Below are 72089 nucleotides of genomic sequence, written 5' to 3'. Positions count from 1 at the left end.
TGTTAAAAGAAGTACTTCTTATAAGTGTTTTCAAACAGGGACTAAATACATGGGGCCCGCATCATTTATAGTAGAGCCTGTGAATTTAATAATGGCATGGAACCTCATTATTGGTTCCACAACCTGCTGAACAATTAAAGCATTCAGCTAATTAATTTGAATTCCTCTATGAGACGCTATTATAATGCCAGGAAGCCATTGTATTTGAGCAAACATTGTAACATCTAAAAATGTTAAAAAAAAATGAGAGCTTCTGGCCGGGCAATGGTCCAGTGGATCATGTCTTAGGCTAGCAGGTTGAATAATTAATTTAATTAACAAAGGAGTGGTTAATCATAAAATTAACAATAAATTTTAATTGGTGGTTTCCATTGTTTTAGTACTCTTACTTAACAACAAATTATGGTTACTAAATTATCAATAAATTAACACTTGAAGAAAATTAATTGATTGTTTGTTCTTTACCACTTAATATAATAAACCAACTTTTGAATTTTCCCGTACATTACACGACCCCCGCTAGTAAAATTCTAAAATCATATATAATTATATATTCTATCAATTAAAAAAAGAAATCAAGCATAGTTGCTCATGATCTAGTGCAGTACAGTGATTCTATTATTCTTTCCATCAATTGCAATTGCAATTTGCAGAGGGTATGTATGATAAATAATAGGGAGAATGACTGTCATTCAAAATTCTGCATTGGGTTGCAGTGTATTTAACCCTAAATAATAAGGAATTACCTACATCAGTCATATGTTGTTTATTGGTTTATTTCTGCTGCAAATAGTCTTTCGTTCTTATATCTTTTTGATGAGATTTGTAAAACTGGTAACAGGACAATGGCGAAGAAAAAGTTGTGTTTCCTTCATTAAACCTATCAAATATATAGGAACTTATTACAAGGAGCTAAAGGAGGTTGACGTGGCATTTATCAAAATAGATTCATAACCAACTTTATAACAAATTTCATTGCGAGAGTAAAACTCATCACATTGTAACACTCATTGCAACTTGCTTCAATCGGTATTCTCCTAATACCCCCCTTCAAGTTGGAGCATGAGGTTTAAAAATGCCCAACTTGGGTAATAAAGAAGCAAACCTATCTCGGCCAACAACTTTGGTAAAGATATCTGCAAGCTGAGCTGATGTAGGAAGATGAACAGTAATTATAGCTTTAGACTGAAGGTGCTCTCATATGAAGTGGTAATCTATTTCAATGTGTTTGGTACGCTCATGGAATACTGGATTAACGACTATGTGGAGCGATGCCTTGTTGTCACAGTATAACTTAATGGGTTATGGATGAGAGAGACTAAGATCAAAGAAGAGTTGCTTCAGCCACAACAGTTCACTGGTGGCAACTACCATTGCATGATACTCGGCTTCAGCAGAAGAGTGTGCCACTGTTGCTTGCTTCTTACTCTTCCATGACAAAGGAGAGTGTCCTAGAGTTGTGAGATAGCTAGTGATGAATTTCTGAGTGGTTGGGCAACCAGCCTAATCCAAGTCACAATAACCTCGTAATTGGAGATCACAATCAGCCAGAAGAAGTATTCATTGCTCAGGTGTAGCCTTTAAGTATCAAAGTACATGCATTGCAGAATCTATATGTTGTTGTTTAGGATCACTTATAAACTGACTTAAAATATGAACTGAATAAGTGAGTTCTGGTCTCATAACAATGAGATAGAGAAGATGACCCACAAGTCGCTTGTATTGATCAAGTTGAGCAATTGGCAAGCCAGATTCAGGTCCCAAATGATATTGTTGCGTAATGGGAAACATACTAGGTTTGCAACCTAGCATGCTTACATCCTTAAGGATGTCAAGGGTATATTTTCATTGACTGAGAAAAATGTCAGAAGAAGACCAAGAGATCTCAATTTCAAGAAAATATCGAAGGGCTCCAAGGTCCTTAATTGGAAAGCACTATCGTATGTAGTATTTGAGAGCAGAAATACGACCTGGGTCATTTTTGGCAATCACCAAGTCACCAACATATGCAAGTACAACAAGAATGTTGCTTGATTGTACTAAAGTAAAAAGGGTATTATTAGCAACTGATTGCTTGAAACCCCATTAATGAAGAGCATGATCTAGAGTTTCAAACCAATTGTGTGAGGCTTGCTTGAGGCCATAAATGGATCTGTTCAAATGACATACACGCTGATTCTTAGGAGGCATGGAGGAACACATTGTCCACATCCATCTGATGTAGTTCCCAATTTTAGACTGTAGCCAGAGCTAAGAGGCAGCGTACTGTTACGAGCTTAGCAACTGGGGCATATGTCTCTTTATAATCAATGCATTTAGTTTGAGTGTAGCCTTTTGCTACCAAGCAGGCTTTGTAACGCTCAACAGCTCCATCAGACTTAAACTTGACTTTGTAGACCCAACGACACCCAATGGAAGTCTTTCGTGGTGGTAAGTCAGTCAATATCCAGGTATGGGTGCGCTCAAGTGCAGCTAGTTCGACTGACATAGCTTTCTTCCAACAGTCATGTTTGTTGGCATCATCATAACAAGAAGGCTTGGGTTGTGTAGAGGGGATTGAACTCATAGTTAAAAAATCGGAGATTGGGTAGTGAGTGTTGCATGAGTCAGTTTGTGACTGAAGTGTTGGACAAATGTAATTAGCCAAGTGCGGAGGAGGTCTCTTGGAGCGAAATGGGCGATGGTTATGTGAGGTTGGTGGGCTAGGAACAATAGGTTCAGGAGTTGGCGAAATGATAATGTCCATGTCACTAGTGTGTTTAGGTAATTCTGAACTAATAGGGGGTTATGAGTTGTCACAAATTAGTTTAGTTCTACATGTTTGATTAGGAATTTATCAACCACTATATCATCGACAGTTGGCAGATGTATGGTTGATGGTGGAGATGGGTCCAAAGACATGTCGCCATCAGCAAAGGGAAATTTGTGTTCCAGGAAAATCACATCTCTAGACACAAATATCCGCTTAGTAGCCAAGTCATATAATTTGTATCCTTTTTTACCATTAGGATATCTGACAAACACACATTTAGTGTCACGAGCATCAAATTTATCACGCCCACGTCGGGATGTACTTGCATAACACACATTTGGAGTTGGCAAGTGATTAATGATGTAAGCTGCTATCAGAATACATTCTCCCCAGAACTTGATTGGTAGGTGTGCTTGGAACCGTAAGGCCCTTGCTATCTCAAGTAGGTGCTAGTGCTTGCGATCAACGACCCCATTCTATTGAGGGGTGTCAACACAAGATGTTTGATGTAAGATTCCATGTGTTGTCAAGTAATCTTGAATAGGTCTAGAGAGAAATTCAGACCCATTGTTTGAACGGATATGCTTAACTTGAGCATTGAACTGTGTTTTGACCATTTCACAAAACATTACAAGAAAGGAATAGGCATATGATTTATATCGTAACAAATACACCCATGTAGCTCGAGTACAACCATCTACAATTGTTAAGAAATAATGAACTCCAGAATGAGACGAAGTGCGATAACCTCCCCAAATATTACAATGTATGAGTGTAAATTGTGCATCAAATCTGGTATGACTAGTAGGAAAAGAAATGCATGTTTGTTTTGCTCGAAAGCATGTGTCACAACAATCATTATTAGATATAGTAATGTACAGTTCCAGAATCAGAGCAGTTTCTCATAAGAAGCATGGCCCAACCTTGAATGCCATATGCATGGGTACTGTGCAAAGAGAAGGATGGTGGAAGGGAAGCGAAGTGATACATCCCATCACACATTAGGCCCACACCAATAAGCTTCATGGATGTTAGGTCTTGAAGAGCACAAAAAGTAGGAAAAAACAACCCAGTACAACTCAGGTATTTGGTAAGTTTACCAAATAACACGCCCTTTAATACCAAATCTGAAGACAACGCTATGTCACTTTGTGACTGAACCGGTAACAGTGTTTCATTTGACAATTGAATCGGTTTCAGTGTGATGCCAATGTAATAGATGTAGTAGCAAATTTAGAGTTAGCGGGAACCATGCGATCTAAGGCCCCACTATCCAAAAGCCAAGAAGAGGTAGTGATTTTACCTGCAAAGTTGCCTGAGAAAGTATGTTTATCAATGTTTAGAAGATCAGATAGACTACTAATGATGCTTAATAACTATTGATACTATTCCTTGGATAGGCTAGAAATCGGAGAGGTTGCTTGGGTTGAGCTCGTGCCAGCAGCAGACTTTTCTTGATTGCCAGTGCCATTCTTGGATGTGGACTTTGATCAAGTTTCCCAATTCGGTGCATACTCGAACAATTCAAGTAGCAGTCCTTACTGTGACCCTATTTCTTGCAATGCTTACAACAAATCCTGGACCTTTCTTTTCCTCCTTTCGGGTTGAATCTTGGACCCGCCACATGAAAATCAGTAGCTTCCGTAGTTGGACTGTGTTGAGCAATTAAAGACTGATGTCTTTCTTCTTGTGATACAACTGCATAAACTCTACTAGTGCTCGGTAGAGAGTCCATGCTCAAAATGCTAGATCTAATGTTGTTAAATTTTTTCATTCAGGCAAAGCAAGAATTGATACACTCTATCTCTTTCCCATTCTGTAAAAATTTTTCTAGACTCCACATGTACATAGTTCGCAAGTACATAATGGTCCAGCAATGTAGACTGATAATTCATCCCAAATTGCCTTGAGTTTTGAGAAGTAAATAGAGATAGGGAGATTTTTTTGCTTGAGCAACATGAGTTCTCGCTTGAGATGAAAGATTCTTGGTGCATTTCCTTGTGAGAACCTTTCTTCCAAATCTTTCCACATTTCTTGGGCATTTTCAGCATAGGCTACGCTTTTGTGGAGGTCTTTGGCTAAATCATTGAAGATCCATGACACCACCATGGAATTACATTTTGACCAGGCGAGCAACTCTACTTGATTCGTCGGATTTGGCATCTGAATCATTCCATTCACAAAGCCAATCTTGTTCTTGGTACTGAGAGCATTAGTCATAGCTCTTCTCCAAGTCATATAATTGTCTCCATTTAGCAGACAAGAGACAAGCACCGTACCAGGACTGTCAGAAGGATGGAGGTAGAAAGGTGAATTCTGATCACAGAAAGAGGAGATCTAATCAATGACAGTGAACACAATGTTTCCACTTCTATTCACGACCATTCTTCTTGATGGTGGAAGAGGATTCGAAACAAGAACCAAAATGAGGACTAGAGTTAAGAATCAGAGTTTTCCGTGAGAGCCTGGAGCTCTGATACTATGTAAAACAGGTAACAGGACAATGGCGAAGAAAAAGTTGTGTTTCTTTCATTAAACTTATCAAATATATAAGCATTTATTACAAGGACCCAAAGTAGGCTGACATGGCATTTGCCAAAACAGATTCATAACCGACTTTATAACAAACTTTATTATGAGAGTAACACTCTTCGCAACTTGCTTCAACCGGTATTCTCCTAATAAGATCAAACTTTTGATTTCAAGAGAACAATCAAGGTTTTTAAAACCGGACCAGATAGAGAACTGCTCTGGGTCCAGTTCCTAGGCTGAATGGTCTGATCATCTAGTCTAAACAAATGACCTGTTCTAACAGAAAAAATAAAATGGTCCAATCATCTGGTTTGAAGGGATGACTTGCTCTAACAGAAAAAAATAAAAACAAAATTTAAAAAAAAAAAGTTAAAAACCGTTATCCAGGTTGACGGTTCGAAAATTTGACTGTCTGGGTTAGTGATTTGCTGACCAAATCAACAAATTTTGGCCAAAAACAGTTTTAGAGTAAAACAAACCGATTCCCAGTTTTTCTGATCCGATCATTTGGTCCAATCCGATTTTAAAAACCCTGAGAACAATCAAAGTTGTCAAAGGAGAAAAGAGAAGCTCTGAACATGTGTCCTGAATATATACAAGTTCTTCCCCAAAGTCTGTACGCTTGCAAAAGGATGTGGTAAGCTAAGTTACAGGCCCGATCACTTGCTCTAACTTGATTATTGATGGAAGACATGATTTATGTTCTTACTGTGCAATGTATATTGTACTCTAAAATAATCGCGAACATCCATGTCATTTTTGCTCGTTAACTATTCAAGGGACTGATTTGCATACATCCCATTTTTGATAAACCAGTCATGTTCCTAGTGAAAAGACAAACAAATTACCTTTTCATAATGATAAATTTCAACAAATGGAAGTTCCATGAAGAAAGTACTAAGGCCATGTTTGGGGGTGCTTAAGTTAAAAATAAGTGCTTAAAAACAAGTGCTTATTCGAATAAGCACTTATTTGCATTTGGCACATTTGGTAGTCTTTTTCTCCAATAAGTATTTAAATAAGCATTTGTGATTATTTTGTCTTTCATTTTCTTTCAAATTTTCAAAATATACCCTTATGAAAGCACTTGTACTAAATTACTTTTATAAAAACACTTTTGTGAAAGTACTTTTATGAAAGCACTCTTATAAAAGTACATTTACGAAAGCACTTTTATAAAAGCACTTTTACGAAAATACTTTTATAAAATTCAACTAGGCATAGATTTTATAAGTGGTATTTTAAAATTTAATTAGCGTTATAAAAATACTTTTATGAAAGCACTTTTATAAAAGTACATTTACGAAAGCACTTTTATAAAAGCATTTTTGTGAAAGCACTTTTATAAAAGTACTTTTACGAAAATACTTTTATAAATTTCAACTAGGCATAGATTTTATAAGTGGTTATTTAAAATTTAATTAGGATTATAAAAATACTTTTATGAAAGCACTTTTATAAAAGTACATTTATGAAAGCACTTTTATAAAAGCACTTTTGTGAAAGCACTTTTATAAAATTACTTTTACGAAAATACTTTTATAAAATTCAACTAGACATTGATTTTATAAGTGGTATTTTAAAATTTAATTAGGGTTAATTTTGGAAGAAAAAAATGAATAAGTGCTTATTGTATAATCACTTAAAAAAGTGCTGGAAAATTGGGCTTAAAAAATAAGCCCTTATTTTTAAAATAAGCACTTATTTTGGGCTTATTTCCCAAATAGAAATAAATGCTTAATAGCCCAAATAAGCACTCCCAAACATGGCCTAAGTCATACAAGGAGCTCACTGAAAATGCTCTCACCATGGTAACTTAAGATGGATTTGAAAACCGTTTGAGTTTTATTTTGAAAATTAAAAAATAATGAAGGGCAAAATTGACTGTAAAAGGATAGTTTGGGAAGAAAAATTATACAAGTCATGCAACATTACATACAAATGAATTGTAACGGTGTGCTAATGGTAGGGGTGGATTTTGTCTGTCGTCAAAAAACTTAAGAGTACCTTAAGTAATTTTTCAAACAGTAGGGTAAGTTTTATCCATTTACTAAACTATAAAAGTATTTTATTTTCTTTCAAAACAAATACAACCTAAGGAGAACAAAATTTTCATGATAATTAGGGTGAAGAATGTCTCAAATATCCCCAGGAGATGACAAAAAGATCCCAATGACAATTAAGGGTCTGTTTATTTTGTGGTCGGAGTTGGAATCAAAATTCTTCAGAATCATCAGAATAGTCTATTCTCATAACTTGTTTAGTGCATGCAAATCAAAATTAGAATTGGAATCAATGGAATGGGACTCTCATTCCCAAGAGAAGGAAGGGAACAGCCATTATTTCAAATGGGGGAGGGATGTCATTTCATCAGGAATGGGAAACAAATCCTAAAAGTTATCGCTTAAAACATGTTCTCTAACATAAATTTTTTGAAACCAATATAAAATCATTACGATCTGAGAAAAATCGATATGCCCCAATACTAAAATCAACTTTTGTTTTAAAAATCAAGCAGCCATTTTTTTTCTCACAATGTATCAGTTCCTGACCTTTTTCTAAAATAAGTAAAACCTATATGAAAAATATCACAATTGATCGCAAATCAAATTTGAACTCAATACAATTGAAATCATTCAATCTGTTTATAAATGGATAATATATGGCCCCAATCTAGAGATATTTAAACAATTACATTTAAGATTAGCTTAAAAAAAACAAAGAATAATAATTTCAAGCCTCATGAAAGTTATTCTCAAGCCATTGATCCATTATATCAAATTAATTCTTAGTTCATTTTGTTAGTAATATTTTTAATTTAACTTAATAATAGTTTTCAATATCCAAGCCCAATCACCAATCTGAGTAATAGAATTTTTAAAAACAAAATTATACATATTAGCAAACTATTTCTCCATAAAAAGAATAAAAATTTATTCAGGTGTTGAGAATACTTCAACAATTATTTTTGCCCATTTACAGAAAAAAAAGCACGTTTTTGCTAGTAAAGGGAGCAAAAACATAACTCAAGTACTTGAGCATGAATGATTCTTACATTGAGAAAAATGTAGACTTAATGAATAAATTACTTAAAAATCGTGCATAAGGGGTGTCAATTGGATTAGATTTGGTCTAATTCGATCCAATCCAATGTGAATCCGTTATAAATGGACCAGGTACAATTCAATCCAAAGAATATTCTGGACCAGTCCAATTCACATCTGTACAATCTAATCTGTTGAAATTCGTTTCGATTTAGATTTGTTTCAACCCAAACCCAGTCCATTGACACCTATATTCTCATCTTATATCAATGGACTAAACATTGGCTTAATCCAACTCAATCCAATATAAATTTATTATGGAAGGATCAGGTCCAATCCAATCTAATAAATATTTTGGACGAGATCAGTCCAACCCAATATGTCTTGTTGGTCCGTTCAATCCATCCAAATTAATTTTGACTAGTCAGGGTCCAATCCAAAACCGGTCCATTGACACCCTTATTCGTGCATTCGTAAATTTTCAACTATCAATACTCCTTTTTCTTATTTTTTCGGTTTGATATTTCATATATGGATAGGTTTATTAAGATGGGTATTAACATTTGAAATTGTTAAAAGTACCATAACGTTTCAATTACCCTCATCTCTCTCTCTCTCTCTTTCTCTCCAATATAGTGCAGAGAGGTCCTCACACCCGTTACCAGCCTGATAATCATATATCATGACCAATTTGATGGGTGAATAATCCGTGAATTGATTTTTGAAAAATCTCATTGCAAGAATTGGCAGGCAATAGTGTCAAACATCACCTTTGTAACCAAACTCAACATATCTTTGATCTTTAACTATAAAAGAAACTTATATTAACATTTTAGATTTTCTGGATTTGAGGTAGTTGATCAGGAGCTTGTTATCTAATTCTAAGACAACTAACGATGAATAGACCTGGCTCAAAGGTCTGACCCCGAATTAATGTAAAATGCTAACTCGAGTCGATCCGGATTGCACTTATAATAATTGAGATGCAACTACTGCACAAAGGTCATTTTTTTAAGGAGTGCCAATTTAGTACCCGAATTTTAAAATGTATTCCATATTTTTATTTTGCGTAAATGAATGTCAGTTATATATATCAAGTTACCTTATGTGCAATTTAAGATTTTTAAAAATATCAAAATTAACTTTAGCAAATGAAAATAAAATGTACTATTCATCATTTTCTTTCTAAAAAAATGAAACAGAATTCAAAGGGCTCGCTGCTGACTGCTTCGACTCTGCTAGATGTGTCATCTTTGTTCTGATCTCGTTGGGCATCCAAATCGCACAGTTCTGCAGTCCCAAAGTATTATATAGCTCAACCAGAGTGGTATACAAGATGTGCCATCTTGAGTCTTCTTATCGTTGTTGTCTCTGTTTCTGCTGCTCTCGTTGGAGATTGGTGGTTTATGTATTCTATACGTTGCATGATTGGATAAGGCGGCAGGTGGCGAAGCTACTACTGAAAACCGTCAAAATCAATCAGTGTTTTAAAAGCTTAAAGTTGGCTCGTGAAGAAGAGGAAAGAAAGAAAGATCCGAAGGTGTTTTCATTGAAATCTTGTTTCCATTTGCCACGGGAGTGTGTATGTTTTTTAGGTACTGCTTTTAGTTGCCTTGCATTTCTGGTGCTGGTATCTGGGCTTTTAAAGGTCGGTATCAGTGGTCCTTCTTCGCATTCTTTTTGTTAGTGAGATTTGTTTATGGTGTCGTGAGTTGTAGAGATCTCGTGCTCTTCAACTCCGCTATCATACACAAACACTGAAGATGGAAAAAATATATATATCTTGCAAGAAAAAGATAGATAAACAGAATTTAACAAAAGAGGAAAAACAGCGGAAGCGAAAATTTTCAATTTTGGTTTTGGAGGCTTTGGGATTCTGGGTATTTTAGATCTTGAGACCTGGCAAATGGGTTTCTTTTAATTTTGGTTTTTCTCTCTCTCTCTTTTTTTTTTTTTCCTTTTCGGGGTTTCATTGATTTCCTTATCGCTGTAGCCTATTTTTCAATCCCTATCGAACTCCTTTACTTCATTAGTTGCTCCAACGTCCCATTCAAATGGGTCCTGGTTCAGTTCATCGCCTTTGTAGTCCTTTGTGGGACTCGTACCCAGAAAAAGAGATATTATTATTTTTTCTTTTTTTTTTTGTCGTAAATGAGCGTTTTTCTTATTCTGTCATGTCATGGCTCAGCGAATAGTGATAACATTCAGAGACGATGAACAGTGTCGTCTTCTCGTTTCGAGATGTCCATTGCCATGAGGGGGAGTTGCGTACAGTGAAAGGCAGTCTTATAGCCGGCCATCGATTTTGATATTGTTGCGTACGTTGATTGCTCATTTTGAAAGCACAAGTTTTGAGCTTCATTTGATAAAGAAAATTTAGATAAAATTTAAGGGGCATTTGTATCTTTTCCTAGTAAGTTAATGAAAGCTCGGGTACTAAATCCGGTAAAATGAAAGTTTCGGATACTAAATCTGGTAAGTTAATGTAGATTAAAAACACCACTCAGCACCAACCAAGCCAGAAACATGGAAACTAAAACGAAAAAACAAGCTACAGAAAAAGAAAAAGGAGCTACAAATCAGAATTAGATACACATAGGTCGTTTAAAGTTTAAACCACTATAAGTCTATAACAATGCAAATGATCCTCAGCATTAAACGCATTGTCAGTGTGGCTTCAACCGCATTGTCCTAGAATTAGATAACATTCTCTTGATCAACTCCCTCAAATCCAACAAATCTGAAATGTTAATAGAAGTTTCTTTAAAGATTAAAGATATGTTGAGTTCGGTTCCAAAGGTGATGTTTGATACATCACTTGAGGATAAGCATGACACAATGGGGCATCATGAATGCATGATGCATCAACCGAACAGGCGAACCCAAGTTTGCTTGAGTAGCCAAACAATTACGGATACAACGCCACAGGAAAATCCGAACCCAAGGCGACAAAAACAAAAAATTTAAACTTTTCAAATCTACCTCGTAAGTCCAAGCTGAAGATGTTGTAAAGTGCCCATTTGGTGTTATTTTCCACACCAGACGATCTTTGGTATTTGGAAGCATGGGAGGGAAGTCTAATTGCACAAGTTGAGTTGTAGTTTCATTTTCAGGTCAGAGTGTAGCTTCGACCTCTATCACCCTCCAACACCGCCTTTCAGTATCAATAGATAAATTGTGAAAGTCATGGTTTTCAAAACCGGACTGGACCTGATGGTTGGACCGGAAAAACTAGGAATCAGTCACCTGACTGATTCTGTTTTATCCTAGAACTATCATTTTAGCCAAAAACTGTTGATTTGGTCAGTAAACCGCTGATCCTAGAACTATCATTTTACCATTTTTTTAACAGAGCGGGCCATTCATTTTGTTCAAGCGGTTGGACCATTTGACCCGGGCATGAACATTGGGGGTAGTGTCAAGTTAATACCTGAACTAGTGGACTTTCAAAAGTGTCGCTGCAGTACTCAAGCTTTCAAGTGTCAAGTTGGTTCTTACCGTTAACTGATGTTATCTGATCACATGATGACATCTGTAACTTAAAATTTCTTAAAATGTTAAAACTACTTTCAAAAGAAGACAGTGTTATGGTCCCGCACGTAGGATCCCATCACGGGTCGGTCCACGGTGCGAAAGCCCTGCTTCCCCTTGCGCCTTCCCTTGCTTGCAGACCCGATTACGGAAACTGAATGGGTGATTTGTCCAAGAAACCACCCGAACTCTCCCTTGGGGTGATTTGTCCAAGAGACCACCCAAACTCTCCTCACTCTTTTCTTGGTTGGAAAACTGAATGCTTTATTTCAATTCGTGGCTCCTTAAATAGGAGCTTACAGAAGGAAATTCCTAATTAAACTCAAACTCCTAATTACCTATTCCTAATGGTAACTCACTCTTACTTAAGATAAGGATAAAGATAAGATTAGATAAGGATAAGGGATAAGGGATAAGATAAGGATAAGGTAAGCTGGCGGCGATTTGGCTTGATGTGTCCAGATAAGGGTGGGCCCACCCCCATGAGCTGTCGTGTGGGCCCCGCTCTATTGCTGCTGCCGGGTGCGTGCGCGCGGCTCATGGTGCCACTGCCGCGCGGTGCGTGCGCGCCGTGCTGCTGCCGCGCAGTGCGTGCGCACGCCTCAGGGTGCCTCTGCCGTGCACACGCCTCATGGTGCTGCTACCGTGCTGCTGCCTGGCGGTGCGTGCTGCGCCATGGTGCCGCTGCCGTGCGGTGCCGTGTGTGTACGCGGTGCGTGCTGGCGTGCAGTGCGTGCGGTGCGCGCTGCTGCCTGGCGGTGCATGCTGCGCGCCATGGTGCTGCTGCCGTGCGGTGCCGGGCGTGTGCATGGTGCGTGCTGCCGTGCGGTGCGTGCGGTGTGCGCTGCTACCTGGCGATGCGTGCTGCGCGCTATCGGCGGTGCATGCTGCAGTGCTGCCAGGCGGTGCCCACTGTTGTGCGGCCTGTTGTGTGGGCTGCTGCCTATGACTGCGCCGCGGTGCCTTGCCGGATGGTGTGACCATAACATTACACCCCTCCCGGACTACGAGCTTGTCCTCAAGCTCGTGTTCTGGATACATGGCTTGGGATTCTGCGAATGGATCCAACAACTGCACACAATTTCTCAGTCCAGCAACAGTTTGAACAACAGGGACTGCCCCGTCTCTCCGTGCGTCACGCTGGATTATTTGGTGCCGATCCCAGTCACCTTCTTTTGTTTCCCGCTCCCAGGCATAACCATGGCTTATAGTGACTACACACTCTGCTGCACTCAGGCTAGCCGCAAGGACATTGAAGTGTTCCCTACCTCCTGGGTCATATAGTTTGAAGTAGTTTTGTGGAAGATCCACATAATAGAAATCACGTACTGGACCACGACCCCGTTGTGCTCTATTGTGGATCATAAGAATGCTGTACCGGGTATGCTTACAGTAGAGGACCTCCAGAGCTGCTTACCGAAGAGGACCCTGCGTTTTAAAATATCCTCTCGGCCTTTCCCATATATTCTTTCCTCAATATTACAAAACATAGGACTGTCCATGAACACAAAATCTATGTCATCAATATAAGCTTGGAAGAAAATTACCTCTATATCCTGCCCCTCCACCTTACATCTCTTGCGCACTCCTGTTTCTTGGATTTCTGTATAGTTACCATACGGTGGTGCCGCAACCATAACTTTATGTCCACGCTGAGCCAAGGCCTTCGGTAAAGCCCCAGCAACATTGCCAAGCCCACCTGCCTTCGTCAAAGGAGCGCATTCAGCAGGTTCTACTATAATGTTCGTGTCATCGTCCCTGGCCAAAAGAGGAGACTTTACAGTTTCATCCTCCGTGCGCTGATCCTTGGAATTAACTACGGCTGTAGGGGCAGCGATCTGTTGTTCGCTGCATGCCTCTGCCCAGTCCGGACGGCGTCTGTTTGTGTTGGCGATTCCCTCCGGACTCATTCCTTTATTGGAGAGGAATGCTTCCAGCAGGCGTCGCATCTCACGGACGTCTTCCCTGACTTCACGAACCTCCATGCTGGTTTCTGCAAGTTGGTGTTCCAGTTCGTTGACCTTGGAAGACAGCTGCTCCATATCGCCCGTGACGTTTGGCTCTGATACCAATTTGTTACGGTCCCGCACGTAGGATCCCGTCACGGGTCGGTCCACGGTGCGAAAGCCCTGCTTCCCCTTGCGCCTTCCCTTGCTTGCAGACCCGATTATGGAAACTGAATGGGTGATTTGTCCAAGAAACCACCCGAACTCTCCCTTGGGGTGATTTGTCCAAGAGACCACCCAAACTCTCCTCACTCTTTTCTTGGCTAGAAAATTGAATGCTTTATTTCAATTCGTGGCTCCTTAAATAGGAGCTTACAGAAGGAAATTCCTAATTAAACTCAAACTCCAATTTGAACTCAAACTCCAATTTGAACTCAAACTCCTAATTACCTATTCCTAATGGTAACTCACTCTTACTTAAGATAAGGATAAAGATAAGATTATATAAGGATAAGGGATAAGGGATAAGATAAGGATAAGGTAAGCTGGCGGCGAGTTGGCTTGATGTGTCCAGATAAGGGTGGGCCCACCCCCATGAGCTGTCGTGTGGGCCCCGCTCTACTGCTGCTGCCGGGTGCGTGCGCGCGGCTCATGGTGCCACTGCCGCGCGGTGCGTGCGCGCCGTGCTGCTGCCGCTGCCGTGCACACGCCTCATGGTGCTGCTACCGTGCTGCTGCCTGGCGGTGCGTGCTGCGCCATGGTGCCGCTGCCGTGCGGTGCCGTGTGTGTGCGCGGTGCGTGCTGGCGTGCAGTGCGTGCGGTGCGTGCTGCGCGCCATGGTGCTGCTGCCGTGCGGTGCCGGGCGTGTGCATGGTGCGTGCTGCCGTGCGATGCGTGCGGTGTGCGCTGCTGCCTGGCGATGCGTACTGCGCGCTATCGGCGGTGCATGCTGCAGTGCTGCCAGGCGGTGCCCACTGTTGTGCGGCCTGTTGTGTGGGCTGCTGCCTATGACTGCGCCGCGGTGCCTTGCCGGATGGTGTGACCATAACAGACAGTGTTCATTATCCTCTAGCTTGAACTAAGTTGTAGCAATGCAACAAGTTCGGGCTCCTCCGCCCAAACCCCATATACTACCATGTGGCATTCCCTGGAATTTGTTTCGCGAACTCCAGCGGAATACGTCCGAAGAGACTATTGTATGAGAAATTCAGCGTATGCTGCTTCTATCAAAATCTAGTGGCAACAACCCGCTAATCAAATTGGAAGACAGATCTAAGACTTGAATGGTTTTGAAACCACTAGAAACATCACCCTGTATTAGGGATTCAAGTAATGTATGTTGTTTCCACCAAAATCGGGCGGCAACAACCCGTTAATCAAATTGGAAGACAGATCTAAGACTTGATTTTCTTTTATGGCAAGACTTGAATGGTTTTGAATTCCCGGAGAGGTTGAGGAATTCAAGACTGTAACGTGCTGGAGATCAGAGTTTAAATATTTGAGTTTCATTTAATTTGTTGTGATACAAAGCCAATGAATTTATATTTTATAATCAGCCTGATATCGGAGGTGGGGGCATTTTTATCCTTTTTCATAATTATTACATCCGCTAACACTTTTAGACCAATTTGACACTTTCTAAAACAGCGACTCAGTGACACATTTAAAAGTTTGAATACTAATTTGACACCACCAAAGTTCAAGGTACTAAAATGAAAATTCCAGCCGTTGCCAAGTTTGCATAATGTGCCCCCTACTGCATCTACTCTCTATGCATGCGAGTTGTTTGAAAGAGAAACATCCTTGAAGCCCAAACCTCCGAGTCCTCCGCCATTTGGATGGATTGGCAACTTTTGAGGTAAAAAATATTAGATTTATCATCTCTTATCCACCAGAATTCTATTGTTAAAGCATTTAATTGTTTTTTTTTTCGGCACAGATGACACAAACATATTTATCCTTGCCATTCATCATAGGGACGCCCCTGAGCTAATAAGCTAGTCGTCCTAATACGCCGCGGATGGGTATCAGAAGTAAGCTAATTCCCCGACCTTTTGAGCAAACCAACCACATCCACAAAATTGAGATTGAGACAGGATATCTTTTATGCCATCTATCTCTGCAACAATACTAGCTCCACTATAATTATACCATAATTCATAAGCAAACAATAGATCATTTATCTTGCAAAATGGGTCAAACTTGAACTCCTTCAAACTCCTGTCCTGTCGCCTGTGTGCACAGCACAATGTAAAATAAGGCAAAAATTGGAACCCTGGCTGATAGAGGAGACCACATTGGGGGTGTAATAGGGGAGGTAATTGAACCATTAATCAACATGGAAACGGAAGAATAAGAAATGTAACTTTCGATAATATCACAAAACATGTTAGATAGATGGATACATATGCTCGGTAGATGTTCAGGAGTAATGTTCCCTTGCCTAAATCCCCATAAATAACACATCACGCCTATATCATGCAAAATGGCTGTTGATAACAGGCCTAAAAATGATGGTTGCTGTGAAGTAACTAGCATACGGCATACCTCCTTGACGATGGTAATTATGAAAATGGCAAGGCTGAAATGATGGCATACATTTTCTTTCCAATTTCAACAAACTCTTACCTACATTGCGAGTTGTATCAATCATTGATTTCGCAAAAAAGCTTTCACTCGTTGAGCCAACCAGATGAATTGTGATGAGAGAAAGGGTGCTGTGGACCAGGAGCAAAGCCTAATGAGTCAGCACGGAAACTGGGCCTGGATCCCGGCAGATCATATACACCACTTCTACCCACCAGAGGAATCTCAGGCCCAAAATTACCAATTCTTGTATGATTCAACTCATCAAGGCGGGGCATATACCGCTGTGTTGCTGGCAGGTTCATTCTTTGGTAGGACGACTCACCCGATGCACCCATGATGCCATATGGAGCTGAAGAAAGTGAACCTATTCCACCTAGCATAGAATCTTGACCACCCAGATAGCTGCTTCTGTGAGACAAACTATCAAAATCTTGTCGCCCATAATGGAGCTGCATCCTGACATCTTCTCTCCTGTACTTCTCTTCCAACTCATCGAAGTAAGGTTTATGACTTAAAGCCTCCATGTTATCCTGAATGCGCCCAGGAAATTGTTCACCCAAACCCCTGACCTCTTGACCAAGATTAGATCCAGCCATCCAATTATGGTTTCCACCTACAAATGGGTCACCTCTGTTTGAACTGTACCTTCTTTCTATTTCCTCAATATCTACATCAGGAATACTAGTTGGAGTTCCCCTGTATCCTACACCAAACTCTGGAGTGGATACAGGAAGGGTAGTTTGGAAGTGCCTGGAGCCTTCTTCATTGGCTACCCTCTCTGGAGAAATCTCAAGGGTTTCAGAGGGCTGACCTTCCTCCGAGTTTCTAGGATCTGTTCTCTTACCCTGAGGACTACCCATCTCAGATGTTTCCTTGTATGCCTTGCTTGTATGAGGCCTACCTTCATCATACTTCCTCTCAGGTGATGTATCAATCTTAACCTTTGATTTCTTACCAAGATCCCGCCTCTCCTTTGGACTCTCTCGGGACCGTTTCTTCCTACGCCCATGATGCTTGCGGCTTTCTGTCTCAGAATCGTCGCACAAATCTTGGTTGGCTCCAATGTTACATTCAACAGGGGAGCTTCCCCTCATCTCTTGAGGAATAACTGTTCTAGTTTCTTCATCCTCCGTTTCAGCATTTTGTTCAGCAACATCATTTATTTCTCTAGAGATACCATTAACTTCATTATTTGTCTTTGAAATATCATTGTAGTAGTCGTGATTCTTCTCCTTTGGATGCTCTGAAACCTGTGATTCATCATGGTTCTCATCCATATGTAATTCTCTCTGTTTTGTGGATGTGTGACCATGCTTTTCGGCAATGTTCATGTGCTTGGATGTCCAATCAGGGCGGCTCCAAAGATAAAGAACTGGAGTTGTAGTGTTCCATTGATCTATTTGCTTGTAATTCACATCGATAGATCCAGGTAGGTAGAAAGACTGGAAGGGAAGAAATTGATAATGTGAAGCAACAAAAACAGATCCACCTTGTAGTGGATTAAAATCAACTAGAATCAAGTATACATGCTTGGCTCCTTAAATATACCTTGCCAGAAAGTTTCTCAACATCCTCCCAAATCAAATCATATGGTGTCCTCTTTTTGCCCGGCCTGGAAAAATCAAATAATTGAGAAGGGAACATATGATGCATGGAGGAAAAAAGCCATTTTCTACCTTTCTGTTTCTGGTGGAACAATAAGAACGAGAAGCTTTGGTTTGAACTCAAGAGCCTTATCAATGAACTTGTTTGCAAGTGCTGCTTTAACTCCAAACGGGGGATTGAGCCCCATGATCTACTCAAAAGAAAAAATAAAAGAATAGTCACATATGGGTAAAACTTGGAAAACATCCAAATCTGTTTACAGATTCAGAAGATATTAGTTCATATCAGCATTTGATAAGGAAAAGAAAAGGCCTTTTCTTACCAACTGAGACCCTGTGGGCAATTCACTTGGCCGGACAGTCATCCAATCTCTCCTCTCAAAATTGAAATCGTTCTGTAAAAGGATCCATTAATACCCTAATACAATGTGCCCCAATAGAATTTGAATGTTCCCCCCAAAATAAAAACACATCAAGTACTGAAATTCGCATCCACCTACTAGTCATGTTTGTTTTTAAATAAAGGTCCACATTATAAAAATGCAAACTACTGTGGAAAATATAGAATTATCTACAGTCTTGCTGATATGAACTAACTGCCTATATCCATACTGGCATTTCTTTCTGGGAATGCAAAGAAAACACAAACTAATGACAAATCAAATAAGTATTATTGGTTTATACTTTATACTTTATAAGCCTAGGATGCAGCATCATGACTATAACTAGGAACAACAAGGGTCAAATAAGACGGGTCCACAATATAGAAATGCAAAGAAACTACAATGATTTTCTCAAGAACTGGTGGCTGAAGGGATTGTTTTTTGAAGCCATGGCTGAAGGGATTGGGTCAAGAAGGTTCTATCATCATTGATAAAAAATAAAGAAGGTTCTATCGTCTAGAAGACAGTTGCTCATGGGCTGAAATCGATTCTAGAGGGAAGAATTTTGTCTTGGGTTGGGGTTCATGGGCTGTTCAAAGACAAGTCTTATGATACTCCTTTGACAATGATGCTCTTTTTGACAATGATACTAACATTGCACAGATAGTTGGTGTACATGGGTCTTGTATCTCGGTTTTATTTAACGGATATACTTTACCTTTTTCCAAAAAAAATATTTAAATTGCCTTCTAAACATTGAAGGTATCACATTAGAATCAGTGACTGTGTTAAACCTACCTGCAATCATTATGCTAAAAAATGTAGAGCAGAAACAGAATGTCCCTGGTCCAGCACCAGCTTCAGCCCAACCAGCTCAATACCAGCCCAGAGTGACCACAGTCCAGAAATCACCCAACTATATATATATATATATATATCAGAAACTGGAAGCCAACCCCAACGGTGTTACCCTATAAGAAGTTAATATGGAATGAAATGCAAGCCCGTCGCAAAAAGGGACTATGCTATAATTGTGACGAAAAATTTTCTGTGGGATATCAATGCAAGACCCAACAAACTTGCCTACAGAAAGTTGATGATCCCATTGAAGAGGTCCCCAGTGAAGAACTCAAGTCACTTCAGCTGTAGAAGGTGATTCTGCCCCAACAGAGTACCATGAAATTTCATTGTGGGCCTTGACAGGGGGTGAACGCACACCATATCATGCGGGTAATTCCTTCACAAGACAGTGGCAGCTCACTTAATTTTATCACCAAGGTGCCTGCCAAGCAATTGGGCTTAGCCAAGCAGCCCATCAATTCATTCACAGTACATGTCGCTAATGGGCACCTCATAACTTGTGAAGGAATATGCAAGTCTATGGAGTTGAAGCTTCAGTGCCACCTCTTCTGTGTTGATTCACCCCCCCCCCCACCCCGGACTTCTCAGGTGCATACATAGTGTGTTGGAGATCCAGTGGCTCAGCTTGGGCTGGTTACTTGTGACTCGGCCCCATTTAACCATCAACTTCATGAGGGGGGCAAACAATGTCCTTGTAAAAAGCTGTCAACACATGGATACCTACTTGCTCATGTACCTGGATTCACTACCCTCCACTCCCACTTTGTCGGCCCATGCCATTGTAAGTAAACCGACTGGGGGTACAGCCCAATTACAGCAAGTTTTGCAACTATACCAGAACGCATTTCTTGAGCCCAATACCCTACCATCTGCGAGGGCCCACGACCACCAAATTACCATCCAACTAGGAGCCCCACCAGCTAACTTGAGACCACATATGTACCCCCAATATTAGCATGTGGAGACTGAAAAGAGGCACGTTGCTTAAAAAGGGACTGATTCAGCCCGTTAACAGTCCATATTCTTCACCAGTGTCATTGATCAAGCTCATCAAAGAAAAAGAGTTCATGGAGGTTTTGTGTGGATAACCACTCATTGAACCACATCACAATGAAGGAACATTTCCCAATTCCTCTGATTGACGAACTATTTGATGAGTTGGGCTAGGCCCAAGTTCACAGATGAGATAGATGTCTCAGGAAACGGTGTGGGAGCTGTTCTTATGCAAACATGGGCAACCTATTGCTTTCAGCAAGGGTTTAAGTCCACAGGCCCAGTTGAAGACCACATATGAGAAGCAACTTATTGTCATCACACTAGCAGTCCAGAAACAGAGACCCTATCTTCTTGGGAGCGCGTTCATTGTAAGAGCAAACCATCTCAGCATCAAATATCTACTAGACCAACTATTTTAAGCCCAAAGCAGAAGAGTTGGTTTACAAGTTATTGGGCTTCTAATGCAGTAGCAGATGCCTTGTCAAGGGCAGAAGAATTTCAGATGATGGTTATCTCAACACTTTATTTTCCTCTATGTCCAGCTACGGGTTGGGGCCAAAGAGGATCCAGAACTGAACCAACTCTATGACCATTGGCTTCAAGACCCATCCCAGGCACCTGGCTACACAGTGCAAGGCTCTGTTCTGTTTTACCAACAAATCTGCCTACCATCTAGAGCTACTCAAGCTCTTCCATGATTCAGCTCAAGCAAGGCATTCAGGGGTACTTTGCACAAACAAGAGGCTAGTAAGTTGGTTCTATTGGAAGGGGATGAGAAGAATGGTGCACAATTATGTTGCTCGCCAGTTGCTGTACCACCTGTCAACAACAGAAGTATAGTACCCAGTTTCCAGCAGGGTTGTTGTAGCCACTTGTTGTAGTAGACCGGCAAAGCAAATATGACCATTTTAAAGTCTTGCCACACCCCTACACTGCAGCCACCATAGCCAGAGCTTACATCCAGGAGATTGCCAAACTCCATGGTACACCAATTCTTTACTTACAACTAGAGATCCCTTGTTTATGGGTAACTTCTGGGAATGAATACTTCAAGGCTCAAGTGGTGCAACTGTTGCATTCCACAAGCTACCATCCTCCAACAAATGGTTAATCTGAAGTCATTAATAGGTGCCTGGAGACCTACTATTGGTGTTTAATTGGGGAGAGGCCAAAACAGCGGACACTGTGGTTGCCTTAGGCAATGTATTGGCACAATACAACATACCATGTATCAATTGGAACATCACCCCTCATGGCCTTGTATGGGAGGGAACCATCACCTCTCTTGCCTCATGAGAGAGGATCTTCGGCTACTGCTGAAGTAGACAACCAATTGTCATCTCCAGATGATATCCTTAAGTCCCTGAAGTTGCACTTAAAGCAGCCTCAGCAACAGATGATAAAAAGCACAGGCAGCTGGAACTCACAGTAGGAGATCATGTTTATTTGAAGCTTCAGCCTTACCGCCAATCTTCCTTGGCTCGACGGGACTGGCAAAAATTGGCTCCAAGATATTTTGGGTCATCCCAAATAGTAGAAACTAGAAAGGGTGGGAGAGCCTATGTACCAACTGCAGCTGCCAGCAGAGTCTAAACTCCATCTGGGTATCCAGTGCAAACCGACCATGGAACCACTTGAGGAACAGCTCCCCCCAGCTGCACAGGTGGACACTGTACCTGAACCTGAACCATCAGGGTTTGTCTTTGGAGTAATCGGTGAAAACCAGATTCAAGATCAGGGAGTTTCTTCCCCCCTTTCTCTCAATCCAGTTCTTCGTCCCCACTTTACTGTCAAAACTCATTTGGTATTGATCCTTGTAGTAACCTTCAGCCTTTGGATTTTGCAGTTCCAGCTGTTGAAACTTCACCGGTGGCGGATAATGACCCATGTGCGATAGTAAAAGAAGGTGGGGGAGGAGGAAGACAACGAGGAGAAATTGATTTATGTGATGGAGTTGGAGAAGGATGCTGGGGGAAATGAAGTTGTTGTAGGTACTCATGAGAAGGAAAAGGAAGTCTGCTGGTTAAATGAGGGAGAAAATGGTTGTAGAGAGACCCCCAAAGTAAAAGGAGAGGAACAAAAAAATAGCCAAAAGGAAGTTCGCCAAAGGGAAGGTCTATCTTGGAAAGGAGGCAGAAGATGTAAAAAAAACAAAGAGGAGAATGAATGAGGTGGAAAGGCTAGCTTGTGGTGTTTCCTATGAGAAATCTGTAAACAGGAAAAGGGAGAAGAAAAGAGAAGGGTAGGAATTGGAAATGAGTTTGGGTCGAAAAAAAAAAGAGTGGAATGAAGGTGCTTTGTTGTAATGTAAGAGGTTTAGGAAGTGCAAAGAAAAGGAGAATCATCAGGAATGTGATAAGAAATGAGAGACTGGTTATAGTCATGATACAGGAGACAAAGCTTTCGAATTTGGACAGAAGGTGGATAAGAAGCATCTGAAGACCGGTCTAAGTTGGTCCTTTGCCCCGTCGTGGGGTGCCTCGGGTGGGATCCTTACAATGTGGAAGAATGAGGAACTTGACTATCAGGAGGAATTGATAGGACAATACTCAATATCAATAAAAGCAAAGAGGATGAGTGATGAAAGGAAGTGGGTGTTGACTAATGTGTATGGGCCGAATTCATATAGAGAGAGGAACACATTCTGGGAAGAGCTAGCTACAATCAGGGGCATTTGGGAGGGCCCGTGGTGTTTGGGTGGGGATTTCAATGTAATAAGATATACAAATGAGACAAATAACCCCAACCAGCCCTTAACAACTAGTATGAAACACTTCAATTCCTTGATTGAGTCCCTAGAACTAAAAGAACTTACCTTGTTACAAGCCTCTTTCACTTGGTCAAATCTCTAAGAAAATCAAGTGTGCTCAAAACTGGACAGATTCCTTTTCTCCATTGATTAGGAAGAGTTGTAGGGAACATCGACACTGAAAGCCCTACCTAAAGTGACATCTGATCATTGCCCCTTAAGCCTCTACCAAGAAAATCTTATTGGAGGCCCCACACCTTTTAGATTTGAAAACATGTGGCTAGAAGTTTCAAATTTTTTGCAAAAGGTAAAAGAATGGTGGTTAGAAGGTGGGATAAGGGCTAGAGATAAAGCTGTGAGGTTCTCCAAGAAACTGAAAAGATTGAAGGAAAAGGTCAAGGAGTGGAATAAAGAGGAATTTGGAAAACTTGAGGCCATAAAGGATGAATTAGCCAGGAAAATAGAGGAAGTGGACCAAAAGGAGGCTCGGAAAGAGATCCTAAGAAAAGAAGAGATTAAAAATCTAGATGTAAATGGCTTCTGAAGGGGGATGGAAATACCAGATTTTTCCACTCCCTAACAAACGGGAGAAGACGAAAAAACCAAATTTCTAGTATAGAGGTGGAGGGAAGAGTAGTAACTGCAAAAGAGGAAATTGAAAGATGCTCCGTGGATCATTTCAAGTCAATCCTAGCATCCTCTGATAAAAACATTGCAGAATTGGGAAATTTACAATGGGACAGAGCAGTGATTTAAAAAGCACGTCTAGGCGCATTTCAGGGTATGCGCCTCACCTAGGTCCTAGGCACAGAGGCAAGGCGCATTTCAGGGTACGCGCCTCGCCTAGGTCCTAAGCACAGCCCTTTCAAAAGGTGCACGCCTGGTGCGCCTAGGCGTGTGCCTTTTGAAATTTTGACGCTTTTTTGCTTTTTTTGAACATAGCATCTAGGCCGGGGGCTCCGCTCCAAGAACACCAAATTTGGTAATGTTGCTCATTCATTCATCCTAATAAAATGTCTTTTTAAAAAGCAATTAACACTATAAAATCATTATTTCTTGTGTGAAAACTAAGAATTTAAGACCTAACGTGGACTTGTTTGGGCTTGCCTCAAGGGGCATGGCACAATGGCGGCTCATAGAATTAGGAATGTAATATGTTTTACATTTACATTAGTTACTTGAAGTAATGCAATTGAGTGCAAAAAGAGATTAGAGGTTTTACATGCTTGAAAATGTTTTATAATGTTTGATTTTATTTTTAAATTCTCATTTGAATATGCTTTACATCTTATGTTTATGTATTTTAATTTTAGATAATAGGTTTTTAAAACATTTATTTTAAAATTTATATTTATATTTATATTTTTTATTAATATTATGTTTATTTTTTTGAATTTTTTAGCTTTTTCTATTTTCTGACATTTTTTTTATTTTTTAGCATTTTTTTGTATTTTTTGCGCCTTGCCTTGCACCTCAGGTGCAAATTGACCCCTGTGCCTTTTTTGCACCTTGCGCTTTTAAAACACTAGGACAGAGTGCCAAAATCTGAAATTAACCTCCTAGAAAGAGCTTTCACTATTGAGGAGATACATGAAGCAATATTCTTGATGGATAGATCTAAAGCTCCAGGGTCAGATTGATTTTCAATGGCTTTCTATCAAGATTGTTGGGAAATTTTGAAAGATGAATTAATGGATGTATTTGTGGAGTTCTATGAAGAAGGGAAATTATCGCCTAGAGCGAATGCAACCTTTATTGCTTTAGTGCCAAAAAAGGAGGCCAAAACCCCTAAGGATTACAGACCGATAAGTCTAGTGGGTAGCTTGTATAAAATCATTGTTAAAGTCCAGGCTGGTAGGTTGAAAACTGTATTACCCTATGTTATCTCTCAGAACCAAGGAGATTTTGTAGAAGGGAGACAAATTGTGGATCAAATCTTAGTGGCAAATGAGTGTTTGGCAGCTAAGAGAAAACAAGGTGGCAAAGGTTTGATTTGTAAATTTGACCTAGAAAAAGCTTATGATATGGTGGATTGGTCCTTCCTATTGAATTTAATGGAAAAGATGGGGCTATGGAGGATGTAGATTAAAGAATGTATTAGCTCAACACATTTTTCTATTCTAATGAATGGGGTGGTAGCAAAGGATTTCTTCCAGGCTAAAAGAGGACTAAGTAGGGTGATCCCTTATCCCCATTCTTATTCACCTTTGTGGCTGAGGTTTTGAGTAGACAAATCACCAAAGCTGATCAAGAAAACCAGTTTAAAGGTTGGAAGATGGGTAGATCAGAAGTGGTGAGGTCTCATTTGCAATTTGCTGATGACATAATCATTTCCTGTGAAAGTTGTGATGAATCCGGTTTAAGGAATCTGAAAAGATTGGTGGATGAATTTCAACAGGCCTCCAAACTGAAAGTCAATTGGGGAAAAAGATGTGTAGCTGGAATCAACATTGAAGGGGGGAGGGCATCCAAGCCATGGCAAATCTGCTAGGTTGTGAAGTGAAAAATTGGCCTCTGGAATACTCAGGTATGCCCTTGGGTGGGAATCCGAAAGCTGAAAGCTTATGGAAACCGGTGGTAGAGAGGCTCATAAAGAAGTTGGCAATGTGGAAGAGAAATTATATATCCATGGGGGGAAGAATCACCTTGATAAAATCAACCCTAGCAAACCTACCCACTTATTTCCTCTCCACCTTTGTGATCCCGATGAAAATAGCTAGGAAGTTGGAGAAGATTATGAGGACTTTTTGTGGGAACTAGGTGATGAAAAGAAAGATCATTTAGTGAAGTGGGAGCAAGTTTGTTACCCTAAGGAGCAGGGTGGATTAGGTATAGGGAACCTATTAAAGAAAAACAAGGCCCTTCTAGGTAAATGGCTGTGAAGATTCCCTTGTGAAGGAGAAAGGTTGTGGTACAGGGTAATTAAAAGCTTACATGGCAAAGCAGATAATGGCTGGGATGCAAAACCAGCCCCCCAATGCAGCTCCATTTTCTCCCTGGAAGGCAATCTTTGAGGTATATCCAACCTTTCTTCAATTTATCAGGTTTGATGTTGGTTGTGGCAACAAAGTTTTATTCTGGGAAGACCTTTGGGTTGGGGATGTGCCTCTTATGATCAAAATTCCCAGACCTCTACTCCTTATCAAACCATAAAAACAACCATGTTGTTAGGTTTGGTGTGCTTTCAGATTCAGGGATCTCTTGGGATTTTTGTTTCAGAAGAGGGTTGAGGGAAAATGAGTGTGAGTCTCTGGTGCTTTTGATTTCAACACTTGAGAGGGTCTACTTGGACCATTCTATAGCTGATTGTAGAGTTTGGTCCCCAACTTCTGATGGTTTATTTTCCTATGCATCTTTATTTGGTTTGCTCACTCACATTGATCATATGGAGGTAAACTTCCCAGTGAGAGAAATCAGGTCTAAACCGATTCCTCCAAAAGTACAAGCTTTCTGTTGGGAAATGTTCCTAGGGAAGGTAAACACTTGTGATGTGCTACAGAAAAGGCTCCCAAATTCCTTCGGGATTGAAAACAACAGTTCGAAGTTATTGCATTATTAAGATGTTTTTGCCATATTTCATGAAGTTATTGCATTTCATTGCTATTATTAGGATGAAATTAAATTGGACTGCATACCAAAGAAGAAACAGTACAAAATTAAAAGCCGGAAACAGATTTAGCTAATTCATCCACAGTTAGGTTCAGAAACATCAATTCGGTAGCCCATAAATGCATGCCAACAAACATAACTACACAACAAAATGTATAAATGAAAAGTGAAAATATCCAGAAGTCAGGCAATCTATTCCTGAGTAGAAATTAAGAAATGAGAAGAGAAACGGAAAAAATAGATGTGATTGATGCTTCCTAAGCTAACAATCCGTAGTTCCAAGAGTAGGAATATAACCTTCGGTTGAATAACATCAAAGTTTTTAAACGAGCATCTCTTTCCAGTTCCTTCAAGCTTTTCTTTCATTAAGCAGCTGAAATCATTAGCTCCACAGCAGAAATCCACAATCTGTCAAAAGGAACAAGTAGCACTGAGGGAGTCCAAAACAGGCAAAATAATGATACATGAAACATTGTTTGCATAATGTTCAGCTAACCTTGAGCTAAACCTAAATCAATTTAAAATCGACCAAACATTGAACCAGTGGTTAACAGTTAGGCAAATGAAACTGTGGACATCCAAATATAAAAAGAACAGACCAAGATATGAAAAGAAAAAACAAAGTAGTAAAACAAATAAAAATAACAACAACAACAACAACATTCAGCAGTAGCTAGACTGAACTCACTCTTTTTACATTTTTTTCCAAAAAATAATGTGCTCTGTGTTTACCCCTCTCTAGCTAGTGAGTCAATCAATTCATACCAATCTCTGAATCCAGCTGAAACTAGGGTTAAGATTTCTTAAGAGCTGCCTGATTTCCCTCACCATTTGTCTAAACAACTCAGTGTTTTAAAAGCGCAAGGCGCAAGGGCCAATTTGCGCCTGAGGCGCATGCCTTTTTGAAGCAAGGCGCAAAATTACAAAAAAAAAAAAAGCTAAAAATTAAAAAACAAATGTCAGAAAATTCAAATAATGCCAAAAAATTCAAAAAAATGCAGTAGAAAAAAAAATATTAATAAGAAATATAAAGTTAAAATTTAAAATTAATGTTTTAAAAAACCTATTATCTAAAACCAAAATACATAAACATAACATGTAAAGCATATTCAAATGAAAAATTAAAAATAAAATAAAAAATATAAAACATTTTCAAGCATGTAAAGCCCACACTCTTTTTTATCCTCAATTGCATTACTTCAAGTAGCTAATATGATGTAAAACATATTACATTCCTAATTCTACAAGTTGCCTTTGAGCCACGCCCCTCGAGGCAAGCCCAAACAAGTCCATGTTAGGGTTTTAATTCTCACACAAAAAATAATTATTTTATAATTTTATTTGCCTTTTAAGAAGATATTTTGCCCAAACAAGTCCATGTGAGAATTAAGAATTTAAGACCCTAACATGGACTTCTTTGGGCTTGCCTCAAGGGGCGTGGTTGGGGGTCCAAGGGTGGAGCCCCTGGCCCAGCCGATAGGTTCAAAAAAAGAACAAAAGCATAAAACTTTCAAAAGGCGCACACCTGGGCTAAGGCACAAGGCGCATCAAGCACACCAAGCATGCGCCTTTTGAAATTGTTGCTCCTAGGACCTCAACAAGGCGTCTACCCTAAAATGTGCCTCACCTAGACGCGCTTGAGGCACAAGTGCACCTTTTAAATCACTAAAACAACTAGGGGCCTAGCCTATTGGTTTGCAACCATCTTATGTCTAGGGATGGCCATTTTAAAATTATTTTACACAAAATACTATTAATTAAAAATTTTGGGGATTAAAGTCCTGATCAAAGATGGAGGAAAACTTTTACCCCCGATGGGGATCGGGGTTGGGGATGGGGAATATGATCCCCACCCCAAACCGCCCTATTTCCATTCCTACTTATGACAATCCTTGAAAAACCTTCTACAAGGAGATTTTTAATGTTGAGTGGCCTGTTGTGTCCCCAACCTCGTTTTAAAAGCACAAGGGGCTTTTCATGCCCAAGGTGCAAGGCAAGGAATGGCACTTTTTTCAAGCAATGCACACAATTTTTTAAAATTTCAAAAAACACAACAATATAAAACAATTGCAAAGTGAATGTAAAATTCAAATTTATAAAAATAAATTTTATTGGCTCAAATTAAGATAAATAAACATAACATATGAAACATATTCAAAGTGAATGTAAAATTCAAATCAAACATGGCATATAAAACATATTCAAACATGTGAAACCTTCAATGTCTTAAAATGTGTTCCTAATTACTTTAAAGAGCTAATGTATTCCTAATTATACAAGGCACCTTTGTACCAAGCCCCTTGAGGCAACCCCAAACAAGTCGTTATTAGGATCTTAAATTTTTTACCTGTACATAAAATATTTGTTTTGTGATTGTAATTATAGTTCCCTCTCTTTTGAAAAATTTATTGTATTAAATGCCTTGAAATGTGCCTCACCCCTGGCAACTAGGCATGTTTTTTAGATCACCGCTCAAACCTAACAATAAAGCTTCGTCTCCTCTCACTAAGTTCACTTGGTATATTCCACATTTTAAAATATTGCCCTTTATCCAACAAACTTCTACTGAAAGAAATTCATTATACCCTTGTCTATAAATAAAGACCCTCAAATTTGATATTTTTTTCTCAACCACAGATACATTGGTGAAACGCAGAATCATCCAGTTGTATTCGACAAAAATCATCAGGATTAGTAACCCCTTTTTTCTGGAATTAAGGAAATGAATATTGCATACATGTCTTTTCTTATTCTATCCTTCAGTGAGATTCTTTGAAAACATCATCAGCTACCATTTTTCATAAGACTATAGTCGGATTGCATTCTGATCAGATCCAGCCACATCTGGCCCAATCTGATTATTTAAAACGTAAATCCCAATCCTATTCAAGGGGTTTCAAAATGGTTTCAGATCCAATCGGATATCAGATCTTTGTCATATTCAATTCAAGTCAAATTCTTTATTTTTAAAACATAGAAACATGAAAATAACTTAATAATTTTGTTAAATATAAACAGTAAGATAAAAATCTGACATCCCAGAGGTTGAGATGACCAGGTTATAAGAATACATCAATGAGTGCTCCCATTCCCACAAAAAAAATGTTCCACTTACCACCTTTTGTTTGGCCAAACCATTAGATGACTCGTGCACCCAATGCATGCTAACCACCCTGTCTCTTTTATGCTCTCCTGTTACTTCTACGGGTGAGCATTCGGTTTATTCGGTTAAAAACCGAACCGAATAAACCAAAATAACCAAAACCAAATTTGTTGTCAGTTTTCGATTTTTTTGGTTAAAACCGAATTTTAATAATATATACTCTATTATATAATATTATAACATATAATATATATTATGAAACCAAATTAGCCAAAAACCGAATTAACCAAACCGATTTAACAAAAAATTGAAAAACCGAACCAAAAAACCAAAACCAAAATTTTCGAATCGGTTTTAACCGAATAGTGCTCACCCCTAGTTTCTTCATTAGGTTCTTAGACATCCAAGGACACCTATCTTCATCCTGAACCCATCCCACCACCATTTTGGAATCCCCCCCAACTAACATATTTGTATAATTCTTGCTTTTTGCCACCCGTAAACCATGCACTGCTAGCATTTCAGCCCTTACTAAATTGCCATGGCCTGATGGTCCTTAAGAGATTGTTAGGATGTCACCATGGTTGTTGCTGAATACACCTCCAATTCCAGGTGGACCCATATTACTCCTGAACTACGTTTAATATAGCGAGTTGGAGGGGATTCCTATTGAGAATTGGCCAAAAAAAATAAATTTTTATAGATATAAATACTGAATTATTAATTATAAACTTTATATAGTTATATATTACCATATATACATGTATAAATATATTTTTTTATGAATGATACATATAATTACAATAAGTATATTATAAAACTTAATCAGAGTGGATGTGATCAACCAATCTGATTATTAAATGATGCAAATTTCAAAACCTGAATCCAATCCAATTATGTAAATGGACTGTCCAATCTGAAAATTTGGAATAGGATGTCAGATTCAGACTTTTGTCAACCCTTATTATGTAGTCTGAACATCTTTGACAAACAGTCATAAAGAAACCTTAGGGTCCTAGGATGGCCAATCTAATCTCACCTCTTCCAAAGGCCTCTCCAGCCACTTTTTATCAATAACCGAAGCCTCCCCAGCCACATTCCCAACTCAGAAGTTGCTCTATACCAAACAATTTGCTCCAAGGAGGATATGGGAAAAACAGGTGTAGAAAGTATAGGCTGAAACCCATACATAATCACCTCAATCTCATCATGGTAACAGGTTTAAACCAGTGTTTTAAAACGTGGAGGCGTGACGCGGGGCGTTCCACTATCTAGAGGCATGAGGCGTAGTTCAGAACACAAGGCGTAAGCCTCCAGAACACATGGAGGCATAAGCCTCCTTAAGAAGAGGAGGGTTAGGATGAGGATGAAGAGAAAGGGGGTATCTCATTTTTTTTCTTTATTTTTAATAAAAATCTTTTATATAAGAAGAACAAAGATGCATAACATTAGTTGAAAGGGGGGGCAGGGGGAAAACCACTTTCTTTCCCCTTATCTTTTCTTCCCTTTTCTTTCCTTTCCTTTTCTTTTCTCTTCTTCTTCTCTTTCTTTTTATTTCCCTTCTCTTTCCTTTCCTTTCCTTTTCTTTTCTCTTCTTCTCTTTCTTTTTATTTCCCTTCCTTTTCCTTTCCTTTTTTTTTGATGAATTTTCTTTTCTTTTCCTATCCTTTCCTTTCCTTTTTTTTCTTTTTTTGTCTTTTTATATCAGATGTGCATGAGGCATACGCCTCTAGCATGCCTCAAGTAAAAAGCGCAAGAGGCGTATGCCTCAGAGGTGTCAGCACCTCTGGCATACACCTCAGGGCGTTTTGGGAGCGCCTTGCCTGGAGGTGTGCCTCCAGGCGTACGCCTCCCACGCCTTTTAAAACACTGGTTTAAACAAAATCTTGTTTCCAAGTTATTTTCTTTTCTCTTATTATTTCCAAAAATTAAAAACAAAAAGCCTTGCTCTGCTTTTACTAACATGACCATACCTACATCATTCATTCATATACATAAATCAGTAACTGATAGAATCTAATGAATCATAGAAATATATAGCACAAAGTCAGAATTAAAGTGATCTTAATATATAAGAGGCACAAGTTATTAAAAAAGATTCTAATCTTAAGTTCCAACATTTCAAGTCATTAGGAAGAATATTACCTACATGATTTTAACCTTACTGCACACCTAGCATTACTCTAAAAACTGATTGTTGTACAAGTTCTTACCATGTCACCATTTTGAACATACCAGTGGAGCTTGTCGACAATCTGCACATTATTGGCTCATCATTAATTACCCAAAACATGAAACAATTGCTTGCCAGTTTTATCAAAGCAAAAGGTTACAAAAAGCATACCAACTGGAGAAATGAAGAACAAGTTTGAAGTTTTTTTTTCCAATTTTAATGATCATACAGAAAATCATCTGCCCATAAGGAGGCTTTAAGAAACGAACAAAAAACCTAGACCAAGAAGAACCCAAAGGCAACACCCTAGAGTTGGCCAAATCATTAATGGGAAATTCAAAAGCAACCTAATAGAGTGTGTACAATCTGAACATGAAAACACCCTCTCTTAGAATAATGATGAACCATAGTAATCACAAGCACCATTGCCCCAAGAAATGCTGCTAGTTCCAGTGTGAAAGGTTCAAGTCTGAGACAGTTATGTTATGTCAAGTTGTCAACCTTTGACATAAGCAAGGTCTAGAACACAACACATATATCATACTATAAAAAAACATCTCATGCACAAGTGTCAGGCGCAATACCTAACTAATACAACACCAAATACTGCATGGACACTTCTAAGTATACACTAGTACACTACAATATTTAACGCATTAAAGAGATTTTGAAACCCCTGTTTAAAACATGATATGAGCATATAAAGTGGGATTTACCGCATCCTAAACCCTGATTGTAGGAAATGGAAAGGTATTTCCACATCTGTGTTCTTGTGAGCATCCAAATTTGGGCATTATAAGTTTAAATAGGCTTTGTACATCTAAAATATGTCTCAGTCTAGTAAAGGTTTAAAACAAGATACCTTGACAAAAATTGAAGATACAAGGAAATAACAAAGTACAATATTATGTCAGTAGGTCTTAATCATATTGACTTGCTCTGAGAGAAGATAAAAAATCACTCGTATGAACCATGTAAATGCAACCCACATACCTCTTTAAGCTTGTCCACCTTTGTAAAATGGCGACCAAAGGATGTATAACGCATACCATAAAGAAAAGGTGCAAGGTAAACTCTGAGTTTGTTCTACAGCAGGATAAAAGCAATTAGTATACATTCACTATACAGAATAAGAATATCATCATTTATTTCTAGTTTGATCTGTGGTTTCAGCTTCAAGAAAACAAAATTTTAGTATTTTCAACTTCCTCTTCCAAAAAATGGAACAGATATCAAAATAGCCAAAATGCTAATATTGAAGGAACATTTTACCCTTCGTAAGAGTTTCATAAGCTGTAACAGTGTAGAACAATATGACAAAATAAATTAAAAAGAATACACATAATTGAAACAGAGTCTAAGTTAAAGATAGCAACCATACACGAGAACAAGAAAATATTATCAAATAAGCAACCAATCATGCAATTTGCTTATGAAAATGAAGGCTATTGATGCATATTTAGAATAAACTATTTATTTTATTTCTTACAAGTTATTAGTCAACTTAACAAAAGGTGTAAAATGTGTTTTTTTACATCTGACAGTGATGCATATTTAGACCAGACATTGTAATCATGTGCATATCAGCTGGTTAGCGGTTAGTATACAGCGCTCATATCAGAATATAGAATGACTTAAATCTCCCACAATGAAAAGGAAAAACGGGAAAAGAACACTAATGTAGCGCATTAAAGAACAATATAAAGGTCTCCTGCTGGTTGCAGCGGGGACTTGGGATCGAATCCCGCCTGCACCTGGGTTGGAGGATGGGCTACTCCCCCCCCCCCTCCCCCGGTTGTGTAGCCCTTCAAAAGATATAAAAAAAAAGAACAATATACAATCACTGTGGAAAAGAGAATATATGAAAGGAATATAGGCTCTATATCTTTGCTGGGCTTCTATCCCACCAGCAGTGCTTTGGGCTGTGTGGTCAGAAAGAAAAAGAAGGATGTTTGAAAACAAATCCACTTCTGAAGCCACGGTCATCAATTCAGCCATAGATGCCATTAGGAGCTGGTTGTCGATACATGCTGGATTCAAATATTTTACATCTGATTATACTTTTATTAGAGTGGCCATATTTTGAGGTCCTTTTACAGGACCAGTTATTAATACAATCATACTTTACCTTCTTTCAAATAAATATAGGCTCTATATCTTACCAAAAATAGGTAGAAACAATAGTAATGATACAAGTAAAATTAGTTAACATGAAAATGGAAATCACCTTCCACTTGATTATCTGAACTAAGATTTCTGGTTCACAAACATCTTTTACATCCTCCAAGCTGCATCCTTCCTCTAGCTTCTGCAAAGCTGTTCGAACAGCCTACATATATAAGAAGCCACTACAATTAAAACATCAAGAGGAATGCCATCACCAATAACAGAAACATTGCAAATATGTAGAAATTGAGGTAATTAGAATAGCAACTACTATAATTTTAAAAACTATAGAAAATGACAAGATATAATAGCTTTTCAAACTAAGCATTATATAAGAACTACCTCAACAGAACCCTCCACCTTTCCCATTGTAATGGTCTTGTCAACAATGTTTCTGGATGAGTATGCATGTGTTGAAGGTGCTTTATGTTTTTGCATAATCTTCTCCAAGGATATTGAAGAAGAAGAACTTTTCATTAAATCCAATATTCTGCAATTCGACAAACAAGATTAAGAAAAGAATGGAGTTCAACTTCTATTAATTACAGTTTTAGATGCACAAACACACAGAGAAAGGGGAAGAGAGAGGCAACAAGCACGCTACACCAATGAAAAGAGAGACTAGTCAGATAAGGAAAAGAAGACATGCACACCACCTCTTTTCTGCTTCAGCATCCAATGAAAACAGTGAACTGACAGATTTCTTCAAAACAGGCTTAGTAGTCGTAGTCTCACCAAACTTGGTTGCCTTTTGTGTGTCCTGTTGGTTGGGCTTAACATGTTTCAACTCTTTATTCAGTACTGATTTTAATTTCTCCTCTCCTGAAGATATCTTGCTTTCATCTACTGTCTGGGATCTGTCTAATTTCATTGAAACAGGCTTCAAATTGTCCTTTGAAGTATTTCTAGAGGCATCAGTCGTTTTTGGAATCTTTGAGAAATCAAATCCTTGTCCTTTTTTGGAAGAGTCACGATCTTTTACTGCAGAAACTTTTGGTGTTTTCACTGTAGTTCCTTCTCTAGTGGCATCCTGAAGAACCAAACCCCTTTTCACCACAAACTTTTCTTTGGTTGATTGCAACTCTGAAGGATGTTTTTTCTTCTTCACTTCAACATCAGGAAATATAATGTGATTTCTTATGGGAGTTCCAAGTTCTTCATCAATGTCATGCTTCCTGGTCAAAAGAATTGTTCATGTTAATGTTGACAATTTACAGGGGATAAATAGCAAAAACAGTAACATAAAAATGGAAACTCACAAGCAGTATATCAAGATACGATTTGGGAGGAGATCCTCCCATGCCCTTTGTATGATGTCATCATCCTCTGAATCTTCAAATGCAATCTCCCTGGTAAGATTTTCAAAGAATTGGTGAGATCGACAACTCCACACACTATAACCCTTGCTTTTAGACTCTAGGTAGAAAAATGCCACACAACAAATAGTACCTAGGCAAGCATTTCCTGTGGTATGATGTAGGACAACGTCTACATACTGCAAGCTGCAATTCAGGGTCATCCTTATTCTCTCTTTCCTTACAGACAAAACATTTATGGACGGGGCATGTAAATGATTTCCCTGAAGCTATTACTTCCTGCAGCTCCTCAGCAGCAGCTTTGTTCCCTTTATGGAGTAGTTTTGCAACACATTCCGGATGATAAAAATGTCCACAAGTCGCATTAGCACAACAAAATACCTGTAAACAACTGGTGAACTGTTATGCAGAAATATGAAAAAAGAAACATGGTACAAGTATATACAAAGTGCTGTTTTTTTATCAGTAACAGAAATCCTTATTGAATTCAAATAAGAATAAATTACAGAAAGCAGAAGGAGGTAAACTATCTTAACTCCCCCAAAACAAAGAAAAGAAAAACTACAAAGTTCAAAATAAGCCCAAAATAAAGAATCCCTATTCACCCCTTGCTTAGCTAGCCCATCAGCAAAGGAAATTGCAGTTCTTTTCACCCAGATGTACTTTATCTCAACATCCCTTGCCAACCAGTTGAGCTTTTTCCTCTCATTGTTGTATTTCCACATTCTAGTCTTATCTTCCTTTAACCAATTTACCACTACCTCCGAATCACCTTCAATAGTCAGTCTCCTAATAATCAAGTCTCTTGCCCTTTGAATCCCTTCCAAGGCTTCTAAAATCTCAGCCCTAAGAAAGTCACCCTCACCAATCAGGCAGAGAAAAGGGCCAATTTCTGAAAATTCCCCCAATACCTGATAGCCCTAGATTCCCAATGCTACTGCCATCAAAATTCAGCTTTATATAACCAACAGGAGGGGGAATCCAAGAAGGATTTATGACCCTTTTAACCTGGGAAGGTCCAGGGATTTCAACCAATGTGCTACTCCTGTGTGGATCATCTCTGTTAAGTTCTCAGCATTCCTCTCCTTATCTAAAAATAACCTCGAGTTTCTTTCTTCCCACAAAAACCAACACACAGCTGCCCTTATATACTCTTGTGCTACTCTTGTGTGGATCATCTCTGTTAAGTTCTCAGCATTTCTCTCCTTATCTAAAAATAGCCTGGAGTTTCTTTCTTCCCACAAAGACCAACACACAGCTGCCCTTGTACTCCTCCACATTATCCTTCCTCTTTTCACTAGCCAATGAAGAAATATGGAGAGAACAAACTCTGTACATTCAAAGGAGGGTTCCAACCACACCCAAAAAGGGATAAAACCCAATCTCAAACAACTTTTGCATGATGGCAAGACACTGATAAGTGGTACCCATTCTACCCATTTGCTTTGCAAAGAATACACCTATGTGGGGATAAACACGTCTTGGGTCTTTTTCTTTGAAGAAGATTACAAGTATTGATTCATTCCGAGAAAGATTCCCAACAAAAACTCCCAACCAGAGGAGGGATAGGTTTGAACCATATCTCTTTAACAAGGAAAGACATGCCAAGGGAGGTAGGTTGCTGAGTTAGGCTTTTAAAGAAAGAAGCATAAGAGTAAGAGACCGAGGGGGAGGGGGTCCAAATTCTACAATCTTCCTTTTGGGGGTCCATAAAAACATTTTCAAGCAATGCTAGAAGGGACATAGTGTTTTCTAAATCTGTATCCCTAACCGCTCATAACCAGAGATTGCATCTGAGAGGACTAAAAAAAATGAAATGGGCATATTCTTTAGATCAGAAAGAACATACAAAGAGGGGTGAATCATCAAAGGAGAGTTCCCTACCCAAGTTGGTTCCCAGAATTTGATAAGGTTACCTGAGTTCAGGTCATACCTGGTCCACTAGGAGAAAACTGGAAGAAGGTTATGGATGGCTTTCCAAGGAGATGTGCTTGTAGTCCTTGACATGATTCCGGTATCCCAGCCATGTCCTCCATCCCATGAATGCTAGCCACTATCTTTGCCCACAATTTATCCCTTTCTAAATGAAATCTCCATAACCACTTCCCCAATAATGCCAAATTACTTTTCCTAATATTCCAAATCCCCAATCCTCCTTGTTTCTTGCTTCTTGTTACCACCCCCCATCCCACCCTATGGTCCTTCCTTTCCTCTCCTGGCTCCTACAGAAAATCCCTCATCAACCGTTCCAACCAATTAGCTACTTGAGAGGGCATCTTAAATCTCTCCACCACTGGGTCCCAAAAACTTCCTTTCCTAGGGTTATCTCCTAGGGGCAAGCCCAAGTAACTCGTTGGCCAATCTAAGGTTGTGCATCCCATAATATCTACAAACTCCCTAACTTCCCTTTCCTCCATGTTTACTCCCACAGTCCCACTAAACAACTTTTCTCAAAATTCTCCTTAAGATTAGACATATGCTGAAAAGGTTGTATAACCAGTTTCAAACTTCCTATCCAATTCATATTCCCACCTTCACAAAACAATGTTGTATCATCTGCAAATTACAAGTGTGTGAGTGGTATCTCCTCGCTTCCTAATCTTCACCCCTTAACAGATTTCTTGAGTCAGCTCTATGAATCAATCTCCCTAAAACATCTGCAATCAATATAAACAAGAAGGGACAAAGTGGACCTCCTTGTCTTATCCCTCTCAATGCTAGGAAAAAGTCCACCACCATCCCATTTACCAACAATGAGTAATGACAACTCCTCAGACACCCCCTTACCCAATTACACCATCTGTCCCCTAAACCAAAGTTACTCATAACTTTTTTTGAATCAATAACAGAGATTTCATTAAATGATTAAAGGCTGAAAATACATAGAAAAGGAGCTAAAATAGCTTAACTTCCTATAATTGTCACAAGACACCCAAAAAACAAAACCAATTACAGATGAGCCCAAAAAACAAAACGCATATTCACCCCTTGTCTAGATAAGCCATTTGCAAAAGAGTTTGCACTTCTCTTTATCCATGTGCATTGAACTTTCATGTCTTTGGTAAACCATTTAAATTTCCTCTTTTCATTGCTATAGCACCATAATCCTGAGCTGTGTCCTTTTAACCAGTTTATTACACTCTTAGAGTCTCCTTCTATGACCAGCTTGTTTATGTGCAAATCCTTAGCCCTTTGAATCCCTTCCAAAAAGCTGCTAAAATCTCAGCCCTCAAAGAGTTTCCTATTCCAATTGGCCCAGAAAATATGGCTACCACATTCCCTTTTCATCCCTCATGACTCTCCCCAATTCCAGAGGGCCTTGGATTGCCCATACTGCTATCGTCAAAATTCAGTTTGGCAAAACCAAGAGGTGGGGGGTCCAGTAAGAGCTTGAGACCTACCTAGCTGAACCTGAATCTGCAATTTCCTTGCAGTTCCTAAGCAGGTCATCTACTGAAATTTCTGCAAATAGGTCCAAAGTCTTCAACCAATGAGTTACCCTTACATGAATCACTTCCATCACTGCTTCCATAGTCTCTCCTTCTCTGAGAAGATTCTTAAGTTCCTTTCTTCCCACATAAACCAACAACTGCAGCCCTAACACATCTCCACATTATCTTTGCCCTTTTGGTTGGTCGGTTAGAAGGAAAGGAGGTAAACAAGCTTTGCACAGTCGTTGGAGAGTGTTGAGCAAGAGCAAGAGAAGAGAGGAGAGGAGAAGAGAGAAGAGAGGAGAGTCGAGTGGACTGAAAGCCCTCCAGAATACAGGGGGCGAGTGAAAGAGTTATTATTTATACTAGCCCAGTCGTACAATATAAACAAGAGAGAAATTACAACAGTACCCTTGTGGTACTAAACTTGAGTACACAAACAACTGTCAACACTCCCCCTCAAGTTGGAGCATAGATATCAATCATGCCCAACTTGTCACAAAGATCATGATGCCTGGAAAGATTTAAACCCTTTGTAAAGATGTCTGCAAGCTGGTTCTCAGAAGTGACATAGGGAGTACACACTTCACCTGTGATAACTTTCTCTTTGATAAAATGCTTGTCAACTTCGATGTGCTTTGTTCTATCATGTAGCACCGGATTGGCAGCAATGCTTATAGCTGCTTTGTTATCACAGAATAGAGTTATAGGTTTGGCCACTAGGAAACCCAACTCACCCAACAAATTCTTTATCCACATGCCTTCAGCAACCCCGTGGGCCATAGCACGATATTCAGCTTCAGCACTGGATCTAGCCACCACATTTTGCTTTTTACTCCTCCATGTAACAAGGTTCCCTCCTATAAAGGTGCAATAGCCACTGGTAGACTTTCTGTCACTTTGGGATCCAGCCCAATCTGCATCTGTATAAACTTCAACTTTCAAATGTTCGTGCCTTTGAAACAACAAGCTAGTACCCGGATACTTCTTTAGATATCGGAGGATTCTCTCTGCTGCTTCAAGATGGGAGGACCTAGGAGCATGCATGAACTGACTGAGGACACCAACAACATATGCAATGCTTGGGCGAGTCATAGAAAGGTATAACAATCTCCCTACAAGCCTCTGAAACTATTTCACATCCTTGAGAGGTTCACCACGGCTATCACCTAATTTATGGTTGGGGTCAATGGGAGAGTCAACTGGCTTCACCCCCATCTTCCCAGTGTCTTGAAGTAAATCTAGGACATATTTCCTTTGAGAAATGAAAATACCCTTCTTTGATCGGGCGACTTCAATTCCAAGGAAGTACCTGGCAGGTCCTAGATCCTTCACTTCAAACTAAGTGGCAAGAAAAAACTTCAATCTCTGAATTTCATCCTCCCAGTCACCAGTAACAATTATGTCATCCACATATACAATTAGTGCAACAATTTTACCTTCTCCTCTTTTCACAAACAGTGTGTGATCTGATTGACATTGCCTGTATCCTTTCTGCTGAACTGTCACATGAAATCTGCTGAACCAAGCTCTCTCTTGGTGATTGTTTCAGCCCGTATAAGGACTTCTTCAACTTGCACACTTTCTGTTCATTGCCTTGAGCTAGAAAACCAGAAGGTTGAATCATGTACACTTCCTCTTCAAGGTCACCATTCAATAATGCATTCTTGATGTCAAGCTGGTGTAAAACCCAGTCCAGATTAGCCGCAAGAGAGAAAAGGACTCTAATGGAGTTCATCTTGGCAACGGGGGCAAAAGTTTCTGCATAATCAACTCCATACACTTGAGTAAATCCCTATTCCACTAAGTGAGCTTTATACCTTTCCACTGTTCCATCAGCCTTATGCTTGACTGTGAACACCCATTTACATCCAACTGGAACCTTTCCCTTAGGAAGATCAACAAGTTCCCATGTGCCATTTTTGTGAAGGGCATTAATTTCTTCCTTCATGGCATTTGTCCATTCAGGAACTGAAAGAGCTTCTGCCACATTCTTAGGGATAAAGACACTGTCAATAGAGGTAAGCACGGAATGAGGATGAAATGTTCTCATAGGAGACAAAATTGGAAATGGGATGTTTAGTGGAGCACAATCTAACACCCTTCCTGTGAGCAATAGGACGGTCAAGATCATTAGCAGTAGAGGAATCATTTTCAATAGATCCAAGGACATCATTGGGAGCCAAGATACCTGAGTGAGTATGATCCTCCCCCGAGGAGTCTAGTGGCACTGGAGGTACGGCTTCCAAATTCTCTACAGCTCTTGAATTTGGTTGGCCTTTGCGACGACGAGAAAAAACACGAAAAGGCGGAGGGTCAAGAAGAAAAGGAAGCAGAACCAGTTTCTCCTCATGCCTACACTCCCCCTGAGGAGAAACAGGAAAGAAAGGCTCATCTTCAAAGAAAGAAACATCCATGGAGACATAGAGTTTCCGAGAAACAAAATCAAAACAACGGTATCCCTTTTGAGTGAAGGAGTAACCAAGAAATATGCAAGAGATTGCACGAGAATCCAATTTCCCACGATTGGGAGACAGATTTTGGACAAAACACCGGCAAGCAAAGACACGCGGAGGAATAGAAAGAAGAGAAGCCTTAGGAAAGAGAAGTTGATGTGGGGCTTTGTACTCTAACCGACGAGAGGGCATACGGTATATAAGGTAGGTGGAACAAAGAACAGCTTCAAGCCAAAAACGTTTGGGAACATTCATATGAAGTAGTAAACCCCAAGCCACTTCAAGGAGATGTCGGTTCTTCCGTTCGGCCACACCATTTTGTTGTGGCGTGCGGGCACAAGAGCTACGGTGAAGGGAACCACGCAAGCAAAAAACTCCGTGAGGTCACTATGAAAAAATTCTTTTGCATTGTCTGATTGAAAAATTTGGATTTCAGTTTGAAATTGAGTGAAGACCATCTGCTGGAAATCTTAAATGATTTTTGGTACTTCTTCCTTGGTTCGCAACGGGTATACCCAAGTATATCTAGAATAATCATCAATGAGGGTAATGAAATACTTGTAGCCACTCTCAGATGGTAAAGTAACAGGGCCCCATACATCAGAATGAACAATGTGAAAAGGAGATTCAGATTTACTATTTCTTTGAAGAAAATGAGTTCTACAATGTTTACTTAATTGACACATTTGACAAGAAAAATCAGAAACAGACATTGGCTTAAATAGTTCTGAGAATACAACTTTCAAAGACTCAAAAGACAAATGACCAAGACGACAATGCCATAAATAGACTTTTTCTTACAGGACTGACTCATAGACTCTGTAACATGAAGACCAGCCTTATTCTCCAGCATGTAAAGTCCACCAGCCATACGTCCCCTACCAATCGTCCTCCCCGAGGCCAGATCCTGAATCACACAATGAGAAGGGAAAGAATTCACTGAGCAATTCAAGGAATTAGTAACACTACTAACAGAGAACAAATTAATAGGAAATTTTGGAACATGAAGGACATCAGAAAGGGTAAGACCAAGAGGAAGAGAGAGAGTTCCTTGACCAACTATGGAAGTGTATGATCCATCGGCTAGTCTCACCTTGTCTCTTCCAGAAAGAGGGTGATAGGTTTGAAAGTAAGAGAACGTACTAGTCGTGTTTTGACGCTCCAGAATCAATGATCCATGGAGAGTTAGGGGTGTGAGAAGCAACATGGAAAACAGTGGCAGGGTTACCCGAGGTAGATGCAAATGGGGTTGAGGGAGGAGCATCCATCTGACGAATTGCTCTACCATAGAGCTCTAAATGGTCACGGAAGGAATTCATAATATCCTCCCTCGGGTCAAGTCCAGTGAGATGTGTCTGAGTCACAGTAGAAATGGGGGGCTGATTCTCCCGAGTAGCCATGTTGGCCATGTGATGTTTCTTTGTACCTTGCTGTCCGGACTTCTTATTCACCTCTGAACCTTGGTTCTTAGTCAGATCTTGAGCCCATTTTGGTTTCCCATGAAGATCCCAATAGGTATCTTTGGTGTGTCGGGGTTTCTGGCAATGAGTGCACCACAATTTGTCCTTATCTTCTGTTTTTTTCTGGAGATCTCCTTTCCTGGAGGAAGATCCCACACCAGTAGACACACCCCCTTTTGCTACCAACACAACAGCATCCCCACCAAGGTTGTTCATCAAATTTCTCCTGCTTTTTTCAGACTGTACAAGAGCATAGACTTCCTAAACAGATGGGAGATCCTTAGAGCTGAGAATCTGAACCCTGGTAGATTCATACATAGGATTCAGACCATGTAAGAATGCAAACACCCTTTGCTGGGAGACAAGCTGCTTGTACTTTTTGGCATCCTCATCACACTTCCAATCCACACTCTGGTAGTGATCCAACTCCTTCCAGGCAGATGTCAAGTCAGAGTAAAAAACTGATAAATACATCTCCCCCTGTCTACATGTAGATGATGTTGCCTGCAGTTGATAAATTTTGGCATAGTGTTGCAATTCTGAATATGTAGACTTTGCTTGTTCCCAAATTTCATTCAGTTTCAGCCCACATGAAATTCTTCCTTATTTGAGATTGCATGGAAACCAAGAACCATGACATAACAATATTGTTCTCCTGATTCCATCTATCATATTCAGCACTCCCAGAGGATGGTTCTTTTATCCTCCCATTAATATAGCCTATCTTCCCCCTTGCAGTGATGTATAATTTGATCCCTCTTGACCACTCCAGGTAATTTAAACCATCAAGAGTGACAACAGCCATAGGAAAGGATAGGTCACCCCCACCCATTCCATTCAGCATTGAGGAAACTCCAGATGTTGTTGAATCTTCACTGCCCATGATATCAGAATAAAAAACAAAACAGCAACCAAATGAGTACTGTCGTACAAGGCTATTGCAGAAACAGGTCCTTCTGACCTCCGCTTTCACTGAGAGCAAAATCAGAACATTGCTGTTGTAGTACAAGAACAAGTTCTTCTGACCCACGGTTTCACTGAGAACAAAAAAAAATTGAACACTACTGTTGCATTACTGAAACAGGTCCTTCTGACCTACGGTTTCACTAAGAACAAAGTCTGGACACTGCTGTTGCAGTACAAGAACAGGTCTGTATGACCTACGATTTTGTAGGAATCAAAACAAAAACACCGCAGTTGCAGGGTAGCCGAACAGTCAATCAATAAGATTAATACAATATCAGCTTCAAGGCATCAACAGTCCATAATACCAAAAAAAAAGAGTTGAATACAGTTACTTTGTTAAGAAATACAGTCAATCAACAGTCCATCAATCGGCTGAACAGACAATCAGTAGGGCAGCCAAACAGAAGATGACTAGTACCTCTTTTAGTTTCAGATGATAGTCTCCCTGTAAAACAGAACTCCCTCTACGAACCTAAAACAATAGGCAACCGAACAGAAGATGACCAGTACCTCTTTTAGTTTCAGATGATAGTCTCTCTGTAAACCAGAACTCCCTCTACGAACCTCAAACAATAGCCTCTCTACAGTCGAGCAGACAAGAGGTGCAACTTCTGGGCTGGAAGATGAAAAGACTCTGTAACTTCTGGGTCGAACTGATTACACCAGATTAGGAGTTCGATGGAGACAGCTCTGGGAGATGAAAGGTCACTATAACTTCTGGGTCGAACTGGATGCAACAGCTTAGCATTTCGAGGGATGCAACTCTAGGAGATGGAGAGACCATCTGCACGACATTGAACAACAGGTTTGCTTGACACCACCCTTCAGGCCTGGATGACTTGCTCTGATACCATGTTGAGCAAGAGCAAGAGAAGAGAGGAGAGGAGAAGAGAGAAGAGAGGAGAGTCAAGTGGACTGAAAGCCCTCCAGAATACAGGGGGCGAGTGAAAGAGTTATTATTTATACTGACCCAGTCGTACAATATAAACAAGAGAGAAATTACAACAGTACCCTTGTGGTACTAAACCTAAGTACACAAACAACTGTCAACAAAGAGCACCACCTACACCCAAACAAAGAAGTAAACCATTCCCGAATAGAATTTGCAAATTGACAAGAAATTAGTAAGTGAAACCCAAACCCACCAACAGCTTTGCGGAGGACACACCAATGAGGAGACAAACATCTATCGGGTCTTCTTCTTTGAACCAAAACTCCTGTCTTAACTCTTTCTAGAAAAGCCTCCTAATAGAAACTTCCCACCTTCGGAGGAATAGGTTTACACCACACCTCTTTAATAGGTCCCCATCAAGGATTGAAACAAGGGATAAGATACCATCCAATTTTGTGTCCTTGATACCTCTTCTCAATTCCAAATTCCAACCAAATCCAAAGGTAGAGTTAAATGGTACAAGGAAGGTAGATACTAGTTCAATCTTGAAGGTAGAGACAGCAAAAAGAGTCGGAAATTGTTCTTTTAAAGGGGGAATCCCCAACCCAAACTTGTTCCCAAAATTTGATAAGGTGGCCAGAATGCAATTCATACCTGACCAAAGGAGAAAATTGAGGCAAAATAGCTTGTATTGCTTTCCATGGAGATGCCCTTGTAACCCTTGCCAGAACGCCAATACCATCCATTCTCTACAAGCCTGTGAATACTACCCACTACCTTGACCCACAACTTTTCTTTTTCCAGTGAGAACCTCCAAAACCATTTCCCTAACAAGCCAAATTCCCCTTCCTTATGTTCCCATTGCCAAGGCTTCCCTCCTTGCTCCTAAACACCACCTCCCACCCAACCCTATGGTCCTTTTTCTCTCTTCCCCTAGTTCCCAAAGGAAATCTCTCATTAACTTTTCTAGCTCACTAGCCACTCTTGCCAAGATTTTAAATACCGACAAAAAGTAAACATGCAAGTTAGCTAAGAAAGACCTTACTAGGGTAGTCCTTCCTCCAAGAGAAAGATAATTCTTCTTCCATGAGGCAAGTTTCTTCTCAAATCTCTCCACTACTGAGGTCCAAAAGCCCCCTTTCTATGGATTACCTTCCAAAGGCAGGCCAAGGTAACTTACGGGCCAGTTGGAAACTTTACACTCCAAAATATCAGCACACTCCAGTATCTCCCCTTCCCCAAAATTAACACCCACTTTACAACTTTTCTCAAAATTAAGGGCTTATTCATTTACTCTAAAGTCTGACATCTGAAAGTGCAATAATTACATTAAGAGGTATATTGGTATTGGTGAACTTTTCTTTCTTCTGAACTCTGAATGCAGAGAATGTTGTTCTGAATTCTGAATTTTGAAAACTATCCAATATCCATTTTGACCAAATATATGAGAGATTTTATTTGTCTTTTTCGGGGTACCATAGGAAAACAAAAAGTTGTATGATTGCACTTAAAGAGATAAGAGACAAGAGGAAATGAACAACCATTTTTCTCTTCAAATTAAAAGATTCCTCTTAAGAGATAAGAGTTAAGAGGAAATGAACAGGTCCTTACTTTAAGATTTGACATTTGCTCAAAAAGTTGCATAATGAGTTTCAAATTCCAAATCCAATCAATATCCCCACCTTCACAGAAAAGAATTGTATCTTCCACAAAGTGCAAGCAAGTAATTGGTACCATTCTCCCTCACAACTCTCCACCCCCTTTAGATTCCTATAATCTACTCTAGTGATTACCCTCCCCAACATTTCTACAACCAAGGTAAACAGAAAAGGAGAAAGAGGGTCTCCTTGTCTGATTCCTCTCAATGCCGGAAAAAAAAGTCATCCACTGTCCCACTCACCAAAATAGAGTAATGACTAGTCCGAATACATCCAACAGGGACTTGTCTACTAGATCATAAACCTTTTCCAGATCCAATTTGCAAACCACCCCCTTTTTCCTTGATCTCTTGAAATCCTCAACACTTTCATTTGCCATAAGAATTTGATTTATTATTTGCCTCCCCGTTACAAAAGCTCCTTGATTATTTGCTACAATGGTAGGGAGCATCTTCCTAATCCTCAGAAACAACATCTTCGCTATGATTTTGTATAAACTATTTACAAGACTAATTGGTTTAAAGTCCCTCGGGTGGTTTGCTTCTTTCTCTTGGAAACCAAGGCTATAAAAGTGGAGTTCAAGCCTGGGTTCTGTTATAGAATTCATCAAACACCACCAATAGATCCTCTTTCAATATCTCCATGCAATCCTGATAAAAAGCCATTGTAAAACCATCTGGGCCTTTGAGATTGATCACTAACATCACCCAATACCTCCCAGCAATCATGCTAGTGGTCAACATCCCACGGTCCCCTAATATCACCCAATTCGTCCCATTGTTTCTCCCTCTCTCTATAATCATTTGGCCCATACACATTTGTTAAAACCCACTCAAGTCCATCCTCCACTTGCTTAAACTTTATTTAAATTGTAAATTGTCCTATCAATTCCTGCAATCCTTTGAGGACATCATCCTTCCACATTGTCACCATACCCCCTACTGCCCCCAGGAAGGAGCCGCAACCCAACTGATTTCCCTACCTCTCAAGACGCTCCTTGCCCACTAGATATCAAAGTCTGCCCTCTTGATCTCCAGCAACACTACCACATCTAGATTTATCTTCTTGATTGCCTCTTTAATGACTGCTCTCTTTATAGCACTTCCCATACCCCTAACACTCTAGGTGATTATTTTCATTTTCTCTACTTATTTACCCCTAACCTCTATTGACCTTACTTGTTTCCTTTCCTTCTCTCCCCTTTAATATCAAAGCTTTTAGCTCCTTCCACATCCCTCATTAGTCTTTCAACCTCACTCAGCTTCCTCTTTTTTACCTTTGCTTCCTCTCTCTTTTTTTGTAGGAACACTTTGAGATCATTCGGACTTTTTAACCTTCACTACTTGATTCCCCTTTGTCGGGTTTCTTATTCACTCCTTCGTGCTTTTTCCCCCGAACTTCTTTATCCTCTCTAGCTTTTTTCAAAGTTTACCCCTTCCTTCTGTAAATAATTCTCTCCAATTTCATCCAATAACCTCTACAGAATTTCCCAAATTCTTTTACTTCTCTTTGCTTCCTCCAGCATCCCCTCTCAGCCTCCCCATTCTCCTTACTCTCCCTAACTTCACTACTCTCTCTTCTCTCTTCTTAAACAAAGGCTACAACCTCTAGAATGGGACCTGATTTTGGCACTACACAACCTGAAAGGACACAATTACCTGGAGTTTGTTGGTATGGAAGGGGAGTGCAAGAGATATTAGTGTGGTCTGTCGTGCCCTGTTTTGGGGAATGGGGTTCACCTATCTCCTTGGCTTGATTCTAAAGAGAGTGCCTTCTCGTCTCTTGTGTTAAACAGTGAGTCCTTTCACACAATTGTTTATCCCTCTCTATTTTTTATCCTTCTCAACTCCCTCCCTTTCCTCAAGTCGATTTCTAGTGTACCTTGGATTTGGTTGATCTTGTAAGGGATGGACGACACTAGCGGAAGTTGCTTCAGCTCGAAGAATCCATTGCAGGGATCCCTTTGAGCCTCGCTCACAACTTCGGGTCTGGGAGGTGATACGACCATTCGCATTCAACGAAGAAGAAGATAGACAAGCCCTATCGTCTATAATCAAAACCTCTTTTCCCCGAACAACGTGACCACTTGAGTTGTCATGTGGGTCAATGTCTTGAACTTTGGTTGGACTGCATTGCCTTCCAATTGAATCAGATTTGACAACTCCTCCTCTACCTTTGGTCAAGTCGCTCCCCCTTTTGGCCACATAAGCATATGAAGCCTGAGTCTCCTCTTTTTCTTTTAATTCCAAAAATTAGAATTTTTTTCTTTAATTGGCTTACTTAAATTTTGGTTTAGCTTCACCAACTTTCCATTTTCCCATTTAGAAAGGTTCAAAAGAACAGAGTTTCCCACCATCAAATGTGTGCCATGTGTAATCCAGCCACCACTCCAACATTGTCTTCAACCTTGGAGCTTCATCCCCAAAGAGTCGCTTCCACTTCTAAAATCAGCCCGACTTTGTACCAGGTCTCACCAGAAAGAACTTCAATTGATCTAGGCAAAGTTTCTAGTTTCACCCCTGGGATCCGAATCTCTGCAGCCTACAAGTCTTGTAGCTTTATTTCCTCCAGAACTCCCCCCCCCCCCACAACATCCTCACTATAAAGGCCATAGTGGACTCATTCCATAGGTGGAACGACAATCAAACCAGTTTTAGCAGGAAGCTACCAGAGAATTGCACCACCTCATTACACAACGGCTTCAAATTCCTAACTTGGACCAGCCTCTCTTCATATTCGAAAGTCATGAAGCCCCGTTTTACTTCATTACCAACGAGTAGAATCACCTTCTTGTTTGAGAATGGTTTTAAGGCTACCTCAGCTTTTAGTTCCAATTTATTCACCGCTTTATCTAACAATTTCCTCCAATCTTTGACCTCTCTATCAACTGTTATAACCAACCTCCGCTCCCACACACTCTGCTCAACCTCAACCATCATCTTCTTCGTCACATTTGAACTTACAACCGCTCCACTTTGAAGAGTTGAGGTCTATTTTTCTCTGTCCTCATCATTTGCACTACTCGTCACCTGGTTCTAAATATGCTCCAGACTGTCTTCTGAAGTTTGTTCTTGTTCTTCCTTTAAAGTCTTATATGCAAAGACAAGGAACTGTTGTAGCTTCTCTGCGAATGATATCCAACCCTGTAACAGCTTCCCTTCCGATATGCGTACCATCTGTTTCCTATCGGCAAAGTATTCTACAACTATAATAAACCATCCTTTCCCATTCCTCCTTAACTCAACTTCATATCTTTTCCTTAGCACCTCCAAAGAGTTTCTCCATCCTATTGTCTTGATGGAGTTGATTACTCCGTCAATGAACCCTTTCAACAACAACACGACTTCCTCGTGTAATAGAACCATCACCTTTCTATCCTCTCTTATTTTTAGCAAGTTTCTACCTCTGGCCCTTCCAAGTTCGAACAACAACCATCTGGAAATCTTCATCACTTTGCCCTTTCTCTCCTCTCTCCATCTTTTTGATGAAGGATGAATATATTCTGTTCCAACTCTTATGCTCTCAACAGGAATGGTGAGACGATGGAGCAGATGAGGAAGTGTCATCGTCAGGAGCTTCAGCGACTGGTATGAGAAGCTCTTGAGATCTCCCTCTGTCTCTGCTCGCCATTATAATCGATAATTTGTCATTGCCCATCAACAACACAGCAAGCATCAACAGCTCTGACAGCTCCTCTTGGGGAAATCAAGAGGAGTTGAAATCTTTTTGCTTCAATGTTCAATTCAAGTTTCCATTCTATTCACCGTCTGGAAATCTTCGTCACTTTGCCCTTTCTCTCCTTTATCCATCTTTCCGGTGAAAGATGAATATATTCCGTTCCAACTCTTATGTTCTCGACTAGAATGATGAGACGATGGAGTAAATGAGGAAGAAGGTTTTGAGGAAGCGTCATCGTTGGGAGCTCCAATGACTTGTATGAGAAGCTCTCAAGATTTCTCTGTCTCTTCTCGCCATTACAACCGATAATTTGTCATTGCCCATCAACAACACAGCAAGCAGCAACAGCTTCGACAGATCCGATGTTCAAAGTTACTCATCACTTGCAGCAAGAAAGACCAGTCCACCAAGTCATAAACCTTTTCTAGATCCAGTTTACAAAGCACTCCTCTTTTCTTTGATTTTTTTAAGGCCTCTACACTCCCATTTGCAATTAGGATTTAGTCCGAAATCTGTCTTCCCTTCACAAAGGGAGAACTTGCTTAAAGAGACAACACTTCTGCAATTATTTTGTACTGTCTATTGACCAAGCTGATTGGTCTAAAGTCTTTTGGATGTGTAGCATCTCTCTTCTTTGGTACCAAAGCAATGAAGGTGGAATTCAGCCCCGGATTAATTACCCCCTGCTATGGAACTCTTCAAACACTAATATTAGATCCTTCTCCAAGATTTCCCAACAGTCCTGATAGAATGCCATTGTGAACCTATCTGAACCCAGAGCCTTTGTTCTATCCATTGAAAACACTGCCTCCTTTATTTCCTCAACTTCTAGGAGACCACTGCAAATTCAAGTTGTATGCTGAATGGTGGTGAGATAGAACTCAGGAATGGAGCAAGGAAGTGAAAGATATGGAAGATGGTAGTGGGTTAGCTTTGGTAGGGATACAGAGTTGTGTTACCTGCAATAAACCAAGAACACATGCTCTGATACCATTTGCTATGAGCCTAGATTGCACACAACAAGATGGGATGCTTCAAGGGATCCCAGAACCTCCAAATACATAAAGAACAACATATAAAGTTGTTTTGGGTGGAAAATCCCATTACTGACTTCATTATCCAAATGGACTTAAACAGCCATTTACACCCAAACTCCACAAACCACACGACCTACAAAATAGCAAACAAATAACTGAATCTAAGATTAAACCAATAAACCTACATCCCATACACCCCTAACTTAACACAATTTGCACAATAACCAACTGATTTGTTGACCAACTAGGTGGACCCATCTACCTACCTGCGAATTGGACTCTTCTATATTTCAAGACCCATAACATTCCCTAACCCGTAAGGCCATAACACAAAGCCTGAAAGCCATATACGGGACGATGTATATAAAAGAGACATCAGAAACCAGACAAATAGAATATAAAAATATAATTTGCTCACTGAGAACCGCAACATCAAGATAAGTACCAAAAATACCATATCCCAAAATAAAACAAGGGTAATAACCACAACCAAACCCTGAAACAAGAATAGAGACTTCATAGAGGCATAAAAAATCCAGAACATCATAATGATCAAAAACAAGGGCAATAAGCACCATAATATCGTGGCATGTATACAACATGATATGAAATAAGATACACATATGTGCATATAAATGTTTTGTGGGCCAGGCCAGGCTAGAAATGATCACTCCTACTCAATACAGTCCCATGGTAGTCTAAAAACGGTGTAAAAATACAGATTATAATTGTAAGACAGCAAAGATGTAATTAATTGCTTTAGGCCCATGCAGTAAGTGCATGATATGGCACTTGTTGAAAGCAGAATAAACAGTTGATGTAGTTTGATAACAGTTAGCATTCCACCTCAAAATTATCATTAATTACCATGCTATTCACAAAGTGAAGTGCACAACTCGTAAGGCATCATACCAGTAGAGCCCAGTTGATGTAGTTTGATAACACTCATACCTCAGAACCAGAAGACTTGCCAGAAGAGCCCAATTTCCCACAAGCAAAGCATTGGTGCTTATTAAATTGACAGTTTTTACAACGAAAGTTCTGAATTGCCTGCAAGCAAAGAAATCATGCTAAAAAGATATATATACTGCTATGAACACCAAGGAAAAGGAGAGAAAGGAGCAAAACACAGAAAATAGAATGAAAGTGAAAAGTATGTGAGAAGAGCATACATCTACTTGCTCATTAGAAAAGCCGAGGGATTCACAGACTGATTCTGCACCAGCTTCTACGGTTGCATGGAATGACCTGAAGCACCTTCCTTCACAACTATATAGGAACACAATGATAGAAGGGTCATGATGAAAAGAGATTAAAAAAACAAAGTTAACAAACATTACAATAAATTTAACAATATTATTTCATAAAAAAGGCAATGAATAAAGAAATATTTCAGCTTTCTTGTCAACAAGCTCTAAATTTGTAAAAGCTCGATGGTTCCTACATTAATTTATTTTGAGTCTCACTTATTTCTATATGCCTACTTATTATACAACCTAACCTCCTTCACAGCACTATAGTAAACTGAGATGAGTTCTAATGTATAAAGAATTTACTTGGAAACATTACAAATCAATAATTTAGTGTAAGGCAATGGTGAGAAGAAAGGCGTCCTGATACTCTAAGTGAGAGTAGTAATGGAGAAGAGACCGAGTATCCTAGATCCTGTGATTATGGATTTCTAATGTCTGGACTCCTGCCCATCTTCGGGACATTTAGAAGTTTCTACCTATCTCCGAAATGTCTGGACTTTGGACATTTCTGGAACTTGATACTTTACTATTTTGTCTTTATCCGAGTGCCTTTTAGAAAACCATGACAAAAGTGTGGTTGTGAAGATATCCGTTTGTCATGTTAGTCATGTCATTTCAGTATAGTCTATTATGAAAGAAGATAGGGATGCAGTACTAAGCCAAGCACTGCTTTTGATCCCACACACAACTTTTGGGTGCATTCGGTCACTGTTGGCAGTTACCCTGCTTCGCATTTAAATCATGGACTAGAAACATTATCCAATGGTGTTCTGCATGCCTACGCTCTTAGACTTTTTGGGAGAGAAAATAACTGAAATTCAATTAGAGGAAGAAGTACCTGAGAAGATGTACAACAAAAAAAAGTTAAAAAAGAAGCCAAACGGGCTACAAAGAGAACTATTACCAAACATTACATCCAAACAAAACACCAGATTTAGCTAAACCATCTGTCTGCTACAGAATTTAAGCCCCTCAGAACCCAGGACATATTTACAAGCATTGAATCCAGAGTGTCTCTAGCCTCAGCCAAGTAATGAGTAATGATCCAGTCTCCAAGTGTGGCCAACCTTCTCACTGAGCAACTTGGTGGTATTAGCAGAGACCCATAAAATGGTTAGATTCCATAATCCCAAATCTTTAGCAATGTGAATACCAGTAAGGCAGTAAGATCAGCCAAAACCTCAGCCTTTTAGAATCTGCAACCCCAACTGGCCCACTATAAGCCCAGCAAACACTGCCAGCCTATCTCCAAATACTCCTCTAATACCAGCAAACCCTGGATTGCCTGTAGCACTGCCATTGAAGTATAAGATCAAACACCCCCAACCCTCTTATCACAAGACCACGAGAATGAAAAGTGGCCTGGGGGAGGAAAATAAAAAGTTCAACAAGTTGCTATTCAGGTCACTACCAGGAACACCATTAAACAGCTCAGAACTAGAGACCCACAAATTACCCATGTGAGTAATGTGAGAACTGAGAAATTAAGTCTTTCTGATTTCTGGTCCTGTTGCCAATGATCTGATTGTTCCTTTCTTCCCAAACACCCCACATCACTGCATGAACAATTGTTTGCCCATAAACCTTGCCTCTCTTACTGAGTCCCAACCTTGCCACTGCTGAATAAAATCCAAAATACTCTCTGAGGCAACCCAGTTGTAACCTATAAGGTTGAGGAAGTGACACCAAATTTCATATCTTCAGTTTGCAAATGACACCTTAATTTTCCTGGAAGCTTCAGCTGATCAAGTAATCAATTTGAGGGTCATTCTCAAGTGCTTTGAAATTTTGGTAGCTCAGAAAATAAATGTAGATAAGAGTGTTAAGATAGGGATTGGAGATATCTCTCAAACATCATTGGAAGACTGCAGCTTCTTTGGGGTGTTTGGTGGGTGAGTTTCCATTTACTTATCAGGGTTTGCTTATTGTTGCAAAAACCTCTGTTTCATCTACTTGGCAGCCAATTTTTTATAGAAATGATAAAGTGCTTCCAATGTACAACCTTTCATTGCTTAAGATTCCTATCGGTGGAAGAGACAGACAATAGAGAAAATGCAAAGCGATTTATTACGGAGTATAAAGGGATTGGAGAAGAAAATTCATTTAGTCAAATGGAACTGGCTGTGTAGAGATAACAGATAAGAAAGATGGTGGTCTTAGGATAAGGTGAATAAGGCTATTTAATCAGGCATTATTAGGGAAGTGGCTTTGGAGGTTTGGGGAGGAATGGAACTCTTTATGGAGGAAGGTTACGGCATGCAAGTATGGTCACTATGGTGTACTGGAATTTGGGTGGGATTCAAACAAGGTTAAGTCTTCCTACGGGGTCTGTGTGGAAAGGAATCGTGAGCTTCCAATCAGCCTTCTTGAATTATCTCTTTCAAGTTGGGAGATGAGATGGATATAAGATTTTTGAGAGGATGACTGGTCGGGTATTGGCAAGTTTTGTGAATTGTGCTCAATACTTGGAAAGAGAGCAGGAATTGTGTCTTCTCAGTGCAATCTTTCTATAATGCTTTGGCAAGAAATCAGGTGGAGAAGTCAGGTGTTAAAGGGGTTTGGGGGAATCCTGTGCCTCCTAGAATGGAAGCCTTTGCATGACTGGTGAAAGACCATATTAAAGAAAGGGGAATTTAGATGGCAGGGAGATGTTATCTCAGTCTAGCTGAAGAGAAGAATGTGATGCACATTTTTGTTGGGTGTTTTTTTCAATGTCCAGGGGAATTACTTTATCCTGTTCAGCCTTGATATGTGGAGCTGCATTCCTTTAGCTATTTTCTGCGAGATTTGGAAGGAAAGAAGCAAATGAAATTTTGAAGGCCAGTCAAAACACAGGGATCAAGTCATCTGGGAGATTTGGGTCATGCTACTTCCAGAATTTGATGGTATCACAAAGGAATATTTTGAATGTAACATTTGGGCTTTATTGGATCTAGAATTCGGGGGATGAAAGTTATGAACATTTTTATCTTCTTTTTTTTTTTGGGGGGGGGGGGGGAGGGTGATCCCTCAACATCACTTGGTTATAATCTTATTTTGATTATTAAATTTTTTATTTATTATCAAAAAAATATCAGAATGTCCCTTATTTTGACAAATTTGATCATTAAACCATTGTTTTTCAATTTTACATAAACAAAAAAGACCAAGCTTCATTAACACATTTTCATGCATTTTCTAACTTTACATTTTATTGCAGGTAACATTACATTTTATAGCAGGGATTATTAATTCTGAAGTTTGTTATCCTTGTTCTTCCTTTAATTCATTTTTCCTTGTCACTTAGGAAATGGAAAATGTTCATCAGGATTAAGACTCATTCATGAGGCTCACATCATGAAGGTTTCGGTAACTTACATCACATCACACATAAAGTTATATAAGTCACAAGTAATATATACCCATAGATTGTTGACCCTTAAAGACCCCAGCAATCCATTTAGATGCACACATGTGTGCACAGACACACAAAATAACCTCATATTAGGTACATCAAGTTTTCTTTTGCTAATACAAGTTCTGATAAGAAGATGCAATCAAGAAAGAACTAAAGCAGCAAAGGTCAAACCAATAAACAAGGAGGTCATACCACAAAAGTTCACCACCATTATCACAAATTGCACAAACAGAATCAAAAAGATCACCCTCAGATTCTTCTTCATCATCAACAATAAATGGATTTTTTGTGTCTGAAGGAACCAAGAAATCCTGCTGAACAAATTCTTCAGTTGTAGGATTCAATAGATTGAAGGAATTAAGAGAAAAAAAAAAACAGAAACAATAAAAGAAAATAATCGAGTGTAGTGACAGTAATAACCTCATTGAATGCTGTCTTCTTCCTGGGCTTCTCCTCAAGAAATCCAAGTAGAAACTGTCAACGATAGAATCATCACAACAATGAAACATGTGCAAGATGGAATGGAATACTTTTGGATTAAAAAATCAAATTAAATCATTTTTATCAGTAAACATGTATTTTATTAAATTTCAGATTGTAAACAGTTCATACAACTTGGTGATGGGACTGTTGATCCCTTTAATCACTCTATTCTATCCCTCATTACAATGCAGCCCAAAATAGTTGCTGTCTCAATGCCCCCTGTTTTGCTAAGACATCAGCTAGCCCATTTGCACTTCTTCGGACCCATTTAAATTCAGCCTCAACCTCCTTTGCAATCTTTTCCACTAAAATCAAATTAAATGATAGACCCCTGACCTCCCAATCCAAACGAGGAAAACAATAAGCAAGGGATCACATAGGAAAAGAATAAACCACAATGCCAACAACAGTAACTTGTGGAAATAAATATAGTTAAGGCCAAAATTAGCAGCCCATCAATTGCCAAAACATGACAAAGAAAGCAATTGTTAACAACAAAACAAAATGCAAATGTATAAAAAATAGACATAACAAGCTGGGCCTTTTGTAATAAAATAAAATTAATTAAGAAAGCAAAATAAAAAAGAAAAAAGAAAGGTGACCAGAAGTCACCTGAGAGAAAACACGGAAGAACCTTATTATACTAGACCACAAAACCCACAAAAATCAGAGCAAAAGAACCCCTGACTACAGCAAAGATATCAAAAGCAAGCAAACCCAAACTCCCATAGCATCTCAATTTAAATGTGAAATTATTTCCACCAATCACTAGAGAATCCCTTAAAACCCCCCTGAGAACTTGAAAACCCTCAGATCCAAAATTACAATAAGAAATCTCAAAACTATTTACCAGCTTCCCCAACTGCTTCAGTCAACATATATTTTCTTGTTCAAATATCTCGATCAGTGATATCAATAAAGGTGTGTACTTCATGTTCTCTTCCCCTTGTTCCATGCCTATTTCCTTAGGCCCTTTCATGAGATGGGAAGGAGAGAGGACTTTAAATTTTGATAGAAGTGCTTCAGCCAGTCCCAATGTAGCTAGTATTGGAGGAGTTTTAAGAGATGGCAGGGGAAGTATTTATTGGGCCTATAGTGGGCTAATTGGAATTGCTAACTCTACCAAGGCTAAAGTGTTGGCTACTCTTACAGATATTTGAATAGTTAGAATTTAGTGTTGGCTACTCTACCAAGGCTAAAATGTTAACTTGCTCAGGATTCCGAGGGATCTAAACTCAGTAGCAGATGGATTGGCAAATGTTGGGGCTCTTTTAGGTATTTTATATAGTAATAGGCTGCTACCTTTGTAGTCCGCTAGAGTTTCCCCTAGTCCTCCTGTACATCTTCTCCTCTTTTGTTTTTCTAACAAATTTCAGTTACTTACTCTCGTAAAGAAAATATCTCCAGTCTCAGTCTCTTGCATACTTGCACTGCCAAATTCGTTGCTTCAACCCTAGATCATCATTCCTTACCTGGGTTGTGGTCTCCAACTCTTCATTACCCCCAAACATCATCTCTGGATTCTCACACTTGTTTCAGCAATTCCAAATCCAGTTTCTTTACCCTTCTCTGTCAAATCAATGATCATCTTCTTTGCCTCTCCATTGTGAGCACTGTGAACATACTTGGTAACAACCCAGATGTAAGCATCATCCTGGCTCTCACTCTATAACCTGTTAATACAACCAAAAAGTATCAAAGAAGACAACAATGGACAGTAAGTCCCGTCCGCCATCTACCCCAAACCAGAGGCCACTGCCTATTTACCTTTCCAACTGACCTCAACCCTTCCTGCCTAATAATTTTGGTTGATCGAACACCTAGACACAGCAACCAGGCCCAAAATTAACTAATTGATTATTAAAATTGGAATGAGGCAAAAACCCTCTTGGCCCACTAGCTGGCCAAACAAAAGTATCACCATGCATGTTATGACTCACCATAACACGTCTGGGCCTTAGTCAAGAGGATCTCACAACCAACCTTGGCTTGAACCAACACCATGCATCTTTTCAACATCCTTAAGCACATGCCACAACATGGACCATTAAAAGACTGAACAGGCATCTCAATCACAAGCACCTGTGCGAAAGATTTCCCATCCACTGACTGAGAAGAACCATGAGGTCTTCCATTTTTAGTAAAATGGTGTGCTTCAATACATTCTCCAAGAATTGCTCTAATCTTTGCAAGATCATGCAATCTTAAGGCAGCCAATTCTAACTCTTCAGATTCCTTCCTGCAATCATCGTTCCACATGGAAGCTTCAATGGAGGTTGCTAGAATCATTCAAGCACAACTCCACCTTTTTTGAGGTTGCATTCAGGTCTTACTCCTATCCTCATTGTAACCAAATGGAGATCACCCAGAAACACTTCTTCCAGCCAACCCCCACAAACAGAGGCTAATGATTGAAGTATTTCTTTCAGACACAAGTGAAATGGCAACCCCAGCACCATTACAATCACTCCATCACCTGAGCATATTTCCTTAGCATTTAAGAACAAGCACCATTTTGAAATCATCAATTGACCATCATGAGTACTCCTGTCTCCTCAGTAACATCTAATACTGTTGTACTCCTGTCAAAGGGGTGATTATAATCAGCATTGAAAATTAAAATGTCTACAAATATCCTCTCCCAGTCTTGTCCAATCTCTCACTTCTTGCTTAGCAAAGATGACGAATCTGTCCTCCCATTTTTCCTTGATCTATCAATCACCAGTTTATGCACACCATTTCCAGTCGCTAAGATAATCTGCTCCCAATCAGTCAGCAGGCCACTTTGACTGAAAGGTCTTCTTTGTGTTGAGTCACGAAACATACCCTGTTTTCATTTTCCTTGCTTTGCAGAAACTCCTGAAGAGTTTTTGAGACCTCTCCCCAACCTGAACTTCTCTTACCTTCAGGGAAACACAGTAGTTGTTTACCACCCCCCCCCCCCCAAAAAAAAAACCTCATACAAAACTAAATACCTTGCTTTTTGGTTCTCCTTTCTCTAAGCCCAATATCTTTCAAACTCTTCCGATCAAGACTTCACCTTGCTGCAAAAGCACCGCCAACCCAGTTTTTGAAACATCCAATCACTTCCCCTCCCAATATTACAACAGCCCTCTTCACCTCTGTAATCTTCAAAGTACTTGAACCCTTTAGTTTTGTCATCTCAAAGACAAAAGTTTTAGCTTCTATCTTAAGATCTTCTCCAATCTTCAGACATCCTTCCTCCAATCTTCCCAAAATTTTTGGCACATCTTCAGTTTATGTGGTGGTTTGTATTTTTAGGAGTTGTTCTTCAATGTGAATTGTTTTCCTTGTTGTGAGTACCAGAAACAAATTAAAACGATTGGTTTGAAAACAAATTGTTACTTAAAACAAAAAAAAAAACATGGAAAACATGTTCTTGGTTCTAATATGTTTTTTTTTTTTCATTTCTAAAACTGAAACCAAAAACGTGTTCCCAAATTTCCAGTTTGACAAACATGATTTTGTTTTATATCATTCAATATATCCCATCATCTTTCATGACCCAAAAGCCTTCTCTGGATCAGCAAGACGAAAGAATTTGGAAATGGTCCAAAGAGGATTAATTTTCTCTCAAATCCCTCTATGATAACATAGCAGACTCTTCCCCTCCGGTTTTTCCTTGGTAGGAGGTTTGGCTCTCAATACAAAAACACAGTTCAAAAACATTTTTTTTGTTTTCTTGCTGATGTGGCAATATCAAAAACCACTGAAAACAGAAGCATTCATATTGTAGAACACCTCTTTAATTGTCAATGAGTTATGCAATTTAATCACCTCTTTTGTTGGATGTTATGCTCCCTCCATGCATTGTATGTGTGCTCTGATTCCTTACTTTGGACTTTTCCCCTATTTTTCTGGTTTTTCCTGCCTAATGGAACCCATTTTTTCCTTTTTAAACAGCCTATGAATGTGTCAATAAGTTGCAGAACTTATTACATGATTTTTCATAGGATATTGATTAAATAATTTTTCTAATAATAATGATTTTCTTCATTTTTTGAGCAGTAACAATTATAAAATTAAAAGTACATATTGTATTAGTATCAAATCGTTCAAAGGTAGGTAGACAAACCCAAGTCATGCATCACACAAGGGTGAGCCATATGGCCTGAAAAGAGAGTCCTCTACAAAAAAAGTGTATCAAAAAGAGTGGAAAGCATGCAGAAAGAAAAGTGTAGAAACATGTAGTAGAGAATTCTTGCATTTATTTTATTTCTTGGAGGGCAATAGTGTAATTTCTTCTTTTTTGAGTTAGGTTTATATTGTTTGAGGGCCAGCCAAGGTTAACACACCCAATTCAGTCTTTCAATCTCTAGTACTAGCACTCTTTTTTTTTGATAATTTACTAGCACTCATATTTCGTTTACATATATTTCAAGTTGGTGTCAAAGAAGGAGACCCTAGGGTTCTGCTGTCTTTATTGACCCAGTTTCAATCCATACAGGTAATGAGGGGATGATATGAAGACAGGTCGTGGAAGCCCTACTTTTAATCAAGTGTGATTTTTGGGACATTTCTATAATGACCAGAACGCCATGTAATGAGAATTGATATTTTTCTTACAAAAATCATAAAAAAAAGGTATGTGGTTTTTGCTGATGAACAAACTTGATTTCAGAAATTTTTATGGAATATTGAGTTTTCTAGAAATTTGTTTCTACTTCTGTTCTGCCACCATTTCCAGAAAGTAGTGTTTATGGTCTAAAGTTTTGCTCTGTTTTAATTATGGCACGGTCTCCTTGATCTGCATATCGCCAAGGAAATTGACACACATGTGTCACCTTTTTACTAAACACAAAGACAAACAATGGTAGTGCCTCTACATCCTTCGTTCATTCAGGTAACCTTAGTACCTTTATTAATGCTTATAATGTCTCTCAGGTCATTGATTCAGGTAACCTAGGTAGCCCTCTCTTTTCACCTTACCGCTCTCTATTGGGAAAGAATAATGTCAGAATTGCATAATGGATCCCTTTCTTTGACCTTTCGAAAGGGAGATGCTCAACTAGATTCTAATCTTATGCTACCATTTGTTCTTCATATTCCTCGATTATCAACTACTTTACTGTCCATTAGCCATATTACCAAACATTCTAATTGTAAAGTAACATTTATTGTTTCCTGATCATTGTGTGCTCTAATATCTGAAAACAGGGAGAATGATTAGACATGAACTTGAAGTCGATGGCCTCTATATGCTAGACTCTTCATTTGAGTTATCTGCCTTACGGTCTTTGTGGCATTCTAAACAAATCCAGATCTTTTACCCACACACTAGATTGATCTGGAAACAGGGAGATTGATTGGACATGAACTTGAAGTCAATGGCCTCTAATACTAGACTCTTCATTTTTAAGGTTAATTGCTTTAGTTTTGGCATTTTTCATGTGCATTTTCTTTATTATTTTGAAATTTCAGTTATATTTAGGGTTGACCCAAATTGGCCAATGGGTCAACCCTAACACAAACATTTAGGTTAGAGTATAGCATTTGCTGACCCAACCCGAAATCAACCCAAAAGTGTCTTGACACGACCCGCCTACCCAATTGCCAGGTCTACTATTATCCAAAGAAAAGGGGTTAGAAAATGTACTTTACACCCTATCTCCTAATTTGTTTCATACTCTAATTCATCTCCATCTTATAAGACCTTTGTTATAGCCATCTCTTTCATTCCTTTTTCCTATAAATGTTTCTAAAGCCTTGTATAAACCAAAGTTGAAAAGCAACTATAAATAGTGAGATGGAGGCATTCATTAAAATTAAACTTGGGATTTGTTGGATCTACCAAAGTAGGGGTGCAGATCGGGTTGGCCGGAATTAACAGTTTACACTGTTTAGGGCTCGGGCTTCGGGTTGGGTCCATTGAAATTTTGACAAAATCCCAACCCTAACCCGCAAAAGTTGCACCCTTAACCAAAAGGAAAGGAACTAGTGGGGTGTAGATAGGCCTTCATTGTAAAGCTCAATAAAGAGAAACAAATAGAGACTGGTAGCAAAGGGATATACCCAAACCTATGAGATTGATTATACTAAAACTTTCCCCCCGTCACAAAGACAAACTCTATTAGAATTTTGTTAACTATTGTAATTAATCGATCTTAACCTTTGTATCAACCTGATGTGAAGAATGCTTCTTACATATTTATCAAAAAAAAAAAAAAAGATTCCTACATGGTGATCTACAGGAAGAAGTCTATATGCTTTTACCTCCAAGTGTTGAATTACTCGGTTAGCCAGTTAAGGAAGTCTATCTATGAGCTAGAAGCCTAAAAGAATTCCTAGAGCTTGTAGGGGACCAATTCAGCAAAGCACCTATAAGATTTGTAAACACACAAAGCCATGCAGATCATACTCTATTTGTCAAGCGGGAGTTTCAACACAAATCATGTATGTTGGTGGTGTTGTAGTGACAAGTAATATTCATGAGGAAATTCATCAGCTCAAGACTTTTGTAGCTAGATAAAAAGATCTGGCTACCATAAGTGTTTTCCTAGTATAGAGGTTGCATAGTCTAAGAAAGGTATGTTCTTTTCATAGGGGTAATCATCATCTCAATGGCACAAATGAAGGAACTGTAGAAAGATGAAGGGATGTATTAAAGGTTAGTGGATCGATTGTAATATTCACCGCTAAGAAGACCAAACAATGTTATACAATTAGGAATGATAAGTCAACATATGCATGTTTCCCCATTTAGAAGCTATTGAATATTCTTAAATATTTGAATGGCACAAGATTACTATTTTCTAATCATGGACATCTAGGGCTAGAAGCATACGTTGTTGTTAATTGGACTAGTTACTTAGATGACTAGAACTATAATTCAAGCTACTGCACTTTTTTAGGAGGAACTCTTGTGACATGGAGTAAAAAAGCAGAATGTGGTGACAAGACTAAGTGTTTAAGCTAAATTTAGGTCTATGGTCAATGGTATTTCAAAACTACATTGACTGAGATTATTGGTGAAAGAGCATGACTTTGCTCTAGTCACAGGTGGAGCTTGCCTACTCAAATGAGAAGTCTCTTTGAACCAATGACCTTCAGTTGGCCAAAGACAAGGGGTAAAATTTTGTGGAGATGTATTAGGGCTGGCATTGATTTGGACGGTGTGGGAGGAAAGGAATGGCAGTGTTCAATGATAAAGAAAGAAATAAGGAAGCAGTTCTGGATTGCATTTTATATAGAGCTTTAATGTGGGCCAAGTCCCTAAAGTTATTCTCTGAATTCTCCTTTGATGATATGTGGAGAAATTTGGAAGTTGTAGCTTGAAGTTCTGCTATAAGGGTTAAACCTGTTGTAGGCTGGAAACCACCAGATGAAGGATTCATCAAACTGAATTTTGATGGCAGCAGCCTAGGGAACCCAGGCCCAGCTGGTATAGGGGGAGTCTTTAGAAACTATGAAGCTCATGTTGTTGCTGTGTTTTCAGGTCCAGTTGGAGTAGGGGACTCGGTTTTTGCATAGTTCCAAGCTGGCTTGCAGGGAGTACAGATTACTAAAGACTTAAACTATGATAGACTGTTAGTTGAAGGGGACTCTAAACTGGTAATAGGGTGGTTGAAGGAACCTGAAACTGTAATTTGGAAATATAAAGAATATATGAAAAGATTTAAGTGGCTGGTCAGAGATATGACAATTTCAGTCCAATGGGAAAGGCGGTCAGCTAACGGGATAGCTGATTTTGTTGCAAAACAGGGGGTGCATAAGTCTGAACTATTCTGGGCTCAGTTGTAATCAGTTTATATGGCTGGGGCTGCATCTCATGCCTCCGCTGGATGTACTTTGTAATCATGTGATACTTGATTATACTCTAATAAAATTTGTATCATTTATCAAAAAAAAAAAAAAAAATAGACTGCTCCTAGTCATCCTACAAGACTTTATTATGATAACAAGGCTGCTAGTAGCATTGCTCACAATCTATTCTAGCATGACTGCACTAAACATGTGGAGGTTGACTGGCATTGTATTATAAAGACAATTGACTTAAAAAGAAATATGCCTTCCATATGTCAAGACCAAGGAACAATTGACTGATAATCTTAACTAAGGGAATAACTAAAAAAAGATGGGTTGTGTTTTTCGCAAGTTAAGCATGATTGATATCTATACTCCACTTGAAGAAGAGTGTAGAAATATATAGTTCTTGTATTTATGTAATTTCTTGAAGGGCGGTCCTGTAATTTCCTCTTTATTTAAGTATATATTGTTTCAGGGCAGTAATGCTTCTTCTTCTTCTAGCACTCTATTCTTCTACATCTATTTCAAGTAAAGAAAATTTTGAAAAAAATAAGGATTATCCCTTGGAAAGAGGGATTCAATCCTATGCTGATATTATCTCTCTAACATGATCCAGATTCCAGAAACCTCCAAGATCCCTTAGCATGGTGCTTCATCCATCTAACCACAATCTATATCATCATTAATGATCATTTACATTAGAGCACTGGACAAAACTCAATACAATTGACTGCTCATATGGTGTGTACAATGTATACCAGTATACCACCCAAAATCTGATTAGATGGGATGTGACAACCGTCAACAACCTTTTGATGATCACGTCAGTCATATCACCTTGAGTTGTTCAATACCTGTATTAGCTCATAACTCTATACTTATCAACTCAATCATTTCCTACAATGGCATCTGCTTTGTTGTACTAAACTTCAGCATTCCTTTCTTCCTAATTAAACGAAAAAAGTACATATAAGAGCTTAACATGAGTTGCCACAAACAATGAGGGAACAGTGATAGCATCTCCAAAGGAGGATTTGCATACAGTGATAGCATCTACAAACACTGAGGGAACAGTGATAGCCCTGATAAAGTGAAATCTGAATAACACATAAAGCAAAGACATATCTTCAATTTTTTAATAACATGTTTTCAAATTTCAGCAACAAAACTAGACTCAGCTCAAAACAAAGCTAAAATGGATAATAGAAAATGATTAATAGACTCTCTGTGGGCAAAGACCAATTAATAGATTGCATACTTAAGGGTACATGCATCAGGAGTCTCTCTTTCTGGAATCTGGAGCAAACAAAAGCGTTTATTTTCTTTTTTTATTGAAAACATTTATTTTCTTCTGAAACACTCCTGGGAAAATTTTGGATCTTGACAATCAAGACATTCGGATCAACATTGTTAAGGATGGGGATCAATACCTTCGTGGTGTCAAAGCACAAGAAAGGGAAACATGTTGAACTTGGGAAAAACAGTAAAGTCAATAATCTATGCTCTACCATCATTCTCAATTTTAGAGATTAACACCTCTAAAGCATTAAAAAAGGCATGCCACAAAGAGCAACGGCAAAGTGCAAAAACTGTTAACATTATCTGCCCCTTTTGCACTTCTATGCTTATATATGGTTTTTTTTATGGATTTTTATTGGTAACAAAACTTTGATTCTTTTAGAAAATAAAAGGCACTTTTTTCAGGGACTCAGCAAATGAAAGCTATTACCTATAAAACAGATGAAAAAGAAGATAAGAAATGCAATCATTGAAAAGTGCCAGAGATCAGAAGATGAAAAAGAAGATAAGAATATTCCAGTCAACAATGTGCAACCAAACTACTCAGAGATCAGAAGCCGGAGTAATTATTTACAGGAGGAGTAATTGTATGAACTATTATAACAAACCAAACGATAATTTAATGTGTAGAAGTAAATACAAATATATGAATATAACTATAAGAAGGTAAAACAAACCTTGGACTTCGCTAGCACTTCATCTCTTTGGCTAGCTACACTTATTAAAGGCACTTGATCCAAGAGATCATTCTCAGAAGGTCTAAGATCATATGAGCTGCATTGAACAAGAATCACTATGATTCATGTAACCAACCAGAAATAATGACAACGTACCAAAATGATAATAGTAGCACACGAACATGAAAACTTTACACAAGTGTTCCCAGACAGATTTTCCTGATGCCTCCGGATTTTTCCTCACATAGTGAAGGCAATGAACAGTGATCATGGTTGTCCTGATTGTGTCCTCAAAGCTCTTCCTTGGCTTTTGAAGCTTTATCCAATTACGTTCCTTGGTGAGCACAGAAATCTCAGGTTGCCCATGCGATAGATCAAACTTCCATGCTGTGACTTGCTTATAGATTTTCTGGAGTCCATCCGCAGTTCCATGCAAGAATATATGTTGTTTGATATCATCCGCACTCTCATCCTTGTCCCATTGAATAGGCAAAACCGAAAATGATATGGGCTCATCCTTGGCATCCACAAAATGGTAATTGGCAACCGACTGTGGAACAACTTCATCCTCATCATCCGAAGATGCCATCGTCTATCTAATAGAGGGAATTGATTATTCTTCCCCCCTCCAACTTCTTTTTCTTCTAGGTATATCCTCAATTAATGACCTAAGAAAATACATCAAGATTACATTCAACCAAGATTATATCCATGCTACTCTTTTACAACACACCGGTAACAAACTACACATCACATAATATGAATGTCACCCTACTTTTACCCATGATTCTCAAATGCCCTAAATAAAATTAAATATGCATAAGAAGATAAGCATCAGCTAAGAAATGGGGAAAATTGTACAAGGCTCGTGTGGAAATAGTTAAAACGAAAGAACAGACTCGGAAGACATTAATTCAGAGTCTAGGGATACCAAGAAGTGCCATCTCGTAAATTGAAACGTTCATATAAAAGTCGGTATAGAATTGTCGTTTAAGGGTAGATAATAGCAAATGAGAGAAATTAAACCTATCCAGCCAAATAGTTGCAGATATTCACCAAAGAACAACCGACTGAATCTTCAACGGAGGAAATAAAAGAAGCTTACCTTCTAAGCGAGCGTTCGAGGATTCTACCTTCCGAGATTCTTCAAATATTAAAAGCAGCGGCAGAGATACCGTGATTTCGGTTTTCCAGTTTTCCTGGGAGGGAAGATATGAAGGGTTTTACTTTTACCCGTAAAAAAAAAAAAAAAAAGAAAGAGCCCAACGCTCTCGAAGCAATGAGAGAAAAATCGGGAAAGTGAGTAAAAGTGATGAGTTCAGTGACGCGGTTGGCGGCAAATGAGATATACGTGATCAATTAATAACCATCAGATTTTTTTTATAGAAATAACCATCAGATTGTAGTGAGTAGACCTGTTCATGGGCCGGGTGGCCCAACGGGCCGGCCCGGCCCGGCCCCCAGACGAGCTTGAACGGGTATATGGGCCCACAGGCTTAACCTCAGGCCAAAAAGCCCGGCCCGCAATAAATTCGAGTCGGGCTCGGGATTTGCCAAAATAGCCTAGCCCGCCTATAATTAAACCTAAAAACCCTAGTCGAATACCCCTCTTTTTTTCACCTCTTTCCCTTATTTTTCCAGTCGAACCCTTCTTCTCTACATCCTTTTTTCCTTCTTTATATTCTTTTTTAATGTAAATAAATTTTGAATTTATATTCTTTTTTTAATGTAAATAAATTCTAATTTATATTGATTATTGAATAGGGAAAATTCTAATTTTTTTTATTAGGTCGAGCTTCGGGCTTTTTATCAGGGCCGAGCTCGGGCCCAAGTTGTAGGCCCGTTGGTCGGGCCGGGTTCGAGCTCGGGCCTAACATATTTCCATTAATGAAGAGTAAAAGCCCGGCCCAAGCCCAGCCCATGAACAGGTCTAATAGTGAGTGGTCGATTATTCCCAAATCTTTGTCAATTAGCGACCTAACAAGTCGTAGCCTGTGGCTGTCGAGACCGGATCTATTCCTCACTGAGGGTGTCTCACACGTACATTCTACCATGCATTGGGAACATCTTCCATACTTTTAGGTTTTAAGTTATTATTTACAGGAGATGTTCTCAATGCACGGTGGATGTGCATGTGAGGCGCCCAAGTGTGAGGAGCAGATCCCGTTCCGTGCAAGCCCACAAAATGGGCGCCTCAAGCACATCCACCGTGAATAAGAACTAATAAGTATGGGAGATGTTTCCAATGCATGATAGGATGTGCGTGTGAGGAGAAAATCTGGTCTCATCTATAGGGTGCAAGTACAACCGTGCAAGTCGATTTGGGGTCAACCCTAACAACCCAATCCAAGCTTCGAACTCCCAACCCTAATACTAACCTATCCAAATTAGTTGACACGGAGAGGGCTATATTCAAATTGGGATAAGCTTGGCCCTAGTGGTGCTCACGGTTCGGGGGGCTAATTTTTTAAACCAAATCAAGGTTATCGAATTTTGGAAAACCGGTAACCAAAGCCGATTGGTTGATCGGTTCGGTTCATCGGTTTTTTAGTTTTTTATTATTTATTAAAGAAAATATATAAATATATAATAAAATGTATAATATTATATTTTAAATAATAAATAATATATTACATATTATAAATATATATATATATATATGTTTATATATAATACATATTTATTAATTTATAATGAATAGAAAATATGGTTATAATATATATAAATATATGTATACCGATCGGTTCGATTAACCATCGGTTTTATGTTTTGGTTAACCAAAACCAAACTAGTACCTTCGATTTTTCTAAAATATTGAATCGATCGATTTGGTTAACCGAGTTTTTTGTTCGGTTTCAGTCAGCTCTTTCAATTGATTCTTTTTTTTTTCTTTTGCTCACCCCTACTTGGCCCAACTTCTCCAATTTATTTACATACTATAGTACTACACTAGTGGGGCATGTGCGATCAATGACAAAACGCAATGCAATTTTGACAAATTATTCTAATTTATTTGGGTTTATATTATTTGAGAATTTCAAGTAATTATCATCCTAAGTCTACTAATTTACAATAATTTATTTTTAGGTATAATAATTATAAAAAAAAACTTAAAATAGCAATATTTTTAACAAACAATATTTTTAGGTATAATATAAACCAAAGCAATTCATTAAGCAAAATTCAAATAATACTTTTAACTATCATAATCTAACAGTCTTCAAAGCACAAAACCCAAAAATTTAAAACAAAGAAATTCAATAAGCAAAAAGTCAAACATCATTTTTGCTGATTTTTATTAACATTATCTATTAAACATCTAGTTATTAACACCATTTATCAATAATAATTAGTAATTATAATATTTTATTAAATAATCAATAATGATAGTTTTGATAATATTATTTAATAAAACAGTAATTATTAAATTTATAAATAGGATTTATTAACAATATTTATTAAATTAATAATTATCAAAATTAAATTATATTAGCAGTATTTATTAGCAACAATCAATAATTATTATATTTTATTAAATAATCAATAGCAATACTTCTAATAACATTATTAAAGTATTTTTAATATAACAATAATTGTTATTAATTATAGTCGCTAATTATATATTTATTAAATAACAGTAATAACCAGTAATTATTAAAATTGGGTTAAAATAAATAGATAACAGTATTTATCTAAAGTGGATTTATAAAATAAAATCGGCTCTAGAATTTATAATCAGTAACTAAATTGATATGATAGCTAATTAGCGGGGTTGTAATCAGATTATAGATCCAAATACGTATGCAACTAATCTAATTATAATTAAATTCAAATCCAATCTAAACATGATTATAGTTGCAAACAGATCGGTTCGAATTGGATGTAGGCATATCCAAATTTGATTTGTTAACATTTTAATCCAAATCAAATCATATCCATCGAATATCTAGCAAATTCAAATCGAATTTGAATTATAATCAGATGTTAGATAGTACAAATAAATTGTACTAAAAATGACCAAAATATTATATATTATTAATAATATGAGCTAACCATGACTTTAATAATATATTTTATGAACAAAATGAATTTAAAGTTACTTGAATACATGACAATTGAGTGAAACATATAACATTAAAACCAACTTCAATGAAAGATATAATATAATTTTTAAGTATATATATTTAAATCGAATCGAATTGGATCATATCAAATCGAATAGGGGTAGATTCACATTTGATCCAATGGGTCGACTTTGGATCAAGCTTAATAGGATAGGATTCGAATTTAGAATTGGATACCGTTTGCAGCCCTAAACGTGATATGTAAAACTCAAATCATATTTGAAAAAATGAGCCGATTTAAACTAAACAAAACCGATTATAGCAATCACCTTCTTGCCCCCAACCCGGTGACCCAAATTCGGCCACCTTATTGACCCGAGTTGTTGTAACATTGTTCACTCCACAGGGCGATGACAACAACTCATCAAGGACTATTGATTTCGCTCTGATTTTTATCTAATGACTTAATTTTCTCTTTTGAAAGGCATTAAACTCCTTTTTATTCATAAAGGAATGGTTAACATTAAAACAAATTAAACTTAAACATTAAAATTAATCAAAACTAACAACATACATGCATTAGTGATTAGGGACCATACAAATCTCCAAAACCAGCAATGGGCGAAGCAAATGTCTTATCCCTCCAAAAGAGTGAAACCGATTCAATAACACCCTTCAAATAGGAGCTAAGCAATCACAATGCAATGCAATAACAAGTGTGCCCAAAGCAGGGGAAGAAATTGTTGTTAAGGCTATATGCCTGGAGGGATGAGAGATCCATCCTATGGACGCCCAAAGATTGCGGAATAAGGGGGCGAATTTCAAAAATTTTTCTCTCCCTTCAACTGGGAATCGCATTCCCTATTTAGAAAATCATATTTTCAATGATCATTCATGAACCTTAAACTGAATCAGATCTGAATCAAAAGGAGTAGGAGAGAATTATACCTGATATGGATAAGTAGTATCTCCCAACGAAGGTGTTCACGCCCAATGAAGGATCCAAAAACTGCTTCCACTGAAGATGGTGCAGTGCAGGATGGAGCAGAATCAGCAGTGTTCTTCTCCAAGAACTCTGTCATTCGCAAGAATCAGCAGGATGGTACGTGAGCACAACTTCCTTTCAATCATTTCTTAAAGAACTGATGTCAAGATCCAATCTTGACTTCTCCCACAACTGGAGATCGAACTGGCAAACAGGGCGACAATAACAGGAAGGCGACAAGAGAGTATTCGTAGGGTGCAGAATTCTCTCTTCTTGTTTTCAGCACTAAAGGAAATCTGATGTGCGTCTCTTATGCTGCCACCCCCTTCTTTTGTTAACCTAAAAGATCAGATCCTAATCCAATTAGGAGCAGCTTATCCAAATCATATTTGGATAAAACTTATCTTCAGGTGATAGCGATAAATCCTTATCTTATCTATAGATTAGATTAGCTTTCCCCTAATCTCATTAGGAGGTTTCTAGATCTGAATCATAATCAGATATTGACTCTCTGAGTGGATAGGATTAAGACCCTATCCTATCTGCTAATTCATCTCAAAATTCGCCCATTTAATTAACTAAATGAATAGCCCAGTTCGAAATGGGCTTTAGGCTCATTAAGCTTATGTGCTCACTAATCCTTCATAACTGTTGCCCAGTTGGGCTTCCTTGTATGGCGTGGGACCCAAGCATTGATTTATACATCAGCCACATGGGTTCGGCCCAGCCTTTGTTACAAGGCCTGGCCGAATACACTGTTAAAGACAGTGCACCCCCTGAAAACCCATCGAATGGGCTCTATGGGCCCAACACTTACCCTAAGTGGTCCTTGGGCCAAGCCACCTACTAACACCCAGGGACTGTGGGCAAATGCAAGATTAGCCCATCAGGTATTATCCTCAATGGTCTTACACTTAACCTTTCAGCCCATAATGATCATACACTGCCCGACAAGAGAGGACCTCTCCCTCGGCTGCAAGGAATAGTGTTGCACTCTCTGCTTATATGGATCCCGGGAATTAAAACCTTCTTGCAAACATTTTAGAAACCATAATATATATACTTTTATATTTCATATAAAATATACTTTGCAAAACAAATCTCAACGGTTGAAATCGGCTGCCGGTAGTCTTGGTTTCCATTAGTGAGAGTGCATCCCCGATCATTACCTTTGTCCGACAAAGGGGCTGATCCTGTCACTATGATCACCCTCTCAGATGAATTCTCGGACT

The 72089-nt window shown here is 38.9% G+C and overlaps 1 protein-coding gene across 2 annotated transcripts; it reads right to left on the bottom strand.

The window, feature by feature from the left end:
- Positions 1–16158: 16158 nt before the first annotated feature.
- On the bottom strand, positions 16159–67089 carry EDM2 (ENHANCED DOWNY MILDEW 2). Of its 2 annotated transcripts, none has more exons than XM_010254345.3 (19): positions 66914–67089; positions 65991–66476; positions 65809–65905; positions 56003–56056; positions 55775–55896; positions 52105–52201; positions 51884–51982; positions 35488–35735; positions 35298–35387; positions 34695–35213; positions 34381–34528; positions 34100–34201; positions 32866–32958; positions 31913–31954; positions 26894–27004; positions 18322–18393; positions 18071–18189; positions 17943–18006; positions 16159–17836 (listed from the first exon to the last, which is right to left on the bottom strand). In XM_010254345.3, exons 2-19 carry the CDS (start codon positions 66395–66397, stop codon positions 16478–16480), a joined length of 3843 nt encoding a protein of 1280 aa, XP_010252647.1. In that variant the 5' UTR covers positions 66398–66476; positions 66914–67089; the 3' UTR covers positions 16159–16477. The 2 variants fall into 2 exon arrangements, with proteins under 2 accessions (XP_010252647.1, XP_010252648.1); XM_010254346.3 differs by having other exon boundaries at positions 55775–55893.
- Between the last annotated feature and the right edge of the window lie 5000 nt (positions 67090–72089).

This window comes from Nelumbo nucifera, chromosome 1 (assembly GCF_055504915.1).
Source record: "Nelumbo nucifera cultivar China Antique chromosome 1, China Antique-T2T, whole genome shotgun sequence".
NCBI classification, from domain to species: domain Eukaryota; kingdom Viridiplantae; phylum Streptophyta; class Magnoliopsida; order Proteales; family Nelumbonaceae; genus Nelumbo; species Nelumbo nucifera.
Note: the sequence above shows the minus strand (reverse complement) of the source record. Positions and strands in the feature narration are given on the sequence as shown.

Bases quoted from the DNA above. Each gene is read 5' to 3' on its own strand.
- EDM2 (XM_010254345.3), bottom strand. From the start codon at position 66,397: ATGGCATCTTCGGATGATGAGGATGAAGTTGTTCCACAGTCGGTTGCC. The intron at 35,214-35,297 runs GTGAGTTTCCAT...TCTTTTGACCAG, and splicing joins CGTATCTTGATATACTGCTT to GAAGCATGACATTGATGAAG. The intron at 18,394-26,893 runs GTTATATTCCTA...ATCCTTTTACAG, and splicing joins TTGATGTTATTCAACCGAAG to AACGATTTCAATTTTGAGAG.